Source organism: Diabrotica virgifera, chromosome 1 (assembly GCF_917563875.1).
Source record: "Diabrotica virgifera virgifera chromosome 1, PGI_DIABVI_V3a".
NCBI lineage: Eukaryota > Metazoa > Arthropoda > Insecta > Coleoptera > Chrysomelidae > Diabrotica > Diabrotica virgifera.
Window position 1 is genome coordinate 249,985,618 of NC_065443.1, and position 72,089 is coordinate 250,057,706.

A 72,089-nucleotide genomic window follows, 5' to 3' on the forward strand; every position below is an offset into this window, starting at 1 on the left:
CGGCACTCATCATCCCTTTTACTCCGCCCCGTGTCTCGATCCAGGTCTTTACGATATCACATGCCCGCTCCTTACCTGCTGCTTCTTCTATGGCATTTTGGATTACGTCCTCCGTTGTGTCGGGTGGGATTTCCTGCACCAAGATTCTTCTCTTTACGACGCCCCCTTTTGCCACTGCTCTCGACACACATGTGCTACCAGAGAGGAGTTTCTTCACTTCCTCCGCCACTTCCCTTCCTCCACCCAGCTCCAGTGATATTCCTTGGTTTCTGGTCTGTCTGATCTTTTTTATGTCGATGGTCTTTCTTCCTGTGAGGTTATTTTTAACTTCTGTCATTAGGTCCGCAAATGATTTTTCTTTGTTTTTGCTGATGAGTACTACTCCACTTTGTTCTCTGGGCTTGGTGTTTATGTTTGCCCACCCTCTTCTAGCTTTTTTGCCTAGGAGCGTGATCGTCACACCCCTTTCTCTTGCAGCCCACTCCAGGATTCTCCTCGATGTCTCAACTCCTAGTGATGTTGGCGTGTGGATTCCTACTCTCTTTCTCTTCCTAGCTCCTCCATCTTCTGTACCAGTTTCCTGCATGTCTTGAGGAACTTCACCGACTCGATTTCTTCCTTCTTGTTTGGGAGAAGTTTGAATCCATATTTCTCCTTGTTAATCCACGTTCCATCTACATGAGCAGACATCGTGACTCTCACAGTTCTCAGGCCTCCATCCTCATCCACCTCCGCTGGAACGCCTGGTAGGTCAGAAAACATACCTTGTACCGTTTCCATGGCTTTGTTGTCTTCGTCGTTGTTAGTAACAAATACTGCCACGTCTGCTGCTATTTCAGATATGCCCCCCTCTTTCACTACAGTTCTTTGGAAGACTTCCTCCGGCCAGTCCTCATTTAAGAACTCTGCTATTTCCTCGTACTCGCATATTGCCATTTTTTCCGTGATGGCGTCCACCCTCCTTTCAATGGCTTCTGGGTTCTCTAGATCCACGTGAACACCCATTGTCGCCGTTTTCTTGACTTTCAAGGGCTCCATGTTCGTCACCAAAAGAACACCTGGGGGGAGACGATAAGGCAGGACATGTTGGTAAAGGGGATTAACATCGATATGACCCAAAATAGAATTGTGTGGAGAAATGCAATTAGGGAAGCCGTCCCCGCATATGGATAAGGCAAAGAGAATGATGAAACAATTTAAAACTGAAAAAAAAAATCGAATAATGACGATTTACAAGGTTCAAAAACACAAGTAAAAGATATAATTTTTGAAATTACGAAATACCTAAATTCAAGCTCAACTCTTCTTCTAATATCTTGCCATAAGATTTTTTGGCTTGTTTTATTCTAAAACATTGCTTTTTAATTGCTAATGAAGTACATATGAGAGGACGTGCGATCGGGCTGCATTAACAACTAAAAAACAATGTTTTAAAATGAAACAAACTCAAATCACTTATCGGTAGCTGATAAAATTAAGCTTGAGCTTGAATTTGGGCATTGCGCAGTTTCAAAAATAATATTTTTTATTTGTGTTTTCGAACCTTACCTTGTCGTCATTATTCGATTTTTTCAGTTTTAAATTGTTTAGAACTTGGAAACGATTAATTTTAGAGAAAAATTACAAAAGATCTTTTTGGTTCCCAATGATCCAAACAACCTAAAATAATGTTTACTCGGGCCGAAAAAATAGATTTTTATAATTTGTTAAATTTTTTTTTTTAATAAATGTGGCAATAACTCCGTAATTATGGCATTCAGGTATAGGGAATATAACATGAAAAATAATCAGTATTTCTTAAGGACTTCAAAACGCAAAAATATACAGGATGTTCCATTTGAAATAAGCAAGTTCATTAGATTTCCAGAAAAACGGAAAACCTGACAACAATGTAATTAGCACTATAATATCGGCTGCATTAGAAAACCCGTACCCACCAAAATCTACAAAAATCGTGAAAGCCGTTTCCGAGATAATTGGGGGTTTCCATACATAAAACTCACTCTGTATATCCACAAGCACAAAATTGTAATGTGACATATTGAATCTGATATGTCATGACTGAAAGGGTTAAATAACATACTATAGATCCATTGATCAAATCAATCAATCTATTGCATATAAATAAAAACGAAATTTGTATCTTAGTGAATATAATGTAAATAATAAGTAGGTAATTATTCTAATGAAAGACAGGGAGAAGAGTACTTTTGAAGTGTGTAAAATATATATTCCTAGCTGAGCGCTTTTGGCTTATAAAGCCATCTTCAGAGCCATTACAATAAAAAGGTCTCTAATGAATAATTGATCTTAGTATTCAAAAGGTTTAACTTACGTCAATAATTTCAAAATACCACTATGAAGAGAGAGTGATCCCATGTGAGATTGCCTGATGGGATCCCTCTCTCTTCATAGTGGTATTTTGAAATTATTTACGTAAGTTAAACCTTTTGAATTTTAAGATCAATTAAGGCGTTTAGAAGTCAAGGGAAAAAGTGCATTTTTGGTACGTTTGAGAAAATCAAGTTTGAAGTTTAACATCTTTCCTAAATTCTACCGCTTGTCTTTCAAAATAGTTAGTGATTGGCTGGTCTTTTTTACTTTAAAAACTTTTTTGTAATAGTACAATTATATCAGATTAAAAAAAACTTGGCATTTTACAAGCTATTTTAAAGTAAGAAACAGCACTTATACCCATGATACTATAAATAACAAGATAATAGGCGCGTTCCAAGTGACATGAAAACCGTCCTTCGTACTGCCCTCGTCATGCGCATTATAAAAAATGCGTTCCAAGCGAACATGAACGACGATTGGTATCGTACACCGTGTTGTTCCAAGCGATCCATGTACCGCTTCGAAATCGGTAACTGAACGGCCCTTTTGATACATGCCTTCAAGCAGAAACTATTTGTACTGACTTGCGCAGTTAGGATTGTTTTTATTTTTACTGGTCACTGCTATGAGATCAGCTGATGATTCAATAATAGAATAATCCACAATTTACGCTATTAGTACCTGTGAATCTTGATTTCCGTTTAAATAATTATTAATTCTTTTTTTTTCAAATTAATCTTATAAAAATGGATAATTTATTATTTTCTTTTTTCATAGAAGACAACGATTTAATGTCAGATATCGATTCTGGGGAAGGTTTTGAAGCTGAAGTGATGTTTAATGAACATGTTAAGTCCACTTTACATCAACAATAAATTGAACAAGAAATTGACAAAGTTATTTAAGGTCAAATTTGGCTTATACAAAACACAATTCTACATCCAATTTTGCCGTGAATAAAAAGAAAATTGACAAAATAAAACATATCCAATTGTTCTATTTCATCAAATTATTTCACTTTCTTTTACAAACCATACATTTTGTACTCGTCAAATTTGGTATTGAATAACTTTGTCAATTTCTTATTCAATTTATTGTTGATGTAAAGTGAACATTAGAAATATTAATTTTTAACCATAACCATCTAGCAAACTACTAGTGGTACAGTGGTACTCGCACTGAAAATGGCTCAGGCGCAACTCGAACTTGAAATGGTACACGAATTCGTTCCAAGAGGGTTACGTACCGGTAATCGGATCGAGATCGAAAGAAAACCGTTCAAGGGCGATTCTGCGCATTAAAACAGTCCAATCGATTTCGTGGCGGTTCAAGGGATCGTACAAATGTGTCGTCTTGGAACGAACCTAATATATTACCCATCCGGAAGTCGTGACGTAACTGGAGACCGGCAAGTTCGTAATGGTTCGTAATCATTCGTAATGTCCGATTAGTTTGAATTGTTCGCGGTTGTAAGCTAAGTGTATTTTATATTTTATTTTTGACAGTTACTTTGACAGGAATCTCGACACTAAATTTTTTTCGAATACATTGAAGTTTAATGTTATTTAGCTAATTGAATAATTTCATCACAGAATGCATACAAATCCCATTTAACTTTAACAAGAATTCAAATTCAACTTCCGGTCTCCAGTTACGTAATCATGCGTGAACTCGGACGTATTTTCGCAAACTGGAAGATACTATCTCGTTATTTATAGTATCATGCTTATACCCATTGTCTTCCAATTGTAATACTTGTATCTTTATTATTTTAAATACAATTTAATTAACAAAACACAGAATTTTTGTGAAAAAGTTCTAGTCATCATCTCTTTCAAAGGAGTTATCTGGTTCGTCGGGTTCTTCCTGAATATTATCCCGAGTGGCTTGATCTGGGATTTGTTGTCTTTCCCGTTGTTGATGAGGCAAATTTCTGTAGAAGTTGTGATAGATGGGAGGCTATTAAGGGAGGATTATTAAGGGATCTAGAGCTCTTTAAAGATAACGTCTTGTGATTCGTTTTTTTTAATTACCTCCAGAAAGCTACCATTTAAAAAAACGAAAACTTGTAGGCCTATTTATTCTTTAGAGATAAATCGATTCCATCTATTGCGAATGTATAGTAGTGGTCATGGCGTCCGTTTTGTGTAGGTCAACGGTTATGGTATCGCACAACTTTTTTGTTTTGAATTTTTAAGCAATTTTGACACTAGATTATTAAATTATGAGATATTTTAGTACTAAAAGTTATTCTTGCTTTAAATCGGTAAAATACACCGTTTCATTTTGAAAATATTTTTCAAATTTTTCTCAAATCCAAAAAACGAAAAGTTTTCAAATTGATTTTTCTAGACAACAGTGCATCTTAGCGACTTTCATCAAGAGTACCTTTTAGTACTAGAACACCTCACAATTGCTATTACAGTATCAGAAATACTTGAATGTTAACGACAAAAAAGTTATGCGATAAAATAACCCTTGCCCTACCCAAAACGGACGCCTATGACCGGTACTAGAAATTCGCAACTGATGCAATCGATTTATCTCTGTAAGATAAACAAGTTTACCAGTTTTCGTTTTTCTGAATAGAAGCGTTCTATAGGTATTTAAAAAAAAACTAATTACAAGACTCCATCTTTAAAGAGCTCTAATTCCCTTAGGAAGCATTTTCGGACTAGATGAATTGAGTGCAATTGTCTTAAAATTATCTGAGGAATCTCCGGTCTTCGTTTGTCGGGATATTTTCTGAACGCCCTGTATGACTAACACTTATTTGGAGGCCAAGGGATATAAGCATACTTATATCCAATGGCTGCCAAATGATAAACAAACTATTTTCAGGATATAAGTGAAATATCCATATATGTCACTACTATTTTTAAATTCACTTGTATCCTTAGTCCACAATATTAAAATGGGTATTTGACTATCTATTTCTGTACTTATCTCCAACTTGACCAAAATTGCACTTATACCTCTTGGCTTCTAGACGCCTCAATTATTCATTAGAGAACTTTTTATTGTAGCATAGCTCTGAAGATGGCTTTGTAAGTCAAAAGCGCTCAGCTAGGATTTATATATTTTACACACTTCAAAAGTACGCTTCTCCCTGTCTTTCAGTAGTCATAATTAAGTGTGTACAAAAAGTATTTCAGTCTTTACATTAATTATTCTAATTGCACAGCCATTTTATTATCTTCTAACTCTTTATTAAATTAAAAGGTGGTACACTTCGCGTCCAAAAAACTGGTACAACTCTATAACCGAAAATCGCGTTTTTCAAGTTGTGTAAGTTGATCTTGTCAAATGTTTCATTCTAATTTCTAGGGCAACGTTGCCAGTCATCTCAATTAAGTACCCATACATTGATTCGTGTTTTATTATAATTTATGAAAATATTTCAATTAAAAAATAATGATAGTTAATAAATCTAGACATAACTTTAAATTATTATGTTTAAATTAAAATCGAGAAGCGTGATTGGTTTCTCGTAAATTGTACTGTAAATACAAAACTCCATAGAGTTGTGGGATACTACAATAAACACACGGGAAAAATACAAAAATTGATTTGAAATTAATACAATATGAATAACTTTTACAGTGAACAAGTGTGGAATTTAAATATATGTATTACAATTCGAAACTGCTGAAATATTAATATTTTGTCATAGTTCCATTATTAATAATCACTTATTGTGATCATCTGGGTACTGAGAAATAAATTTAGTTATAAATTTTCATCTTCGTCCAAGCTTTCCCAGGTTTCTTCAATGATGGTCAATTGGTAGTGATAAAAATAACAACTATATAAAACCTTTATACATTTTTAAACGTCATTTTTTTGTATTTAGATTTAGTACAATTCCGTTATCTGTTATGGCAACAACGAAGTGATTCACGAACTATTGTATCCAGTCTGAACACAGATTTACATTGGGAAAAAATGGTACCAGTTTTTTATGACGGGAAGTGTACCAGTTTAAACATTATATTTGGCATCATATTTATTATTCAGTCTCACCTTGAAGCAAATCCACAAATGGTATATTACTGCTAATCAGATTAGGGTTGGCTAAGCACTCCAACACTATAGAATCTTAATACAAAAATATATGGGTAAAGAGACTAACCCAATTAAAAAAGGGACCCCTCAGGAAACAACATTTGGAAATTTAGGTATAATTATTGAAAAAAAATACCTAGACAAAATAATGGTTTTGGCCTGGGTGGTCAGAACCTAGCAGTGCTCTTAACAGCATCTTAAGCTTCCAGCGGGCGCTCTGTCGTAAATTTTACGAAAAAAGCATGTGATCGTACCCCCCACTCATATCATATAGGTTTGAGAGGTTCAATATGTTCCTAAATTAATCAAATATTGATTGTAGGCAAATGTGTTTGATATCTATAAAATATTAAGAGCACATAAAATTAATAATAGTTCAGAGACACCAAAAAAGTGTAAACAGTTTTAAATTAAAAATAAATAAGTACAAATAGTCAATACAAAATGTGCAAAAGAGGATAAATTCCAATGGCTTTTAAATCTAAGTTTCATAAAATTGCTAAAAATTGAATATACAACTATTTTTGTTATTATCTACACTGCGCGCCAGAGAAAACGGGCCACCCACAAAACTTTTGATTTTTTTTTCTGTTTTAAATCAAATTAAATCCATTGCGTATTTAGTCAATTACTTTTGCACATAATCCGACATTATTATCAGCAACAAATGAAAAACATTTGGAGGAGAAATTTGAGAAAATAATAAATGTATTGAAAATTTCGATTTTCCTTACAGTTACAATTCGTTGCATTGGAATAACAAAGTTCTATCTGTCTCAGGTGCCATTTTTAGTTATGACTGTTTAAAGTTTCTATGTTATGTATTTATTTTACTATTATCGCCACCTGTATGTCTTAGCAATGTAAATTTTAAAAAAATTAATATATTTTTATTAACCGTAAAAGGTTACTTCAATAGTTAATACAAAGGAGTTCTGATTTGAGAAATGATTTAAACTTATTTAATAAAGGTTTATCTTTCACATATACACTTGTTTAACAATTATTATACAGGGTGTCCCGAAAAGATTGGTCATAAATTATACCACACATTCTAGGGTCAAAAATAATTCGATTGAACCTAACTTACCTTAGTACAAATGTGTTCATAAAAAAGCTACAGCCCTTTGAAATTACAAAATGAAAATCGATTTTTTTTAATATATCGAAAACTATTAGAGATTTTTTATTGAAAATGGACACGTATCATTTTTATGGCAGGAACATCTTTAAAATTATAGTGAAATTTGTCCACCCCATAAAAATTTTATGAGGGTTTTCCCTTAAACCCCCCCCCCCAAAGTTTTGTGTACGTTCCAAGTAATTCATTATTGTAGTACCGTCAGTTTAACACAACGTTTTTAAAACTTTTTCGCCTCTCAGTATTTTTTCAATAATCCAGTTTTTATCGAGATGCGACTTCTTTTTAATATATTTACATAAAAATTTTTTGTTCCTTTAAACCCCCAAATGTTTGTGTACGTTCCAATTAAACTATTATTGTGGTACCATTAGTTAAACACAGTGTGTTTAAAACTTTTTTGCCTTTTAGTCTTTTTTTGATAAGTCACCTTTTATCGAGATGTGGCTTCTTTTTTAAAATATACATGAAAATGTAAATTACAAATAAATTTTCAGATTATTAGCAGGTCTCTATAATCGTACTTAACCATATACAAAAATGGGGTGGATTCGACAAATATTCAAAATATCTCGATAAACACTGGCTTATCGCAAAAGTACTAAGAGGCAAAAAAGTTTTAAAACCATTGTATTTAACTAAAGGTGCCACAATAACAATTTAATTGGAACGTACACAAAAGTTTGGGGGGGTTTAAGTGAACAAAACCCCCATAAAATTTTTGTGGGGTGCATAAATTTCACTTTAATTTTTTTTAAGATGCTGTTGCCATGAGAATGCCACATGTCCATTTTCAATAAAAAATCTCTAAAAGTTTTCGACATATGAAAAAAAAATAGATTTTCATTTTGTAACTTCAAAGAGGTGTAACTTTTTTTGTGTGCATTATTGTATACCTATAGGTAAGTGAAGTTCAATCAACCTATTTTTGACCACAGAATCTGTGATATGATTTATAACCAATCTTTTCGGGACACCCTGTATAATAAAACAACTTCAAGTTATTTGATAAAGTCGTATTGTTAACTTATAAACACTTTTAGTTGTTGCAGACAGGACTTTGTGTACTTAGCTGACTGTTTTTTAGTTCAGTTAGAACCTTGTTAACTTATCAACATTTAAAATTCTCTCAGATAGAACCTTGTAACTTACGTATTTCAAAAACTTGTTAATAGATGTAGGTGCTAGTATCATCTATGAAGGTGAAGAACATAAAATAGAACCAAGTTACATAAAAATCTCAGTTTAGACAAAAATTACAGATAGAACCTTGTTATTCTGACGCAACGAATTATAGCAATAAGTAAATTATAGAGTCAAGTAAAGATCACTCGTTTCAATAATTTGTGTTCCCACCACGATTCTGGATACTGCTCATCATTCGATTTGGCATACAACCGAACATATTTTCGATGTCCCTTCGTGGAAAAGTGGTCCATTCTTCAATGAGAGTTATTCGAAGTTTTGTACATGTTGTTGAAGCAGGTATATGGCGTCTTATACGCATACTGAGAAGGCTCTATATTTGCTAAATAGGATTAAGGTCCGGACTTTGAGTAGGCCAATCCATTTTTGAAATACCAACATCTTCAAGATAGTGTGTCACAATTCTTGCCGTGTGTGATCTCGCATTATGTTGCATTAGCAGAAAACCATTACCAATAAACCCACCATATGGCATCACATCACAAGAGCAACTTGCCAAATTATTTAAAAAGGAAGACTTTCGACCAATGTGTGCTTCCAGTCATGACTTACGGCGCCGAAACATTATCATTAACCCAGGCCACAGCAACCAAACTTAGAGTGGCCCAAAGAAGAATGGAACGGTCACTACTTGGACTGACTCTCAGAGACAGGGTCAGAAACGAAGAAATCATAAGAGGGACGGGCGTCACAGATGTCATAGAGCGAGTAGCATGACTGAAGTGGAATTGGGCGGGTCATGTAGCCAGAATGAAGGACGGGAGGTGGACCCAAAAAATTACAGTGTGGAGACCAAGAGAAGACAGAAGAAGTAGAAGTGGACCACCTACACGATGGACAATGTCAAAAGGATTGCTGGGAATTGGTTACAGGAAGCCCAAGATCGACAAAACTGGAAGAAATTAGGGGAGGCCTATGTTCAACTTTGGATGCAGAAGGCTGGATGATGATGATGATGGCATCACATGATGTTGTAGGATCTCCCTTTTGTATCGGTGTGCTGTTAATGTGTACCTCTCAATCAAGACGAGATCCGTGTGTGCCTCAAAAATATCCCTGCCCAAAATATTAGCCACAACCAAAAGGAACCCGGTGTGACGGAAGTGCTGACAGAATAACGTTTTTTTCAAGCCATTCTGTGGGCCTTATTTCGATAATATTTATAGTCTAGTAAAATAAGATTACACTACATGTAAATCACAATGTTAATTCGTACAGGTTGGAACAAACTTTATATCAAAGTTTAGGTGAGTACAAAAGATATTTTCAAGAAAGTATCCAAATCATATAACGGGATCATTGTTTAAATAATTAAAAAGGGATCATTTTTGCACAATATTTACTTTTTTAACTGCTGAGGTAATTTACATTTTAACGAAGGTCTTTAGGGTTTTTTCTACAAAGCTGAATTACAAATCTTTCACCTAAGACGTACTAAATTAAATTTGATCCCCTCTTTATTTAAATAATTATATATAAAATTTAAAAATCAAATTTGCAAAAAAGGTTTTTTGCGTTTTAAATAGGCACTATAAATAATTTTGTTTAATAGGAGAAGTTGCGCTATGTTACCAGTATTAAGCAAAAAAAAAATTGGTTAAAAAATATTTAATAATTTATGAGATATTTAATTTGTTTATCAAATGTTTCTATATTTTCAATTGCAAAAACGCGGTTGTTACCAAAAGAATATAAACCTCTTTAAAATCTCATTACTTTTATTTTTATGTATGTTTTCGATAAATGTATCGATAATTTCAAATTTCAATTTAACTCCCCTCTAAAATGACATTTGAAAATTGTTCTAATTTGTTTTTTTAATAACGTCGCGGGGATTAAATATTTTGAAATGCTGTTCCGATAATCGGGTTCCTGGGAATTTTTCACTAATTAATAATTTTTTTGTCGTTTTTTTCTTCTTCTTTTTTTCCTTATACTTAGTAAAAGATATAGTTTTGCTTATATAGATTGTTTCATTAAGAATGTTCAATCTCTGAGTTGTCGATTCTAAACCTCAAAATATTAAGATTTAACCAAAATCACTTGAATAAAATATGGCTCCTTATTGAGTTACAGGGTGTTTTATTTAAAAAATATTTTTGCTCAGTATTTTAAAACTATTCGACGTATCCTTTTCATATTTGGTAGAAAGTGTAGGTACTCTACACCCTATGAAATTATGTTAAATACAGGTTTCCGGCTATTACCAGAGGCGTACGACAGGTTAAAGCAAATGGTTGACCCTTCCCAAATTCTAAGTCACTGGCGAAATTGCCATTTTAGCGCAATTTTTAGATTCTCCAATACTCTATGTAAATAACTTACTCTTCACTCGTAACGATAGTCATTAGTTTTCGAGATATTTGAAGTTAAGCATGTAACGGTACCGTTATTTTGATTAATGTTTTGTGTCGCTTAATTTTTAATTTCAAATATCTCGAAAGCTAATGATTTTATCGTTAAGACTGAAGAGTATATTATTCATTCTTAACGATAAGATCATTAGTTTTCGAGATATTTGAAACTAAAAATTAAGCGGCACAATGTATTATTCAAAATAACTAAATAACTGTGCCGTTACATGTTTAACTTCAAATATCTCGAAAACTAATGACTTTATCGTTACGAGTAGAGAGGATGTTATTTACATAGAGAGTATTGGAGAATCTAAAAATTATAATAAAATGGCAATTACACCAGTGACGTAGAATTTGGGAAAGGTCAACCATTTACTGTCCCCTGTCGTACGCCTCTGGTAATAGCCGGAAACTTACATTTAACATAATTTCATAGGGTGTATAGTACTTACACTTTCTACCAAGTATGAAAAGGATACTCAATTGTAACTCAATTAGGAGCCATATTTTATTTAAGCGATTTTGGTTAAATCTTAATATTTTGAGGTTTAAAATCGACAACTCAGAGATTGGACATTCTTAATGAAACCCCCTCTATAAGCAAAACTATATCTTTTACTATAAGGAAAAAAAAAGAAGAAAAAGCGACAAAAAAACATGTTTAATCCCCGCTACGTTATTAAAAAAAAAACAAATTATAAACAAATTAGAACAATTTTCAAATGTCATTTTAGAGGCGAGTTAAATTGAAATTTGAATTTATCAATACATTTATCAAAAACTAACATAAAAATAAAAGTAATGAGATTTTAAACAGGTGTATATTCTTTTGGTAACAACCGCGTTTTTGCAATTGAAAATATAGTAACATTTAATAAACAAATTAAATATCTTATAAATTATTAAATATTTTTTAACCAATGTTTTTTTGCCTAATACTGGTGACATAGCGCAACTTCTATTAAATAAAATAGTTTATAGTGCTTATTTAAAATGCAAATAATATTTCTTTTTGCAAATTTGATTTTTAAATTTTATATATAATTATTTAAATAAATAGGGGGTCAAATTTAACTTACTAAGTCTTGCGTAAAATAATTATCCTTTAACTTTGCAGAAAAAAAGCCTAAAGACCTTCATTAAAATGTAAATTACCTCAGCATTTAAAAAAATAAATATTTTGCAAAAATGACCCCTTTTTAATTATTTAAACAATGATCCCCTCATAAGATTTAGATACTTTTTTTTAAATATCTTTGGTATTCACCTAAATTTTGATATAAAATTTATTCCAACCTGTACGGAATTACATTTTGATTTTATTTTATTTTATTAGGCTATTACTATAATTAATATTCTACACCCATCTGTAGCCAATACTTTTTCCCAATCGTACGTTGTCTAATTAACGTGTTCACGGACAAATGTAAGTCTGTGTCTTTTGTGAGCAGCAGTACGCAATGACCCCATTGCTGTATTGCAAGTTATCAAAATCAAACCCTGTTGTGTTAACCTTTGTCGAGCATTAGAAACGCTGATTACTGGTCCTTGGACTTGCCGAATGTGGCTTTGGAGCATTTCAGCAGTTTGCACCCGATTTTGCAATGTGGCAATAGTGAGACAGCTATCTTTTATAACTGTTATCTACTTTTTTGCACCCGTGCCAGGTCGCCATTGATGAACTCGGTCTCAAGAGATCGTTGGTAAGTTGTCTGCACAATTGGACGACTAACATTCAATAACTGTCTTGCGACATCGCTTTGGCTTGTTCCATTTTTCAGCAATGTAACAATCTGAACAGACTTTCGATATTTTTCCTTCATTATTAAGCAATAAAATTCACTGTAAGGAGGTCAGTGTAACAGTAAGATACTCAGACACTCTTTAGAACACTACAATAGTTCACACAGTTCTCAAAACAATAAATTTCGCGAAGCTTCGTTGATTCGTAAATAATGAGTTCTGAAAATTTTATGATTTAATAGGTTTCGCAATATTTCATTTAATTTAATTAACATAAAACAAATTAAAAAATGGAGAAATACCTATATAAAAAATAGTTAAAAAATTTCCTAAATTTTGTGGATGGCCAATATGAGAATAAGCAACAATTATTATTTAGTTTCAATGTTTCAACCAGCAGATCTGCAGCTGTCCCCAAAGAAATATAAGATTTACATTTTATAATAATTGTCGATTTGAGAAATTTGTAATTATTTTAATAACAACTGCCGACCTGGTGGTTGAAATGTCAAAAGGAATATGTTGTAGAGAATTTTGGGTAATTACAAATACTATAGACTGTAAGACATACAACTCTTGACATTTCCCATTAATTTTGAGGAAGCAAAAAAATAGCGCCATCTAGCGGTATGAGTAGGATAACCAGAGCAATCTAACCTTACATTTATAAAATTGCTTTATTATTGTTTTTGTAGGTATAAGTGTTTGAAATATTTTTATTTTAATTTAATTTAGCAAAATTAGCTCGTTATTCAAAAATTTATAAAATTAAATTTGAATGTTTACGTCAAATTTTACGTTGTCAAAACGTAATTCAACTCAAGCCGACAGTGGCGCTAGTGGCAACGTGTTTCCAGATTTCTGTGGGAGTTGGATATATTACAGTCAATAGTATTTGGTAATTAATATAAGGGAGATAATAACAAAATAGCATGCACACCGAACATACTTTGAGAGCAAAAGTAATAAGAATAAACTAACTTAGTTAAATGCATAAACTAACCTAAGAAAATAATAAACAAAAGAATACACTAACTTAAGGGCCCCATTCTCATTAAGATCAGTATCGATACATGTATCACAACAAATTGCGATACCTACACATATCTGTATCTGTACTGTCTTTATTTATTTATTTAAGGGATACCACGCAATTATATAAAAGCCTTACAATAATTTACAGGCCTTACCCATTATTACAAAATAATTTAAAAGCTAAAATATACATTATAGCCTCAAAATAACTTATAAAAATATGTAAATACACTTAATTAAATCACAAAATGATAACATATCACAGACAATATTAAACATTGACAATTATTTGGCCACTCAGCACTAAATCACCTAGCTACCTATAAATATACTTACAAATTTATAAAGGACCCCGCAGAAACCTTATGGGAAATGGCTCTCTGTCAAATGATCTGAAACTTTGGGTTCTGGTAGTCCTTGATGTGTAGAATAAAAGACTCAATGGGCGCGTAGCTCCAAAAATTCATGATTTTAAGATATAAGCCTCTGAAGTTCTAGGTACAGTGAGGACGTTCGAGTTGGAATAAATTCATTTCCTCGAGAATGGACGACTCTGGAGATAAATTACAAATCAGGTCGATTTTTATTTTTAAATTATAATTTTTTGGCCTATATATCATACTAGTGACGCCATCCATCTGGACGTGATGACGCAATCGATGATTTTTTTAAATAAGAATAGTGGTCGTGTAATAGCTCATTCGAAAGGTTATTAAATTCTCTATTCAATAATATAAACATTAACAGTATTATTTATACAGGGTGCCCAAAAAATTTTTTTTAATTAAATTAATTGAGACAAAAGAAGAATGTATATCATTTATTTAATTCGAAATACATTTTACTGTTGTCCGAAACCAGAAAAAATGTTTATTTGATAAATAAATATTGTTTTTCGCTTAAATTCAATATTAAAGCTGCCGCCCACTTGCCTCTTAGCAGTTTGAACATTTAATTTAAGCGAAAGGGGTCGTGTGATAGCTCATTTGAAAGGTTATTTAATTCTCTATTCACTAATATAAACATTAACATAATTATTTATACAGGGTGCCCAAATTTTTTTTGAATTAAATTAATTGAGACAAAAAGAAGAATGTATATAATTTATTTAATTCGAAATACATTTTACTGTTGTCAGAAAACAGAAAAAATGTTAATTTGAAAAATAAATATTGCTTTTCGCTTAAATTAAACGTTCAAACTGGTAAGAGGCAGGTGGGTGGCAGATTTAATATTGAATTTAAGCGAAAAACAATATTTATTTATCAAATAAACATTTTTTCCTGTTTTCGGACAACAGTAAAATGTATTTAGAATTAAATAAATTATATACATTCTTCTTTTTGTCTCAATTTAATTCAAAACATTTTTTTGGGCACCCTGTATAAATAATTATATTAATGTTTATATTATTAAATATAGAATTAAATAACCTTTCAAATGAGCTATCACACGACCCCTATTCTTATTTTTTTAAAATCATCGATTGAGCCATCACGCCCAGATGGATGACGTCACTAGTATGATATAAATGCCAAAAAATTATAATTTAAAAATAAAAATCGACCTGATTTGTAATTTATCTCCAGAGTCGCCCATTCTCGAGAAAATGAATTTATTCCAACTCAAACGTCCTCACTCCTCACTGTACCTATAACTTCAGAGGCTTATATCTTAAAACCATGATTTTTTGGAGCCATGCGCCCATCGAGTCTTTTGTTCTACACATCAAGGACTACCAGAATCCAAAGCTTCAGAGCATTTGACAGAGAGCCATTTCCCGTAAGGTTTCTGCGGGGTCCTTAGTGTTGTACCCTAAGCGTTATAATCCTTAATAAAGCACATAAAGCGTCTTTGAGTTACACTGAAATCAATGTTTGGAGATAAGTTATTGCCTGTCCTTACAGACCTTGAACTAAAACTATTATGCTTTACATTAGTTCTACATAAAGATTGATAAAACAGGTGAAATCTAGTATTCCTTGACGGAGCTGCCAAACCAATAGAGAGTACAGTAGATCTGGGCAATCAGCAATACCATTAAAAATTTTGTAAAGATTCTGTAAGTTCCTACATTGGCTACGAATCTGAAGAGGAGAGCGAGAAAATCTCGTATGAAGTGAATCATAGTTGTAATGGTAGTTATCGGGGGGATCCAATCCAGCCTTAAAGGCCAAATACCGCAAAAATCTTCTTTGAACTTGTTTTAATTTGTGTACATACCATGTATAGAGAGGATTTCAAACTGAAGAAGCGTATTCCAAAAGGGGTCTGACCAATAGGGTGGGCCGAAAAAGGGAAGAAAAAATTTTTTTTGGAAAATGAAGTTGGTATAGTAAAAAAAAGTTGCAAAATGGGCAGACAATCAAACAGTTTTTTTTTATTTTAATTAAAAAAAATTTAGCCCCGCCCCAAGGGGTCAAAAAAAATTTTTTTCTGAATTTTTTTTTTTTATTTGGTATAGCATAAAACTAAATATAAGCCCATTTATGATGAGAAAAAAATTTGGTCAAATTATTTTAATATTTAACCGCGCCCCTGGCGTTTTGAAAAATGCACTTGAATAAAAAATTCGAAATATGCAGCTCTTCGCTTGAAAAAAGATGATTTATTTAAATTTTGCAATAACATTCTATTTTTATCATCATTTATTCAACCCACAACTCACCAGGGACGTATTTAGGGGTTGGCGAAAGAGGCCCCCGCCAAGGGCGCAAGAGTGAGGGGGCGCAAAATTAGCGGAAGAAAAACTTTTAGGAAATCCAAGATTTTACTTTTATAAATTAGCCGGAGAATATGGTAAAAAATTAATAAAATACGGTATACTTACAAATAAACTCAGTTATAATTGAAATACGACTGTACTAGTTACACACACAATACGGTCACAATCATAACAGTGGAGACTAAGACCATTGTTTAAAAAATAATTTTTTAAATAGTCTTTTAGTATTTTTTAAACAATGCTAAGACAGTTTGTAATAAATAAAGGAGTAACAGGGGCCTGTTGTTTCCGATAATCCGAAACAATGAACGCCATGTACCATGAGTCATTTTTACTATCGTATAGTTCAAATTACACAAATACCCATTATCTATCAAATATTATATTACATATATTTTTATTGTTGAAATATTTGTCTGATGAAAATCGATCCGGGTTAGCCGGACTTCCGGGTTATCAGGGACCGACTTATCGGGGCTCCACTGTATGTTTTCGCTGAAAGTAATATGAACATAAGTGCATAGTTATGATAGTTTATGTAAGTAAGTACATTTTGTCACGAATGTAACATATTCACAAATTGTGAATCACAATATTACATGTAAAGTAGTAGTGAGTAGAATCATTTTATAAGTAAGTAAAATAAATAATGTTTCAAAAATACCTCCTTTATTAAAATAAGAAAATCTACGGTTTCGTTTCGATTTAAATCTGTCTCCTTCCATCCTCCGATAGCACTATTTCTAGGTCTACCTGTTCTCAAGGAGGCTCTAAGGAAGAAAAATTTACACCAAAACGACCGTAGTTTCTCGATATAAATTAAAACTATTTATATCGCAGTATGGGTAGAACGCCCTCTAACGGGGAATAAGTGAAATGAATTTCAACTCGATTCAAGTTCTCTGTTTAACCTAGGTATGATAATACCAAAAGACAGCGTTAGGAAAATATTCCAATTTACGGTTCAGAGAACCCGTATAAAACGAAGCTGTGTACTCTAATACAGAGTATGGCATTAGTAAAAAAAGAATGGGTGTGTACTTTGTACGCACATAAGAAGTTATACTTCTATTATTAAACTAATTTTAATACTTACTACTTTCCAAAAATTTTTATTAAAACAATACAAAAAATTAAAAATATAAAAGAATAAAACACACGCAAACACATTGAAAAATGAAACCAAAGAAATTATTTCTGAACAATTGTTGAAAAATTTTTAACTAAATACGTATTTTCTGAAAAAAATATAATAAATATACTTATAAAATAAATATAAAAAAAAATAAAAATTTCCATTGGGAATTGAACCTGCGTCTATCACGTTTAGATTATTTTGAACTCACCCCACGCAGAATTTAACTACCGAGACATTGTGAATGACGTGTGAAGATATACCTAGCAACCAGACGTTTTAAAATTTTTTAGACAGTTTGTTGCTTATTCTGTTAGTTTATTCAAATAAGTTTGATTCTTGTGGAATTAAAATACGACAAAATATAGACTAAAAAAGCAATATATTAGATGGAGATTTTTGTTGGTAATCAAATTATGTAAATCAAAGCATTACCTACTAGCTAGGTAGGTACATTTTCCAAATAGGTATTTACCTAATTTGTAATTTTTTATTACAATACTGAAACATTTAAAATAAGGTACGTACCTGTTGCTTTTAAAAACTATTTAAAAAGTCACTACAAAAATTATAAACTTGCTTTTTGTCTCTGTCCTCACAACAATAAAAACTAATATACACAACATTTTGTTTATCCAGAATCTCCATTTGAACAATTATTGACAGATGATTTTAACACCCAATCAGATCCCGTATAAAGTTTCATACCATACTGCCAGTGTGCGCATGCGCCCAGTAAAAATAAAAATTTACCCCCGTGACTAAAGAAGTATAACTTCAATAAAAAAATCTACGGTCTCATTTTGATTTAAATCTGTCTCCCTCCATCCTCCGATAGTACTATTTCTAGGTCTACCTGTTGTCAAGGAGGCTATCGGAGGATGGAGGCAGACAGATTTAAATCAAAACGAAACCGTAGATTTGCTTATTTTACTAATGACATACTCTGTATTAGTTTACAGTATAAGTACACAGGTACGAGTACACAGACTCGTTTCATACGGGTTGTCTGAACCGTAAAATATTTTCCAAATGGTGCCTCTTGGTATTGTCATATCTGGGTTAAACAGAGAACTTGAATCCAGTCGAAATTCATTTCACCTCCTTCATTGTTACTGTTTTTTTAACCCAGGCCTAATACATTTTAAAGTAGTAGTTGTAGTAATTTGCCTACACCTACAACTATTTAAAAATTGTTACATTACAGTCCCTCTGCATAGTGAATGTGAATTGTGGTTGCAATTAATGGGAGCCTCGTTCTTTGTGGAAGGGGGTAAGGGCGGGAGCATTGAATTTCGCCAAGGGCGCAGGAATGGCAAGATACGTCCCTGCAACTCACCACGGGGAGGTGGCTGCATGTCGAGTTGCACCCGCCTCCCTCCCTTAAATGTTATGTTGTAAATCTAAATTTAATAATATGTAGTAAAGTAAAAGTTAATTATTTGATGTTCTTACCTTTTTAGCTGTAACATATTGTGACTTATTCTCGAATGTAGGTAAGTTCTGTCTTGCCTCTAGTCTAACTCTTATAAATCCGTCCCTAGCCGAGTGACCACAAACTTTGCTAGATGCCTCCGTTACAATCTTTATACATCGCTCAACGGCTTGAGTGTGACTTGGTAATTTGCTTATATTTAAAAACGACCTATTTTTAATAGCTGCTAGCAGTTCTTCATTTTTAAAATCCATCGTTAGCGGGGGCTCTGTTAAAAAGCATTCATTCCAATTAATTAGCTCACTATAATTCTCGGCATTCCAATTTATGGCAGGGATTTTAAAAACACGAACTTTTTCTGGTTGATCTCTAGTTCTAGCCTTTAATATGCGTCGAAAACCAAGTTCTCTAATATGACTTCTTTCGTCGGCAATCATAGCTGTCAATATATTCTCCGGATGGGCAAAATAAGCGTTAGTTTGAATCACTTTATCTATAATTATTTTCACTTCTTCAGGAAGGTGTCTTGATTTATTTATGGTTTCCCATAAATGTATGGAGCCATATTCAATTGAAGGACGCGATTTTATGTTAAACCACATAGGTGCGTAAACTTTCGTAATAAACTCAACTAAAGAAGAAAATTCTGGGAAGGATTAGTTGTGGCTACATACAAGCGCAGTAGTCGATTGGCTGTGGTTAACCACCGCGCATGATTGATTTTTCCAGGATCTCTTTTAGATAAAGCTTCAGAACAAAAACCATTTTTAATTGCACAACAAATCTGATATAGATATCTCTGATCTGTGCTTAAACTATTTTTGTCAACTTCAGGTAATACGATATCAATTGACTCAAACTTTTGGATGGGTTTGGTTTCGCATGATGCCAGCAATAAACCAATTGGTCCCGAAAACGAGTTTGGTCCTTTCGTTTGTCCATCAAAGTGTTGGAGCAAGTGACGTAGGGGTAACTCATTTGCATGTAGCAAACAAACAACCCATTGAAGTGGCTTTCCAATTTGAACCTCAATTGTTCTAATTACACCGCCCTTCCAGCCAGTGTTGACGTTCGTGCCATCGCAGCCTATTGCTTTAAGGTTTCTTGGGTTAACGAAATTTTCCTTCATATAAGATAAAATATTTTTCGCTATGTTGGCAGCGTTTGCTGGTGGATTTATTGATAGGTGACCAAAATATTTGCTTCCCGGCTCCTCTAATAAGGCTACATGTTCCTCTTGTTCAATGTTACGGCGGCCTTCAACTAGCTTCATTGTTTGATCTTTTCTACCATCAAAGTAAATAGCTTCAATGTTTTTTCTTTGTTTGGTAGCATTTTCTTGTAAGTGTTTTCTTCTTTTTTGTAATTCTCGACGAACCTTATTTTTATCCACTACATTAATTAGATTATCTGACGTGACAAGTCCAAAATCTTCCAATGTAGCTGTTGCAATTTTGGCTACTGTTCGATTTGATGCACCAGTCATATCGGCAATCTGAGCAACATTTGGTAATGCAACTCTGAGTTGGTTGGATGTTTTCGTTAGTGAATTTTTCTCCTGTGGCTCTTCTAGAGAATAGGACCACTTAAAGTCTTCATCTTTGGTAAAGTCTTCTTCGCTGGAGGAAATTTCACTTTCGGGTTCGCCTCTACATGAGTTGGTATCAATCTTTTGACTACTTGTCGAAGGTATTGAAAGTTTAAGAAGCCTTTCTTCCCTTTTTTTATTTTTTTCAGTATTTAACTTATCTACTCCAGCAATTCGCATCATTCCTCTGATCCTTTAAAAACCCTTGTTCTAACAAAGGCACTTTATAGAGTTTTTCACATTTACAAGATTTAAAATCACTGCATTTACATGAAGAAATGTCAAATAATTTTTTAGAGTCCAGTTTGAAATTTTGCACTTTTTGTAAAAAAGATGGCGATTTTCGTGTTTTTAGGGGTTTTCTTAGGTTGCGATATTTCTTATGATATGCTATTATCATGGCTATGACGCGTTTGGAACCAACTGTTGGAAGTGAAGCAAGTTTCCATATAGCTTCTATTTTATTGGCACCCAGTTTCGCAACTTCCCACTCAGGCGGCTGCTTGCTCGAATTTCCCTTGATCTGTTCCCTTGTAAATAAATAACATCGAAACACATCCTCTTTGGTCGGCAAACAATTTTTACATTCTAAGTCGGAAGAAAAGCCAAATATTGGGCAAATGTCTGTTTTCCTAGTTTTAACTTTATCCATGTTTATGTTATGTGTCCAAATTGCACTATAACACGACCAATGTTTTTTTGCACGGATATTTTATGTAATTTATCACTTATCACTAACTGATTGAATAAACAAAGGCAGTCCTGGATACGATGACACAACACGGCGTAACGTTCTCAGTTCTCGCGGTAAAAAAATGCCTTTAATGAACAATACCATGTTCTAACAACAGTTTAAGACAAACTGATGTCTGTCTCGTATGATATTCCTATTTCCGGTCGCCAACTTAGGCGAATTGCACAGGGGCGGTGCGGCTAAATATTCAAAAGTATTAATCAAATTCTTCAAAGCTCCAGGGGCGCGGCTAAATATTAAAAAAATTTAACTAAATTTTTTCCACATTATAAGTGAATTAATATCTTCTAGTTTTTTGCTATACCAAATTAAAAAAATATTATTAAAAAAAAATTTTTTTTCAGCCCCCTGGGGCGCGGCTCTTTTTTGAAAGAAAAAATTAAAAAAAAATAGGTTTAATTGTCGACCCATTTTGCAACTTTTTTCTACTATGCCAACTAAAATTTCCAAAAAAAATTTTTTCGGCCCACCCTACTGACCAATGAACAATACAATAGGCGGATTGCTGAGAGATTTGTGAAATCTCTTGTACATCTCTTGACAAAGCCAACCATTTTAAGGGCACTAGAAACAGTCTCTGAGATATGAAATTTGAAGGATAGAGCATTGTCAAATAATACTCCAAGATCCTTAGTAGCTGACATATTGATCAAGATGGTGTTAAAAATTGCATAGGAAAAAGCCAAGGCGAAACGCCTCTTATTAGATTTAAATCCATGCAATTTTTTTCACACTAGTCCACAAGTCTGGACAAATCTGACTGCATGTTGATACAATCAGTAGTAGAAGAGACAACGTTGAAGCATTTCAGGTCATCAGCAAAACATAGAAATTCGGAATATTAAAAGCAACTCTATGGATGTCATTTATAAAGATGTTAAATAACAAGGGTCCCCAATGAGACCCCTGGAGGCACACCAGAAGATACTTTTATCTCCTTAGATTTAAAGCCTTTTACCTTTACCATTTGAGATCTATCAGACAAATAGCTGCCGATCCAACTCAACAAACCACCACCCAAACCTGCTATCCTCAGCTTATACAATAAAATTGTATGATTTACCCTGTCAAATGCCTCACAGTATAAATTATACTGTGTACCTCACCACCATCATCCAAGACCTTTGACAGAAACTCACTGTATACCAGTAAATTAAGCTCAGTAGACCTTCCATTTAGAAATCCATACTGCTGGGGTATTATTGTTGATGTTAAGGCCCGGCGCAAATTGAACCTAAGCGAGACACAACCTGCGCCGGAGGGACGGGTGACCCGTGCAGTTATTTTTCTAGCGCACCGCATATTGATCACAACCCAACCCAACCGTTGGCTGTCGCTGTAACGAATAGAGACGGGCAAAATCAGTGCGGACATGTAACGGTTACTTTTGATACCGGTTCTCAGTGGTACTGAGTACAAATACTGATTACAAAATACTGATGTATCTGATCCTTGTACTGAATTGAGTAGGCAATTTAAAATCGGTATTTCCTACTTGTAACTAGTAACATTTTAAACATATCTTACACGTCCCTAGTAGACGTAGCGGTATGACTTTCGAAAACATCGAATATTTGATCATAAGCGGGTGCATAAAAAGATATCTTACACTGAGTATATTATTTTTGCACATAATACCTACATATTTAAAATAATCTCTCCCCTACTGCTCGGTCATAACTCATATTCCTCAATTTACTGCTCGGATCACAATCATTTACAATTACTGCAGGATCGCAATCATTTACAATTACTGCAGGTCAATAACTGGAAAGACAGATGGAAAGTATTGGCGAATACTTCAAATAATCATTATTATAAGATTCATCCTGTGTTACCATCCTTAACAGAATTATCACATATATTTCAATATAACATAACTAAACGATCAGCTGCAACTATCGTTAGACTAAAAACTAGTCACGGTGCTGTTCCAGCTCACCTGGCTAGATTCAACATTATCGAATCAGGAAAGTGCTCATGCGATAATATTTCCCAGTGTGATATTAATCACATCCTCTTTGGATGTTTTAAGAATAAAACGCTTTCAGATATATTTTCTGAAAACCTTGTAAAAAGTAAGGTGCAACTTCCAGCAAACATAACCCATCTGCTGTCACTCAATCAGAAATCAATATTTGAACTCGTATGCAATCATTTATACGCTTCCGGATATATAATTTAGATTTGTAACAGTCAAGTTTCAGTTCGTAATATACCATAATTAATAACGATTATATTAATATGCAAAAATATGTGGCAAATGGACTAGTTTCCATGCCAAACATCACCATCATCATCATACTGCAGGTCATAATTCATAATCCCTCCGCTACTGCGGTCATAAAAAAATAACACTATCTGCAATAAACAAAAATGTAATATGCCGACAAGTTGAATTTGAGGGTAATACGATATTTTTATCGATCACGGTTTTAAGTAACATGAATATTTTCTAATAAGTAATGTGTTTTTGTAAAGGCATAACTTTGATTATTAATTTCGTCTACCAACATTATTTAGTATAAGCTTATTTTTTAGTCTACCAAAAGTTATCAGAATTTAATGATGAAGACAAAGCAGTTTTAACTCGGGGTTTTGACTATGCTAATATTTTTATTTATCACAATAAATTGTACTTATAGGTAATACCATCCGTATTCATTTCAGATATGTCCATCTCGCAAACAAAAACAAATAAAAATAAACAGCTGGCAGTGAGTCACGCGTCCCATGACCCAAGAAAACTGTACGCAGATGACAAACGTTCCCAACTTGGGAATCCCAAGCTTGACCTGCGAACGAATATTAACTGATAGTAGGATGCGCAGAACTGTCTACGCAGTTCGCCGGCGCAGGTTGTGTCTGGCTTAGGTTCAATTTGCGGCGGGCCTAACACTGATGTGAGATATTTTGTTACTATTTTTTAAAATAGTTTTGGAATTGCATGTAAATTGCAAACTGGCCTATAATTGCACACACCAGCTCTATTCCCTGATTTGTATATGGGGCTCGAGAAGCTAGTCTTCCAAAACTCAGGAAAATAACCAGACTTTAAAGAAGAGTTGAATATTATATAGAGAGGATGAGAAAGTATGAAACTACATTCCTTTAGAATAATGGCGGTAGTCAATCTGCTCGGCACTCTTGTTAGTTTTAGATTACAAATCTTTTCATAAATTGTTGATAATATGGTATATTCCACGAATATACGACTGTTTTGGATTATCGCGACAACGAATATTTTAGTGTACAACATAAGAAGTACGAAAGTATTTTGCTATAATAATTACTCCAATAAACAACAATATAATTTGCAATTTACTTTCGTTCTTCATATTTTGCACAATAAAATATTAGAGATCGCGATAATCCAAGAGAGTCGTATATTCGTGGAATGGGATATACACTGATATGAAGATTATTTATACTGATATCATTAAAGGATAAAGATTCAACCACCTGACAATCTTTTGTTGAGTAAACAGTTTTAAAGTAAACTGCAAATAAATTTGGAAGATCAGGCCCCAGTTGGCAACTCACCTCATTGTAAAATATTTCAGATGGTAAATCATTAGATTTTCATTGTGAGTTGACACAGGACCAGAATTTTTTCACATTACTCTCATTGACAATAGCATTTTCCGAGCTGGACAAATTCATTGTAACAAGTTTTAGGTAGGACTTTACATTGTGATCTTAATCTTGAAAAAGTAATATAATCATACTTCATACTTACTCCCAGATTCTTTAAATGTTTTGTGTGCTTGCTTTTTTAAAAACATTTTTTAATTCTTGAGAGAACCATCTTGGAAAATACCCTTGAGACACTTTCTTTTGTGGTACCTACTAAGCTTACAATGTCTGTAACTGAGTAAAGAACATCGTAAAAAATATTAAGCATATCATTGATATAATGTTTTAATAATAGCATGTTCCAATTATCCTCTCCAAAATAGCTATTTAACAAATTAAAGTTTGCTGAATTGAAGTCAAAATAAAATTCATCCTTGGTTGCATTAAGTAGATTAGTGTGACTACCTGATATTCTTAATGTTACATTCAGGGGTGGATGGTAACTATCCTCAGGGACTAGAGCATCATCTGCCAAAGTCACAATTACAGAAAGGGCATTCAAACCACCACCACCACCCGTGCTTATTGCAGTAGCAGTTACATTATTTGAATATTTTTCTTTGCATTTGCTTACCAAAATGGTTATTGCTGACTCCCTAAGTTGTCTATTTAAATATTCTTTGCATTTTGAGTTCCATAAACATGAATACAATTTGTATAAATTGAGAAATTCCTCCCAAAACTCACTATTTGCCATATTAAAAATCAAAATTGTGTATACTGTTAAGTAGCATGATACAAAATAATTAACATACACATTGAGACAAGTCACAGTTGCATTGATGTGAGCGGTATCAAATTTTCACAACAGTGATACAAAGAGTGATACCTTCTAATACTGATGCAGCTATACTGAGACAGCCAAATACACTATGAGATTTGTATCTAGATACCTACTGATACTTGCGACATGTATCAATACCTATCTCAACTTGAATGGGGCCCTTTAAACTAAACTTAAATTTAAGAAACTAAATATTGTTCCGACACACATATTAAAAATTCTACAAATGGGTCTTTATGTTTCACCTGTTCTCTCCACATAAACTCCTGGAGGTATGACGGAAATAAATCTGTGCTATTTAACCACTGCGTACTAAGCCTCTTCTTCGCACGCAACCAAAGTTTCTCCATGTTTTTTGTATGAACAGTATTGTCATCTGAATTTCTGAAGTTATTCTGTTTAAGAATAATTTGGTGCTCATACACTCCTCCACCAAAACGACCGATGTTTCTGTATGCTTCCAATCCATTGGTAACAATTACTGTTCCTGGTAGAATCGTTCTAAAAAGAATATTACTTTATTCCATGACTAAATATTTGTAATTTACTCCAAGGAAATAAGACGAAGATATGTATAAGTACCATGTTCGGGACACTAACCCAGCCAGAGAGCCATTGCTGAATGGTACCCAGCACATGCATACTACAAAATATAAACTATTCACTTATTACTCTAAATGTTAGTGTGGAGTAGATTGTAAATTTGCAATTAAATAAATAAAAAAAAACTTTGGTAAAATTTTTCTGGAATGGAAAAAATGACTTTTTATTGATTTTTAAAATACATTGAAAATATAGGTAAGTCTTCATCTTTCATATGGTTTTTGCAGAATTACTGTATCATTATTATTTTCTGAGCAATAACATTGCAAAAAAGATCTGTGGTATAAACAAATTGAATAAAATTTACACTAGGTAATTAAAGAATCGACATTTTTTTGTGCACTATAAGACTACTTACTCAACTTTTCATGCCATATCAACGTCTTAAGAGTAAACAGTAGCGATCAACAGGTAGCAACAAAATATAACTTCGGGAGATAGTATCATAAACTTTGGCAACAGTGGTAATCTTTGACATTATCTAAAATTAATATTTTGACAATATCATAGTCGCGCTAAATGGAAGTAATAGAAAACGATTTTATTATTAATAAATAGATATTTATTAAAATAAACCAAAATGGGTGAAAATTTTATGTTAAGATAGGTATTTAGAAAGGATTTGCATGAAATATCTAATAATAAAGCATTAATAAATAATAATTTTTTTGTTGTGAAGTGAAACAAATTTCGATTTTCGCATAATTTTGGCACGGTTTTTAATGGTCTTTTTCTTGGAAGATTTCACTATATTTTTTGTTTGATTTACTTTTTCCATTTTGTTAAACTATTGATAATATTTTTAGAATAAAAAATCCTCCTAAAACTTTATATACTCGCATTAGAATTCGAAATATTTTTACGTAAAATATACTTACCTACCTACATATAACTAAAACTCACAATTAACAACAATCTATTCTTTCAAAGAGGCCAACAACTTATACAACAACAACAAATATATAATAAATTAACTATCAATAAACACTTCTTTCCTATGAAACAACAAAAACGAATTCTTAAATTAACACACTACTGCACTGAACAGATATCGATAAAGATGACAGAACAGATTAGAGAAAATCTGAGGCAGGTTTGTCAAAATGACAGTGATAATTTCTCTATCTTGCCTAATTAGTTATTTAGTTATAATATGTTCGATTTCTATTTAGAAATAAAAAAATTTAGTAGTTCCAAGATTACACAAAATCTAGGCATGGGATAAAAAAGTTTATTTGAAGAAAGTTTTTTTTTTCTTCTTAATGGCGGTACAGGCTCCTTTTTTCAATATTTTATTTAGTTATAGAGTAATTTCCACGTACTAGCATATTTCTGAAATTTTGCTCTGTACTGCCATTCTTTATTATATTACGAATATGTGTGTCAAATATCTCGACAAAATATTCAAAATTAGAGCCGCAACTGTAGCCTAAGTTTACTTTTGAAAAAGTTATAGCAAATTTTTGATTTTCAAAATTTTAGTCTTATTTTACAATTAACAAAGCAACAAATGATCTGACCAAAATTTAAAAAACTGTCATTTTAAACTTTTGCCCATCTACTAAAGTATAAATACTCTATAACAGTGTTTTCCAATCTGTGGGTCGCGACCCTTAGGGGGTCGCGAAGCCTTACTCGGGGGGTCGCTGATTAAAAGAAAAAGTTACGGTTCTTACACAAAAAATAAACACAATTTTAGTTGGAAGGTGACTGTTTATTTTTTAAAAGTTTATCAAGTAAGTTTATCAATAATCAAATCATTTTCTAATTGCAGTCTATTTCTCTCTTTAGTTTTAATGTCTATCATTGAAGAAAATGTCAGTTCACACAAGTATGAAGTGGCGAATTGTATTAATAATTTAAGAGCTTCCCTTGTCAGCTCTGGATATTGGTGTTTTCTTTTCATCTAAAATACGTCGAAACTTGCGAATAAAATTTCATTTTAAGCATGCCATCAGCACCGAAATCTAGTGATATTCTTTCATTTTTGTGATGACGTCAGCCAGATCTATTGATTTGTCCAAAAAAGGTTTAAAATCCATCTATGCCCATTGTCAACTTCAGAGTGCAAGTCTGGAAAGTATGTCAAAAGTTGCTCTTATAAATTGTGCAAGCACTGTATCATGCAAGAAATGTGAGCCGATACTGTAAAACAGTGGTCTGTTGGAAAACACATGAAAAAGACTCAAAAATATTTTGTTTTGCAGAGGTTGGCCACATACGAAGTTTTGCGTGAAATGCTTTTACTTTATCTTTAGCTGTTGAAATATTCTCTTCTCTTCCTTAAAGGTTCTTGTTTAAATTGTTAAGGTGACTAAACAGATCTGTCAAAAATTCTAATTTCAAGAGTCAATAGGGTCAGAAAAACGATAACCATATTTAGATCAGGGGTGGCCAAACTGCGGCTCGCGAGCCACATGTGGCTCTTTGAAGGATTATTTGTGGCTCTCAATAAATAATGTCCTGAATTACTTTCAATTTTTGTGTTTCAAAATGTCTTAAATTACTAACAACAAATTTAAATAACTAAGTGTAACATTAGGACTTAGACAAGGAGACCCCTTCACCGTTGCTATTCAATTTGGCCTTAGAATATGTAATGAGTAAAATATCATATTATATCCCGTGGACTTACCGAGTCACAAATGAGGAGATCCTTAGAAAAATGGGGAAGAACCAAGAGCTACTACAAGCCATCCTGCAAGGAAAAATAGTTGGAAAGTGAGGTCCAGGTCTCAGAAACTGGCTCAACACAACATCTGTGCAGCATTTTCGCGTTGCTGCAGATAAAATAAAGATTGCCATGATTATCGCCAACATTCGTCACTGACAGGGGGATTTGCGAATCGAGGATCAAATTGCTGGAATTTGATGATGATCTAGATGCAATCCCCCATTCTACAATAGACATGAGAGAGGTGTTTTGACAACTCAAGGAAGAAACAGGTAGTCTGGGCCTTCGAATAAATGAAGATAAGACGAAATACAACTGTATTGGTGACTCTGTATAGTACTGAAAACATCGTCAGACATATAAAAGCTTAGATAAGATGGACAGGTCATGTAGTAAGATCAGAGGAAGACAGAGTGTTAAATACAGTGTTTTTTGACGATCAGTGTTTTTTGATTTCGGTAGATCAGTAGGCCATCCCAGAAAAAGATGGAAGGATGATGAAGAATCGAAGTACCCTTAATTAGTAAAGGCGGCTTATAGCATTATTTGAAACAACGATGTGAACCATTTTATTTCACTTTAAAATTCATAAAATCCAAACAGTGAGAAAAATTTGATACCTTTTTGCACTTTTTAAATAATTGTTTAGTTGCGGCTCCCGAAAAATTTCAAATTTTGAAAAATGGCTCGGACTATCAAGGTGCTTGGCCACCCCTGATTTAGATTTTGCATCTTGTAAGAACATTAATAATTCAGCTCTCAGTTAATTCATTACCTCCTTAAGCATGTCATTTAACTCAGAAGGTACCACCTTAGCAGCTAGAGCAGGTCGATGAAGGAAACAGTGTGTCCAGGATATATGTTTGTCATTATCGATTTTATTTTGCACTGAGTCCGCTATTTTGCCAGTCATAGCTTTAACGCCATCGCTACATTTAGCGATACATTTTTTCAAATCAATATTGCACTTTATTATTTAAAGTGTTCTAAAAACATATCGTACAAACACTGGTAGTGTCTGCAGGAAGTGCTTTATAAAATAAGATTTCTTCCGTGATACTGTCATCTACTTTAAAGCGCGCAAATACTACAAACTCTGCACAAATGCACAGTAGGAATCATCAGTAGATTTGTCAAGCTGCAAAGCAAAATGTTGGTTGTTCTTTAATTGTTGGCCCGCGTGAATAACAGATAAATGTGCCAAAATAGGAAAAAAGCATTATCTAACGTATATAGTCTTTTAATTAAATTATTTCTTTGGCTTTCTATGACACAAGGGGGTCGCCAGAATATTTCAACCTGTAAAGGGGTCGCGAAATCAAAAAGATTGAAAAACACTGCTCTATAATAATATATGCTATTTTTTCCTGTACAATTTAAAAGAAAAAAACTGCAATTTTTGACCCTTATAATAACTAATATAGTGATGAGTGTGCTAATAACTAGCAGAATAACGCAAAAGTTGGAAAACATTGTGAAGTAAAGAGAGATGAAACTAGCAGAGGTGGAAATTATCAGTATAAATTAACATTATATTACTAGCCTAATAAAATAAAAAAAGTCAAAATGTAAATTCATACAGGTTAAAACAAATTTTATATCAAAGTTTAGGTGGGTACAAAAGATATTTTCAAGAAAGTATCCAAATCATACAAGGGGATCATTGTTTAAATAATTAAAAAGGGGTCATTTTTGCAAAAAAATACTTTTTTAACTGCTGAGGTTATATATGAGGTTATAACTGTATGAGGTTATAATAATAATCTACTTATCGATGAAGATCTATGGGATTTTTTCTGCAAAGTTGAAGAGAAAATCTTTCACATAAGGCTTACTAAATTAAATTTGACCTCCTATTTATTTAAATAATTGTATATAAAACTTAAAAAACAAATTTGCAATAAGCACTATAAAATATCCTTTTTTACAGAATAAGTTGCACTATGTTACCAGTATTAAGCAAAAAAAATTGGTCAAAAAATATTTAATATTTTTTGAGATATTGAATTTGTTTATTAAATGTTACTATATTTTCAATCGCAAAAACGCGATTGTTGCCAAAGAAATATTCACCTGCTTAACATCTCATTATTTTTATTTTTATGTATATTTTCGATAAATGTATTGATAAATTCAAATTTCAATTAAACTCCCCCCGAAAATGGCATTTGAAAATTATTCAAATTTGTTTATAAATTGTTTTTTTAGTAACGTCGTGGGGATTAAGTATTTTGAAATGCCGTTTCGATAATTGGGTTCCTGGGAATTTTTTACTAATTATCAAAATTTTTTTGTCATTTTTTCTTCTTCTTTTTTTTCTTGGAGTTATATTACTACGGGCCCTTTTAGGATTAAATTCTATTAGGAATGTCAAATCTCTGAGTTGTAGATTCTAGACCTAAAAATATTAAGATTTAACTAAAATCTCTTAAATAAAATGTGGCTACTTACTGAGTTACAGGGTGTTTTATTTAAATATTTAAAAATTATTTTTACCAAGTACTTTAAAACTATTTGACGTATCCTTATCATACTTGGCAGAAAGTGTAGCTATTATACACCCTACTAAATTGTGATTAATAAACGTTTCTAGCCAGTGCCAGAGGCGTACGACAGGGGATAGTGAATGATTGACCCTTCCCAAATTCTACGCCACTGAGTGAATTACTATTTTAGCGAAATTTTAGATTCTCCAATACTTTGTATTTAAATAACTTTATTGGTATCGATAAAGTCATCAGTTTGAGAGATATTGGAAGTTTAAAATGAATGAATGAATGAATCAAAATAACTATGCCGTTTCATTTTTAACGTCCAATATCTCGAAAACTAATGACTTAATCGCTACCAGTGAAGAGTATATTATTTACATAGAAAGTATTAGAGAATCGAAAAATTTTAATAAAATAGTAATTCCCTCAGTGGCGTAGAATTTGGGAAGGGTCAACCATTAACTATCCCCTGTCGTATGCCTCTGGTAGTAGCTAGAAACTTTTGTTTATCACAATTTAGTAGACTGTATAGTACCCACACTTTCTGCCAAGTATGATAAGGATACGTCAAATAGTTTGAAAGTACTTGGTAAAAATAATTTTTAAATTTTTAAATAAAACACCCTGTAACTCAGTAAGTAGCCACATTTTATTTAAGTGATTTTAGACCAATCTTAATATTTTTAGGTCTAGAATCTACAACTTAGAGATTCGACATTCTTAATAAAACTTAACCCTAAAAGGGCCCGTTGTAATAGAACTCCAAGAAAAAAAAAGAAGAGGAAAAAAGACAATAAAATTTGTTAATTAGTGAAAAATTCCCAGCAATCCAATTATCGAAACGGTATTTCAACATGTTTAATCCCCGCGACGTTATTAAAAAAACAAATTATAAACAAATTTGAATAATTTTCAAATGCCATTTTAGGGGGAAGTTTAATTGAAATTTGAATTTATCAATACATTTATCGAAAATATACAAAAAAAAATAAAAATAATAAGATTTAATACAGGTGAATACTTCTTTGGCAACAACCGCGTTTTTGCAATTGAAAATAGAGTAACATTTAATAAACAAATTCAATATCTCAAAAAATATTAAATATTTTCGGACCAATTTTTTTTTGTTTAATACTGATAACATAGCACAACTTTTTCTGTAAAATAAGATATTTTATAGTAATTATTTAAAACGCTAAAAATAATTTTTTGCAAATTTGTTTTTAAAGATTTATGTATAATTATTTAAATAAATAGGGGGTCAAATTTAATTTTGTAAGTCTTACGTGAAAAATTTGCCTTTCAACTTTGCAGAAAACAATCCGATACACCTTCATTAGTAATTGAATGACCTCAGCAGTTAAAAAAATTATTTAAACAATGATCCCCTTGTATGATTTGGATACTTTCTTGAAAATATCTTTTGTACCCACCTAAACTTTGATATAAAATTTGTTTCAACCTGTACGAATTTACATTTTGATTTACATGTAGTGTAATTTTATTTTACTAGACTATACACAGTTTCTCACCTTTAGATGTCTGTGACGGGAGTATTTTATAAAATTCTCCTGTCACAGTGACAGTTAGCATATTCCTTCGATACGTCTAAAGGAGGGAAACTATGAATGTAATGTTAATTTATAAGTTTATTTCAATAATTTCCACCTTTACTAGTTTCATCTCTCTTTACTTTGCAATGTATTATGTTTTCCATCTTTTGCATTATTCTGCCGGTTATTACCATGCTCACCACTGTACAGGGTGTCCCAGACTAATTTACCCACGCTATATCTCTTAAACGAATAGAGATTTTCGAATGGGACAAAAGGTGATATATTCTACTTGTAATACACTTTAATATGGCGTACAAAAAAATCATCCTTTAAATAATCATCCCTTAGTTACAACCCCTGACTTTAATTTTTTTAATAGCACCCTATATATTTTTTTATAGTTTTGGATGTGGTCTTCTATCGTCTATTCAACACATTTTTTGAAAATAAAATCGGTTCGTAAATAATCAAGAAAATATCAGTTTAGTTTTGTTAATTATGTGTCCCAGACTAATTTATCAAGGCTATATTTCATGAACGAATAGAGATTTTCGAATGGGACAAAAACTGATCTATTACATTTGTAATACACTTTAATATGGCGTAGAAAAAAAATATCCCCTAAATATTCATCCCTTAGTTACAACCCCTAACCTTATTTTTTTAAATAGCACCCTGTAAGTTAGGGATGAATATTTAGGGGATGAATTTTTTCTACGCCATATGAAAGTGTATTACAAATGGAATAGATCAGTTTTTGTGCCATTCGAAAATCTCTATTCGTTTAAGAAATATAGCCTGGATAAATTAGTCTGGGACACACAATTTAACAAAAATAAACTGATAGTTTCTAGGTTATTTACGAACCGATTGTATTTTCAAAAAATGTGTTGAATAGACGATAAAAGACCACATCCAAAACTATAAAAAATATATACAGGGTGCTATTAAAAATTAAAGTTAGGGGTTGTAACTAAGGGAAGATTATTTAGGGGATGATTTTTTGTACGCCATATTAAAGTGTATTACAAGTAGAATATATCACCTTTTGTCCCATTCGAAAATCTCTATTCGTTTAAGAGATATAGCGTGGGTAAATTAGTCTGGGACACCCTGTATATGTCTCCGAACTGTGACAGGCATTTTTGTATTTGTAATGTACAAAAGACACATTTGCAACCTGGCTGGGTGAGTGTCCCGACAAAAACATTATTTCCCTGGAGTAATATTAACATACCCTGATATTAGGGGTAATAGTGTCTCCTCTTTCCTTTCTTGCACTGGTGTAAGGAACAGTTTGCCAGTTTTCCTTTCTAGTCCCCCAAAAACCCATTCCTCTTTCTTGTCAGCACCTCTAAGGTTCTTCCTGGGCAAGAAGGAGGACTCGTCAAGTTCCACCACGAGTGGTTCTCCCTGCTCATCAAACCCTCCTAGTTCCACAGGATGCTGCTCGAAATATCTGGTGCAAACTTGACGGCAGTTAAGACACCATCTGGTAGCAGTTTTAGTACAGTTACCCAGTGACACTTCCCTGCGGATCAGTTTCTGTGGGAAGTCATTTGCAAATCCATACATCAATATTATGATTTGGTAAATGCTCAGACTGCTTCTCGCAAAGAACGATCCATCACGTACAGATGTGGTTGCCGAGCACTCTTTACATTTCCAACAATATTGGTCTACCACGCCAGTACGTCTGATAAATGTCTTAGCTCTATTGCACATGTCACACAATACACTATTATTAATCAAATTTCTCGATGCGCACCACACTAAACCATCATAGACATTCTTAAACGGAACCGCAAGCATTTGCATGTTCCAAAATTCTTCCCGCATTTGGTCACAACTTAGTTTGCTATCAACAATAAAGGTAGCCATGACAATAATTTTATTATAGCACTACTCTAATACAGTAATAATACGGTAAATGATTAGTTTAGTCACAGTATAATGCTAAATCACTAAAATAGCGCTAAAAATAATTTTGGATATTTAGCATAACATAACATAACCTAACTAACATTATTTATTTTGACTTTTGACATTAGATGTAAGCTTGACATATGACACGATGACACCGTTGCCATGTCCTCAATTTTTTCAGGCTCTCACATTACATTGCATTGAAAAAATTGTTCTGAAAAAAGTAAAGTTTTGAAAAGTAAAATATGTAGTAAAATACCAGTGTAAATAATGGATACAAAAATCTCAAAAGAGGATAAATGGTTTTAAGTCAAAGTTAATTAAAATTGTTATAAAAAAGAAAATCAACTGATAAATAAAAAAGATAAATGAAGATAAACTGTAAATGTTTTTAAATCAAAGATAATGTGACGTCAAAAAGGTTTCCAAACAAAACAAACGTTTGAAGTCTATCAATTGATTATGCACGTGGTTTGTGTAATCATTTTTAATTTTATTTTATTTTAAAAATTATCTGCGCATTTTTTATAAATACACAATCTTTGTTAGTCATATAAATCATATTGCTTTTAATTTTATAAATGTCCCTACACAAAATTAAGGATTTACACACTACATAGTACTTATAGGTCTGGATCCCGCATATAAAAAAAAAAGTTGATTAATAGCAAGCTAAAAATTTGTTAATAGTTTAAGGGTGTGTAGTCGGACAAACTTTGATATATGGGAACACTGGAACAGGGGAAGTTTTAATTGTGGAACAGGTTAAAAATTTGGAACAAAAACGACACATGTATTTTGTCCGACAGAACAGACTTAAACTCTCCGAACTGAGATTAAACTCTCATGCAAAAATCAGACTGCTATTTATCACCAAATGGGCGTTTTAATGAGTGGAACATGTAGAATATGTCAAATGACAGGAATTATGACAGGTGATAAATAGCAGTTTGATTTTTGCATGAGAGTTTAATCTCTGTTCGGAGAGTTTAAGTCTATTCTGTCGGACAAAATAAATATGCCGTTTTCGTGGTCTGACCGTTCCAAATTTTTAACCCGTTCCACAATTAAAACTGCCCCTGTTCCAGTGTTCCCATATATCAACGTTTATCCGACTAGACACCCTTAAGCTATTAACACATTTTCAGCTTGCTATTAATCAACTTTTTTTCATACGCGGGATCCAGACCTATTATATACTACGTAAGAAACTTAAAAACTTGCAAGTTCTCCTCTATGAGCATTGATTACAATCGGGTACCCAACACATTACCATTTTGTAAAAATTAAATAACCTACAAGCAATATATTCCAATTATAAAAACGAAAATAAAAATTGGCAAACACCAAGTGTGAATTTTTGACAGATGTTTGTTGTGTTTGGAAACCTTTCCAGTGTAGCCAACATTGATTTGACGTCACGAATATCACTGTTCATTGAAAAAAAAAACAAGATATTGCCAAAGAATACTCCAGCCAGTTGGATGGAGTATTCTTTGATATTACTAATAATTTTATGAAATTATATTTTTAATATTTCTTTAGGAAGCTACAATTTTTGTATTTATACAAAAAAAGCGCAACAGCATAAATTTTTCCAGTCTTCTTGAGAACACTTCTTATAGCTCGGTATGGTTAAAATTAAAATCCTATTTGTGGATAAAATAAAGTTGCAACACATATTTTTATGGTACTAAATTTATATTCCAAATTTTCTATGATTGACTGACTTCGGGGTGATTTCAATATTATAGGGGTGATTTATTCAATTTTTTTTTCAAAGAATATAGTACGGCACATGTTTTACGGTAAAACTAAGTCGAGATCCGAATTTTATATTATTGGTTGGATTTGGGGTGGTTTCAAAAGTTTGTGATTGATTTGTTCAGTTTTTTAACAAATATAGTGTGACACTTTTTTTATAGTAAAACTAAATATATATAAGTATATATACACCGGTATTTTAGGCGTCAACGAACTTCCGGTAATAATAATAATATCGTATAGCATTTTTGCCGGGGAGATCCTTTCGGATAGTTCCAGCGCCAATTAAATCTTTAACCCTGTTTCAAGTAACTAGTGTCGATGTATACTAGCCCAGGGACACCGACGGTTTAACGTACTCTCCGAGGTACGGTGAGACGGCTCGTGTCATTATTGGAAATGAAAATGGTTTGTCTTTGGCAGGGCTCGAACCCACGTATACTGGCGTATGAGGCCAGCGATTATGCCGTTATTCCACGGCCGCTCACACCCTTCCGGTAGAGATCTATGGGGAGTATCACCGAGCCGCAAGCCCTTATCCCTTGCCGTACTGCTCCCTCATAGGCCGATCAGACGCCCGCATATTCCAGTCTAAGCGCCAGATTCATATTTAGAATTTTATACTGATGTGTTAGCCTTTTTTGGTAAAACTAAATAGATTCCAATTTTTCAATTATTGACGGGCTTGGGTCTGGTTTCAACCCTGTAGGAGTTGAGATTTGTTCAATTTATCCAAAAAATATAGCGCGACACATGTTTTACGGTGAAACTATGTAAGTATGGATCCCGAATTTAATAGTATTGATTGGGTTCAGGATGGTTTTAACCCTATAGGGAACGATTTGTTCAGTGTTTTCAAAGAATGTTGCGCGGCACAAATTTTTTACTAAAACTAAATATAGGTTCCAAATTTGCAATTCTTGACTGGCTTTGGGGTGGTTTAACCCTATAGAGGATGATAAAACTAGATATAAGTACATATATTCAGAATTTTATATTATTGAGTGGGATCGGAATGGTTTCAACCCGTTTGATGTTTATGTTTCAACAAAATATTATTTTATTTTTTTATACCTTTTTTATAACACCTCGAGAATGACTGGATTCATTTGGCTAATTTTGATTTTGAACTATTTGTAGAAGTCTAAAGACGGTTTGAAAGGTGAGAAAATATGTATTAGAAAATTGTAAGGAGAATAGTAAAAACAATTTTATTTTTACATATAGTATTTTTACTACAAAAGCGATATTACGTAGGTCAAATTTTTTGACGTAAGAGAACTGTCAAAACATTAGAATGTGACTTTTCATTATTGCCATGTTTGTTATAAACATGGCAATAATGAAAAGTCACATTCTAATGTTTTGACAGTTCTCCCACGTCAAAAATTTTGACCTACGTAATATCGCTTTTGTAGTAAAAATACTATACAAACAGTTATACAGGGTGTCCCAAAAGTAGCGGAACGGTCGAATATTTCGCGAAATGAACGTCGGATTAAAAAACTGAAGAATACTGAAGTAAATAAACCAATTGATCGCTGAGAACCCATTACTAAGAACTGCTTAGAAGATATAACATACTTAAATATGAATAAACATAAAAATATGACAGATTTACACCAGGTCGAAAGAAGGAAAAACGATGCCGAGGTAGGTATGAACAGAAATATTGGGTAAAGTCTAGAAACCCATATAAAGGAACATAAAGGACTAGTTAGAATCTTCTTCATATTTTTCTATTATTTTATCCATAGTTCAACCAAAAAAATTGCTTTGATTTATTAAACATAACCAAATGTACCTAGCGCCCCCTATTAGAAGCCTATGCCTATTAAAGTAGAGTCTAAACTAGCAACCCTCATGCCAAAAAAAGTAAAATTGATAATTTTTAAATAGAAATTGTGAAAACGTGCAAAAATATTGCGAAAATTAAAATTCACATTTAAACTTCAATCACCCTTTAAGCCGACCACTAATGGTACTGCGGTATCGTTTGACAAAATCGTCAATATCAATTCTGCAGTAGTGATGTTGAAAAAGTATCAATTACTTACGAATACCGAAAGTAACGATTACTATACCGAGAGGCAAATCGTTACTTTGATTACTCTGATAGCTTCGTATCAGAGCAAGTACCTATTGTATCTACAATCGGTTGATATTGGAATCGGACCGGTATTCCATGAGTTTTCGGTATCAGTACAGTTTTACAGTTAACTAAAATTTTATCTATGAAGGGCGAAGGCTATGAAGAGTTTTACAGGATTACAGGGCGCTGAGAGGTAGCTGAAACAGAGGGAGGTATATCATTTAACAAAGCATGCACCCAGAAACAGATGTCTATACGATTTGTCGAGGTAGATAATTCACAGAATTTCACAAATGTTCGTTTCTTTGAAAATAAAAATGCAACACATTATATTTTAATAATAAATACACACTATTCTTATCAGGCCTAGAAAAAAATAGCTTAGATTGACCGGATAAAATGTAGAAATGATAATATTTCTAGACTATGATCATCAACTTTAATTTTACATGTAGGTATGACATTGTTTTTATTAAACTAGGGCATTTACTACTAAAAACACAGGAATAAAAATCTATTTTTAAATATAGCACGTACATAAAGACTTGCAACTTTTTGCATTGTATTTAGGATTAGGATGACGCCCGAAAAAAAGACTATAGAAAAATGGGTGGAAATGCATTATTACATTTTAAAGTGTATAAAACGCATCGAAAAATGCATAAACTTGTTAAAATCAGTATATCAAGGGCCAGATTTTCTTATTTCGGGGTAATTGGGGTCACTGAACACGAATATGCAATCAGAACCGACCTCCGAAGCACTTTGGTGCCCAGGGTTACTGCTAAGTAGGGCTTACAATACCGGGATCCCGAATACCGGAATCCCGGACGATGTTTGTCCGGTATTAAAAACCGGTATTTATCTAAAAATACCGGTATTTTGGTATTACACATTAGTTGATAAAAATTGAATTTATACACAATATAAATCTAATTTAAAATAATATTAATTAATAACAATAATGTTTGTTTGAAGATAAACAAACAATTTCGTTGTATTAAAATCTATATCAGGCATATTTATTATGTGAGCTCCACACTCTCGCCGAAGTCGATCGAGGTTCAACAAGTACGAGACTGTAGACGACCACCTTGTGCAACTTTGCCTTATTTCGTTCTATTTCCATTCTCTGTCGGTCTGGCGCGTCCGAGTCAAAGGGATCTTTGTCGGTATCGCACCGCTCTTTGTCGGTATCGCACTTCCTCGCGAAGTAGAACGAGTGTGTAGAGAGGTACTTCGGACTTCGGTCAACTTTGGCGAAGTAACTTCGCCGAGAATGTGGAGCCCGCTTAACACATACCGAGTCATCGAGAAGTATGGCACCATCGAGAAGCGGCGGTGTCGGCAATATAAAGCGATTGTTTATGTTTTACGTCTACTACCCAATGCCACATTTTCTTTCAAAATTCCAAATTTTGCAACAAAAATTAACCCGATGGAATTTTGAAAAAAATACAAATCCTCTTTCCCTGAGCTTTATTATTTGGCTATAAAATGTTATTTATCAATACCTGCCACATCAGTACCTTCCGAAAGAGTATTTTCAAAGTCTGAGCAGTTAACAAACCTAGAAATTAAACTAGACATTAGAATACCGGTTTTAATACCGGTATCCCGATATTTAAAATTTCAAATATCAAATACCGGTATTCAGATTTTAGTTCGGTATTGTAAGCCCTACTGCTAAGGTACGTCATCTAGAGTTTCGAGGGTTTGTTTTTGGCACTTAATTGATGCAAACGGAACAATTTTTTAATTATTAATTAGCCCGGACAAAATTATGTTGTTTTTAATAATTTTTAACATAATAGATTACATATCATTTAATTTCTATCCATTAAATAGATCGGTGAAGGTGGTTGTTATATCGGATCTTATACTTATACGAAATACTGAGAAATGCGATTCTCGATATGATTACTGGTACTCAAATACAAAAGTAATCATAGTACATAATCAAATTATCCTACTAATACTAATACAAAATATCTACTGACAAATGCGATTCTCGATATGATTACAGGTACTCAAATACAAAAGTAACACAAGTAGTCAAAGTAATCAAAGTAACGAACACTCTAAATGATTACTTTATACAAAAGTAACGATTTGTAACGAATACTCGAAAGTAACTATAATCGACATCACTATTCTGCAGCACTGCAGCAGACAGGCCAGTCTCTCTATGGTCAAATTGTAACGATTTTGTTGGATGCACGGTCCCACCCGATCGAAATTTTTGTCAATTAGTCGGATTCGACAAAATTGAACGACGCCGCAGTATCGTGAGTGGGCGGCTTTAGGTATCTCGGAAACCAGCAATATTTGTGTAAGGCATATTGGGCAGAATCACCATATTTTGAGTCTAGAACAACTCATAGATTGGGCATTCTTAATGAATCATCCTGTACATATAAATACTAGACCTTTATGTTCCTTTGTATGGGTTTCTACATACCCCAATATTTCTGTTAGTAAAACGCTATTTGGTATATTAATATAAATAATTTATTAAAATATATGGAAATTTTCGTCAACGAGTTAAAACATGGTCAATAAGTAACTTACATTTGTAACAAATATGGTTTTAGTAAAAAATTATGTTAAATAAAATATATGATTGCATTGCACACAATTGAGAATTAACAATTATTGTTAAATTTCTTTAATATAGATGATACATTACTGAATGTACCAAAAACTTGTAAAATGTAGAAAAAACTAATTCACACTGTTAAATAGCATCTGGACTTATACACTTGCGAGCAAAAAAATCGGGTCACTCGATGAATTCTACACGTTAGATGTCTCGAATTTCCTAAACCTGTTGTCCGATTTGAGTGATTTTTTTAGTATGTTATAGCCCTGATATTTAAGAAAATCGATGTAATAATTTTGTTGCTAGACAGGTACAGCTGGTTCACTGTCACTGCCAAATCTTAAAATTTGTCAGACAACTTATTTTGTTCAACCTCAAAAAATGGCTCCACATGCTAGCAAAGAACTAAATCAAGAATTGTAACGAAATTAGAAGATGATTGGTCACTATCTGCCGTAATGAACCATTTTAACGTAAGCAGAACAACAATTTTTAATATTAATAAAAGATGGATAAATCAAGAAACTCTCGAAAGAAAGCAAGGTTCTGGAAGATCAAAAATATCTACCGCTCGTGAAGATCGTACGCTTTTATAGAGATTAGAAGAGAATCCTTTTGAAGATGCGAAAACTGCAAGAATTATGTCACAGTTTCCGGGAAGAAAGACGACAACTTGGCGCAGAATTAAAGCATCGCGTCTTAGGTACCGAACTGCAGCAAACAAACAAGATTAATATTTCTATTAATATTATTTCTTAATATTCTATTTAGACCATAATAATTATTACAATTTATGAATTAATTATGTAATCAGTTGTTTGTTGTTTGTTTATTTTATTATTTGTCTGTCATAATCAACTGTCATAATAAATATAATATAATGTCAGACCAATCAAATACACTGCTCAAAATGATCAAATCTTACTAAGAGTCGTATCAGTGTTTTTAGGAACCAGCTGTAAATGTCATTTTATACCGGGTGTAACAATCATACTGTGTTTTTTCCTTAAAGTTCCGAACACTCTATGGAATATTCTAGCATATATAAAATATTGAAATTAAAACTCAATTGTAGCCTTAGGCTTTATTAAACATTTTCTTTTGTGATTCATTTGCTTATGTTGCATAATAAAAAAGTTAGGTACGTTAACAACTAGCCGTGCTTTTCATCAATAAATCCATCAATAAATTAACAATTTAATGAATGTCAAATTGTTAACAGTCAAAAAGTGTCTGGTTTGTTGTGAAAATTAGTAAATTTATTAAAGATATGAAGGGCCAGAGGGAAAAACGATGATTGGCAATTTTTTGTCATTCTGCGATTTTTGTGCAATGTCTTAGTTTAGAAAAAGTACTATCAACCTGTGGATGGCCAAGGGGAAATAAAGATGATCATCGTTTGATCACAAGATTGGACTCAAGGGGGAAAAATAATGAATATGTAACTTTGTTTCTCATTTTACCGAAAATGCTTGCAGATAGACATTCATCGTTCTTCCCCCTGACCCTTCATATTGGGACCGTGCAAGTTCGGAAAAGTGACACCTGGTTTCATAGCTCAGCAACATTTTTCGCACTTTTAATTACATTGACCAATTATATTAGTCCTGGTTGCTGGATACTTGTCAAGACCATAGCCCAAAAAAAAATTATAAGAAGAAAAAGTAATATTCAGGTTATGTTATTAAAAGGTAAACAATTGTATGTAGTAAATAAAATTAATTATTAAAATGCAGTACCGCAAGCAAAATACAACTAATTAAATTTACTTTTATATAATAATTGCATATATCAATATTGTGAGCAACATAATTTTTCTTCTTCAATGATAGTAGGTATGAACGGTTTCTCCGCGACTCGCGCACGATCGTTTCTCGTATCCCTTCCAAGTATGTACTTACACACGGCGAATATTAAAGTTTTCGAGATTTTGAATGATATTGATCAAGACCAAATAGCATACCTCATTTATAGTATAAAAGTACATATCTCTTTTATTATCGAACATAAGCGAATGAATTAAAAAACAAAATGTTAAGAAAGCCTAAGACTATAATTGAGTGTTCCGAACTTTAAGTGAAAAAACACAGTATGATTGTTACACCCGGTATAAAATGACATTTACCTGTCTAGCAACAGTATTATTACATCGATTTTCTTAAATAATAAGGCTATAACATACTAAAAAAATCACTCAAATCAGAGAACAGGTTTAACAAATTCGAGACATCTAACGTGTATAGTGTTACGAGTGTATAGTGTATAGTGCATAGTGTTACGAGTGATCCGATTTTTTCTGCTCGCAAGTGTATTTAATGTTTTTCATAAATAGCTCTAAAATTATTATTCTTAATCCTATTAAGGCAGTATTACAGGCACTTACAATAACTGGGAAGAGTTAAGTACCAAAAATGATGTCCATACAGTAAATACGATACTTCGTGTTTGTTTCATAGTTATGGCACAATTAAAAATAAAAATCTTCATTTTAGGTACCTTTAACGAATTCGAGAAATCTTTTTGGCTTTGTCAACACATGGTGGAGGGGGTGGAGGTTTATTGGTAACCATTCTACTGTACAGCCTAAAAAAAAGAAAAAATAATTAGATCCCATAAAAAGTTTTATGATATTCAATTTGAGCACAATATGGGCTTATCAGTGATTTATCAATCACTTATACGAAGCAGTTCAAGCACTAGCATTATTAAGAGAAGGCCCGAGCCAGAGGGCCGTGCAAATCGATTAAATTTAAGCCAATCAGCTGTATCCTGAGTGTATCGTCGGCACCAAGATAGTAGTGATTATGTCCGCCGACAAGGAAGAGGCCGTGCATAATCGAATAACAAGGGAAAGAAATGATCGATTTCTTATATCGAAATCCCTGAGAAATCGATATTTAATTTGTGCTAATCTCAATGAAGAGCTTTGAGAGATCCGACGGGTGGCTACCAGCATTTGGCCAGTCAGAAGGAGACTGAAGACAGCCAACCTGACACCAAAAAAGGCAGCCACGGGTCTCAGGGAACCTAATGGAATTGAGATCTACGCTTAATGATGAATGGGAACCTATACCTCAAGAATTTATTAGAAAAGTCATCCGAGCTATGCGAAATAGATTGGAAATTGCAATTAGAAGTGGGGAGGTAATATCATCATTCAACCCGAATCTATCCACTGCTGGATATCGATCTCCCTCAGTCTTTTCCATGTATTTCTGTTTTGTGCTGTTTGCATTCAATTTTTGTCGATCTGTTTTATGTCATCAGGCCATCTTGTTGGCGGACGACCTCTACTTCGATATGCTTCTTGTCTTGGTCTCTAGTGTACGAGGTCTGGCTATTAAATAACGAGACTGCTAATGAAAAAAAAATTTTATTTTAAAAATTATTCTACAATCGAATGCTTTCCTTCAATATATTACCCTTCCCTCGCCACACACCGTTCCATTCGTTTTTTCCATTGGTCAAAGCAATGCTGGAAGTCTTCTTTTGTTAGAGCTTTTAGGAGCTCCGCCGTTTTTCGCTTCACCTCTTCCATCGACTCGAACCGGATTCCTTTTAAGGCAGACTTGATCTTCGGAAACAGGCAAAAGTCACAGGGTGCTACATCAGGCGAGTACGGCGGGTGTTCGAGCACTGGAATGCCTCTAGCGGCTAAATAACGCTTCACAGACAGCGATCTGTTGACGGACGAGCTTTTGGTCAGGGGCCAAATTTTTTGGGATTAACTTCGCACAGACTTTCTTCATGTTCAATTCGTCATGTAAAATTTTTCTGACAGTTTCTTTATCAGCGTTTACAGTCTCAGCCATCATCCGAATGCTCACACGACAATCTCCGCGCACAATTTCATTTATTTTGGTCACTGTTTGCGGAGTTGAGACAGAGACAGGTCGACCTGGACGTTGGTCATCTTCGGCGCTCTCTCGGCCTTCAGAAAACCGTTTATACCATTCGAAAATACGCGACCGAGATAGAGAATTCTCACCATAGGCCTCTTTTAACAAATTATAGCACTCAGTCGGAGTTTTTTTTTTTATTTAACGAGAAATTTCACATTAATCCGTTGCTCATGTTTTTCGTCACACATTGTTATCGGCACGAGAAAAAAACACGTTCTTTTCTAACCTCTACAGAAAAAATACTACTAGGGCGACAAAAACGTGTTTTCGTACTGGAAGAGTAGACACTTAGTAGACGTATCCAATGCTGCATTCGTTTCCCACTCTTCCCCTCTAGGACGCCTTCTGCACGCGCAGTCTCGTTATTGAATAGCCAGACCTCGTATTATTCGCTGTGTCCATCTGTTATCCGACATTCTAGCTATGTGTCCAGCCCAGTTCCACTTTAGGGTCATAATTCTCTCTATGGCATCCGTCACTCCTGTTCGTCGTCTTATTTCCTTGTTCGTAATTCGATCCCTACGAGAAATGCCTAACATTGAGCGTTCCATGGCTCTTTAGGTCACACAAATTTTATTTCTTACTTTCTTGGTTATTGAAGTTTCTGCACCATGTGTAAGTACTGGCAACACAACGTGATCAAAGGCTTTTCTTTTGAGACACATAGCGGTAGTATCAAATACTGAAAAATAAAGAAATCCATTATCTAATCGATGATTTTTTTTATCATAACGTCTTTCTTGCGTTCGTTCCAATGATGAATATTTAGGAAACTGTTCGTATTGCATATTGCTTTTATAATACGTCCTCCAAATAATGCAATAGCAGTTTTTGTAAGTTCAACAATAAAGTTATTGTTTGCACATTACATATTTTTATTTCAATACCTCTTACATTCTTGTAAGTGTAATCTCAAATCTCGCTTTTGAGTCAATTGTGCTCATGACTCAAGTGTATTTAAAAAGCGTGAAACGAAGAACTTGTACGCTTCGAGTTAAGAGGCGAGAGACGAAGTTTTTTACTTGCTCCTAGTTGAGGAGCTAGAGAGGAAGTGTTTTAGAATAGGTATTTAATTTAGCTGGATGGAAAAATATTAGTTTATTCATTGTTGATCATTTATTCAACGAACTATTTTAGAAAAGACAAGTTTCTACACATGTATTTTAGAAGTATTTCTTCTTCTAGTTCCATGACCGTTATTGATGTTGGATATCATGTTGGCTACCATATTCGCTATAGTGATTTTTTTGACAGCAGCTCTAAATAATAATGTAGTCGATTTCAGTTTCGTTAAACAAATTCATAGAGAAATAAAGAAGGCCAAAAGTGTCCTAAATAAAAAAAAAACACAAATCGAACTTATTTTTTTAAAACGTATCTGATTTCTTGCCAGTGTGAATAAATCAGTTGATCAGGTGTTAGTAGTGTAATATTTAAGCAAAATATGAGACCCACCGAACTTGCCATTTAAAAGTGATTACAGATAGAAATATCAGATAATATTCCTAACTCACCCTGTATAATAATAAATATTCTTCTCAACCAGGTTGAAAAATATCTTAAAAATATTTTTTTCTGATAAAACACCTATTAGACATTTTTATTAACAGTATTACTTACACTCTATATGTTTCACTTCTCAAATAATCCTGTAGATGGCTAATTCCTAGTTGTAACTGTTCGGCAATAGGTGGTACCCATTCGTTGCCTTCAAATCGAAAAGCAGACTTGTTCGAGGACATATCTAAGTTTCCAATCTCTGGAGGAAGGATAGTCAGACGATTTCCCTGAAGATGAAGTTCCCTCAGACGAATTAATTCCCCTATTTCTTTGGGTAGTTCAATGATGTCATTTTCACGAAGAACAAGCTAAAAACAATAAAAATTTTTACATTCTATCATAGCTAGTAAATTTTTATTTAACTTAAAAATATATTTAAACATTCCTATAAAAAGAAAAGACACAGACCATTTAGTTTTTGATTAGATATATGATAGTGAAGGAAAGCTAAAATCGGCAACATTGGTGTATACTATAATTGTATTTTAATTTGTTAAAGATGTTCAAAATTTATCTAACATATCTAACATAGATAGTAACAGTATGTTATTAAAATCACTTTATCACTTTTCTCGATTATTAGTTACTATTGCATAGTAAATAAATTATTGTAATCACTGAACATAGGTAGAAAAAAATCCTATTAATTAAATTAATAATTTAAGCGATTATGCAAGTATGGATTGTCCAAGAATATTCAAAAACTAAACGAAATAGCCATTTCTATTTTGCTGATGAAATTGATGCTCCGCCGTCGGCAACTAATACAACTACAGGGTGTCCCAGACTAATTTAGCCACGCTATATCTCTTAAACGAATAGAGATTTTCGAATGGGACACAGAGTGATATATTCTACTTGTAATACACTTTAATATGGCGTAGAAAAAAATCATCCCCTAAATATTCATCCCTTAGTTACAACCCCTAACTCTAATTTTTTAATAGCACCCTGTATATTTTTTTATAGTTTTGGATGTGGTCTTTTATCGTCTATTCAACACATTTTTTGAAAATAAAATCGGTTCGTAAATAACCAAGAAACTATCAGTTTATTTTTGTTAATTGTGTGTCCCAGACTAATTTATCCAGGCTATATTTCTTAAACGAATAGAGATTTTCGAATGGGACAAAAACTGATCTATTCCATTTGTAATACACTTTCATATAACGTAGAAAAATTTCATCCCCTAAATATTCAATCCTAACTTACAGGGTGCTTTAAAAAATAAAGTTAGGGGTTGTAATTAAGGGATGAATATTTAGGGGATAATTATGCCATATTAAAGTGTATTACAAATGTAATAGATCAGTTTTCGTCCCATTCGAAAATCTCTATTCGTTTAAGAAATATAGCCTGGATAAATTAGTCTGGGACACATAATTAACAAAACTAAACTGATATTTTCTTGGTTATTTACGAACCGATTTTATTTTCAAAAAATGTGTTGAATAGACGATAGAAAACCACATCCAAAACTATAAAAAAATATACAGGATGCTATTAAAAAAATTAAAGTTAGGGGTTGTAACTAAGGGATGAATATTTAGGGGATGATTTTTTTCTACCCCATATTAAAGTGTATTACAAGTAGAATAGACCACTTTTTGTCCCATTTGAAAATCTCTATTCGTTTAAGAGATATAGCGTGGCTAAATTAGTCTGGGACACCCTGTATAACGAACTTAATGTTTCCGTCTAATCTCTGAAAATTTTTACAAAATGGTGATTTATTGTCACTATTGACAATGAATCACTGTCTTGTAAAAATTGTCAGAGTATTATAGCTTGCAGTGTTGCCATTTAAAGTGGCATATCTAATTTAAATCTATACAGTTTGTATGAACTGAAGTTTTTATTAAAGAAACTACTCACGATTTGTAAATTTTTCAAGTTTTTGATGTCAGAAGGGATATATTCAAAATCATTATCTCCTAAGTATAAGGCACGAAGAGTCTCTAAAATGCAACACATTAAAATTAAGCTTTCTTACACAATGCAGTACACCTACCCATCATAAAGAAGTTTCCCGGCAAAGCATCCTCTTTCAGATTATTATAAGTCAGATCCAACACTTCTAATACAGGAAATGCACCAAAACCTCGAGGCAAGGTATACAAACGATTAATGGAGATATTCAGTATTCTTAATTTTGGCATGGAGGACAAAGACAGAGGTAATTCCTCAATATGGTTGTTGGAGAGATTCAAAATTTCCAAGTTGGTCAAGTTGGCAAGACCAGGAGGTACAGCTAAAATATATAGGAGTTTGAATGTCATGAATTTGTAGTTTATACAGTGTGTCTGCGTAACTTGGAACCATGTGGGAAACTTTTTTAATATCAATTTTACGAAAAAAGGCTTTTCTTCATAAAGTGCTCTGCATAGTCTAAAACCTAAGATGCAATCATCAGATATCAAATTTTATCAATAATATACGAGGTATGTCCAAAAATATGAATTTCGCTCAAGAGTAAAGTGCCTTTATATTTCACAATATCAAAAATTGTTATTAAGAAAAGTTGTTTGTAATTAAAAATTATGTTATAATGTGTATTTACACTCTTCTAATTGAAAAATTTTTTTTTGACAATTTTCTCAAATTACGGATACCTAACATCATTTTTATTTAAGATAACTCCGTTATTATTAATTTTGTGAAAAAAAGTTATTCTTTATAAAAATGTCTGAATAGTCAAAAAACTAAGATGCAATCATAAGATATCAATTTTTTTCAATTTTATACGAGGTATGTAAAAAATATGAATTTCGTTCAAGAGTAAAATACCTTTATAGTTCACAATATTTCAACTAGAAAGATGAAATTGCATATTGAAACACAGTTTTTAATTCTGAACAACTTTTTATAATAACAAATTTCAATATTGTGAAAAATAAAGGTACTTTACTCTTCAGCGAAATTCATATTTTTTGACATACCTCGTATAAAATTGACAGAATTTAATATCTTATAATTTTATCTTAGTTGTTAGACTATGCAGAACGTTTTATAAAGAATAACTTTTTTTCGTAAAATTAATAATAACGGAGCTATCATAAATAAAAATGATGTTGGGTGTCCTTGTTTGAGGAAAATTATAAAAAAAAAATTCAATTAGAAGAGTGTAAATGCAGATTATAACATAATTTTTAATTACAAACAACTTTTCTCAATGACAATTTTCGATACTTTGAAATATAAAGGCACTTTACTCTTGAGCGAAATTCATATTTTTTGACATACCTCGTATACTGTTGATAAATTTTGATATCTGATGATTGCGTCTTAGGTTTTAGACTATGCAGAGCACTTTATAAAGAATAACTTTTTTCCGTAAAATTTATATTATCCTGAATTTTAATTTCTTTGCAACTTTTGCAATTTCTTTGAGTAGGTTTTAAAAGAAAATACATACACTTTTTTCTTAATTATTTTGGATTTCCTAGAAAATTGCCGTGACATATATGTAACGCTAGGAAGATATAGGAGCAAAAATATTTAAAATATTCCCTGTTATAAATATAAAAATAACAAGCAAATACAAAACTAGATAAATGAAAAAATATAATCAAATTATTGTAGATGAAAATCTATGTTGCACTCGATGCATACTCCCACATTGCACTTGCAACACATGGTATGCACATGCCAACTGCAGCCCTCACGTGCACAACGTCTCCTTTTTATCAGGAGTATTGGTCAGAAGCTGGTTAATCTTATCATGTCTTATATCTCTGACTACTTTGGATGAATGGCCTGTCTGCACCATTTTGAATAGTTATGCCCAGCATCCATGTAAATAGATACCACCACCATTTTTAGAGCGAATTCCTACTCGGTAGAAATTCCAACTGTTCTTTCACTTGCTTATCAGCCTTTGCTGATGATCTGGAAGGCAGCCTCGTCAATATCATTACATATTTCGGAATCTTTTTCACTATTTCGTAAAGCAAGTTCAACAGGTGCCGTAAGAATTCTCCCGGACAACCTGTTCAAATCATTATCTTCCTCATCACCAGACTCCTCGTCTGAACGCCCATTAAATTCTGGGGTCAATATATATATATATATATATATATATATATATATATATATATATATATATATATAAGATGTAGATCTTTGAAACACTTTGAAATTATATATTATATATATATATATATATATATATAGCTCTCCTTGTTTATATATATATATATATATATATATATATATATATATATATATATATATATATATATATATATATATATATATATATATAGCATCAACGTCTAAAGTTTCAGCGGCATGAATCATCTCCAGCGCTTCTTGAAGAGAAAACCCTTTTCTGGAACAAAAAATATATTACAATTCTAAAAGTTCCGATTTTTGCTTCCATATGTTCGTAGCGTTACATATATCTAACACCAAAAATACAGTTGAGTCTGTGAGTCTTTACCCGTGCGTCATTAATACCTGGCGAGATAAAACACATACTTTTTATCTAGCATCATTCTCTTCCACGCATGAAACTCATGACAAACCAGCTGCCGTTTGTTATTAAGTTAAAACACATGTTATTTTTGTGAACCATCTAGACTCAGTGCATTGAAAAGAGATAGGTACAAAAAAAGACAATTCGGTATGTTTTCATATTTTAAGCACAATTTGTTTGACGTTTCTGCTTTGTTTACTTTTTAGGGCTGTCAGTCAGTTGAATTTTTTGCGGTTTTTGTCGAATTTTTGCGTTTTGAAGTTTCTTTATTATACACAAACAGTTGTTTTCACAACTAATTTTATATTGGACTTTCAAATTTTAAGGTAAATAATTATATTTTGGCAATTAATATTTAAAACATACAAAGCTAACGTCATTCACACAGTAAAGAAGTGATTGTGTTTAGGTTTCCGTCAAAGTGAATAAAATGACAATTAATTAGTTAGTAGTTATAAAATATAATATTATTTGCTTTAAAACTCTTAAAAATTGTACTTTGATTTTATCAGTGGGTAAAATCCTTACTTTTGTTTATTTTTGACACTCAACATATTGCAAAATACTTTTAAATAAATAATAAAAAAAACCTATTACATCAACACACTGTAAACATTGTATATAGTATTTTTACTACAAAAGCGATATTACGTAGGTCAAAATTTTTGACGTAAGAGAACTGTCAAAACATTAGAATGTGACGTGAAAAGTCACATTCTAATGTTTTGACAGTTCTCTTACGTCAAAAATGTTGACCTACGTAATATCGCTTTTGTAGTAAAAATACTATATTTAATTTTAGTTTTTATAAATTGTTTATTTAATAATCACTAATGATATTAAAAGGATTTATTAATGTAATTCAAATGTAGCTGCAATTCTGCCAAAAATTTTGAAGCAAAACTTACATTTGACATTCTATTTATTTGATAACGTCAAATTTTATAGTAAAACCCGTAATCGGAACAGTAGCCACTTTCTGTCACTTGTTGTTGCGTGAAATAGATTTCCGACTTATTTCGTATGCTTTAAATGATGAAGCACGGGTAAAGACTCGCGGACTCAACTGTAAAAGGCATAATTTACAAAATCATGATAAAATCTTGAAAAATTTATAATATCAATAAGAAATACATTAATTTAGGCTCAATTGAAAATACTTTAAATAAAATATAATAACAAAAGAATAGTAAAAATATACTTACTCAAACTCGAGATTCATTTTTACCATAAATAAGAAACACCGTCACATCAAACACTCAACTAAATAAACAGGTTAGATCAAATCCTTGAACCAAACGCAAAAAAATAGTAAACAAGTGTCCCTCGAAAGTGTTGCATCGTCATCTAGTTAAAATTAAAATCACTTCCCGAATTTCAGGCTTAAGATTTTAGCGGTTTTTGCGTTACATATATGTAACGCTAGGAGCTTAAGGTTTAAAAAAATTTCCCATATGGTCCCAAGTTACGCAGACACACTATATTATTTTTAAATTTGTTATTTATGTAAAAATAAAGAAAAATTAATTCACTTACACTTAATTTTGTTGTGGCTCAAAGTTAACCTTGTAATATTTGTCATATTCACTAAAACAAAAAAAAAGCATTAGAACTGATATGAGTTAAGCTCTGCGCCCTTTAGATCAAATCGGTCGGAACGGACCGCTACAGCCCAGAATTAAATGGCTAAGCGCACATTTATCGGCAAAATCCCGCCAGCTCAGTCAATGTATTTACATATTTCAGAGAAGATGGATCCAAAAATTATATTGTTAATTTGTTGTGCGTGGAAGAGGAACGACAAAACAAACTTTCAAAAAGGAAGCGTAATGAATGGGTGTGTAAAATTTGTAAAGAACAAGGAAAGTAAACTTGCTACTTTATTTCCTGATTTAACTGATCATCAAGACAAATTTTATCAATACTTCAGAATGAGTTACGAAAAATATCAAGAACTCTTATCTACTATTAAAACTGATCTCACAAAACAAAATACATTTTAATTCTTTCACTTTAAAAATCAGCTAATTTATAGTTTTCAAAGAATGTATATAATGGTCTCTGACAGCAACATATTGAATTCAGCATCTATTGTATTAGCATCTGGTTACATTAAAATATATACAACTCTTGGACCACTCTCGTCCATATTTTCTGGTTCGTTTCATTGTCGTAGCGCTAACTATTCAGTCCTTATCGAACCACTACGCTAGACTACACTCTAACAGCGAAAATATTCTCTTCAGAGATTTTGGCGCGTTTCAGAATTCGGAGATGTTGTGCGTTTCGGTCCGTTTCTGTAAAGTGAGCACAGAGTCATTTGAATACACTGAGTCATTTGAATACACGAATATATTAAATTGCTGAATGTCATGGTACGTTCAGTTGAGTACTGATCCGGATGGGTGCGCAGACTTTTAATAGGCTCTACTATTATAGGCGAGCGGCACATCTCCAAAAAGATACATAAAAATACCAAATAACCCCCCAATAAAAGACTACTGATCTAAACCAAGTGTTAGCGATTCTTTATAACATTTGAAACAAATGGCATTTTTGTATGAATGGCAGATAATTTGTTACTAACAATTTATTTCAAAATAAAAAAGGTAAAAAAAGTATCGCAAACAGTTTTTATGGGTAAATTTGGCAAGAGTAAACACTTTTAACCTCTTGGCATTTTTTTAACAAAGTACCCCCTTTGTGTTATGAGCAATTTAACAGCGAAATCAGGCCAAAAGTTCATAATTTCAAAAATCCTGTCTTAGCTTCTACTAAAGCAATCATAACGTACAGCTTTGCAACTGTTATTTTGAGCTTAACCCCGTAGAAATACATATTTAAATAATACATTGTTGCAAAGACCATTAGAAGAACTTTCAAATGAGCTGTCCAGTGAACTTGGTTTGTATTAAAAAAAATTGTCAATTATGTCATTATGTCAACACTGATGAAAGAATGCAAAATACGAAAAAATCCAACACATAGCAAAAAATTAAAATTTGTGTTCTAAGTTTTTCTAAGTTGTCCGTTTCTGAAATAATGAATTTATACAATACTTAATTTTGCAATTAATTATTTATATGGGAAATAAGCCACAATTAAAATGAAAAAAATAATTTTATTAACGTTTCGACGCCCAAATCGGGTGCCGTTGTCAAAATACAAAATATTACTAAAATAAACTAAAGTGTTGTTGCTAAGCAAAAAAAATTCTTCTAATAATTTATTTAATCTCACTCATTTATATTGGCAATTCAGACATATATTATACATTTTAAAGTAGAAGACTTTAAAATGATATTGCCAATATTTTATGAGTTGCGTTCCTGGGACGACTTACTGAAAGATAGTTCATTCGATTACATGAAATTAACCCCAACTCAAGAATATCCGTCATAAAAAATTATAGCATGTGATATGTCTTTAAAAAGACAACCAAATGCAACGACAGTAAAATTCTCGCGTTAGAGACTTCATAGTAAATCACAAGGGAAAACCAGGAAAAACCCTGTGATACTATCCCGACATCGTAAGTATTTGGTCTTACATTAATTTACTCTCAAAAAATAATACCAAATTCTGACTTGTAACATGTTTAAATTATAAATATTATTAATAATACTAGATATATAAGTAATACTAAAATATAAAATATGTACTAGCTCGATATTATTGACTTACTAATCTTGGTATTTTCTTTCTATTGACTTCCTCTTTCAGTATGGGTAACCACATCCTACTGCATTCTACCGAGGAATTTGCGACACAATTGGTTTCATTTAGCATAATTAGAGCCGCTTCTTTGGTCGTCCCAGGAACGCAACTCATAAAATATTGGCAATATCATTTTAAAGTCTTCTACTTTAAAATGTATAATATATGTCTGAATTGCCAATATAAATGAGTGAGATTAAATAAATTATTAGAAGAATTTTTTTTGCTTAGCAACAACACTTTAGTTTATTTTAGTAATATTTTGTATTTTGACAACGGCACCCGATTTGGGCGTCGAAACGTTAATAAAATTATTTTTTTCATTTTAATTGTGGCTTATTTCCCATATAAATAATTAATCATAAAAATGCCACAAGGAAATAGCTTCAGAACAACATTAATTTTGCAACATACTGACCATACACTATATGAAGAGTTATTACCAAAAGCTGTACAACATAATAACAACGCAAATAAAAGAATGTTTATACCTTCCAGGTCATTCATGGATGGCAGAACTGTTTAATAAAGAGGGTTAAAGAGATGATAACCAAGGGACTGGAATACCCACTGGTTCCCCAACAAATTGGTTGGGGTTCTAAAAATAAAGTACAGGTCCACCAACAACTCCTGCAGACAGATATAAAGCCAAAACCTAACAAAAACCAAAACCTTGTCTCAAAAATGTAGATAGGAAACTATGAAGATGAAAAAGGTTATGGAAAAAAACATATAGGAATATAAGAATAGGTATAAATCTGCTACCAGGAAAACTTAATACAATAATTAAGAAAATTATGATAGATCGCTAATGCCCGGTTGCACCAACAGATCTTAAGCTTAAGTCGAGAATATCATAAGAATTAATATAATATAATTATAATATATTACAATAAGAAAACCATAATATAATAATAGATATAATTGATAATAAGGTAAGAATCTAAAATTATGGTGCAACGTAAGTGATACTCAAGAAGGCCCTATCTATAAGTAGAGCTTAGCTAAGCTGGAGCTTAAGATCTGTTGGTGCAACCAGGCATTAGAGATCTTTGTTTAGGTGGAATTTATGGAAATTTGGTGAAAATTTCCACCATTGTTATATTAGAAATTAAACTTACAGACTGATCAAAAACAAGGAGATGCTCATAAGAGCAGGAATAGAAGACATCATAAAGGTTAAAATGGAGATTTGCCAGTCATGTAGAATGGCTCAGCAATGTTAGACGGACTATGAGATTATTAAAATAGAGACCCTGCGAAGATAAGATGAATTGAGGAAGACCACTGCCATGATGGACAGACGGCCTGGATGCAACTTTGCAAAATATAATTTCCTTGGGACGCATATCCAGAAATGCACATGAGAAGCTAGATGAGGATATCTCTTCATACTGTATGATTTGGGAGATTTGAAAAGAAATGAAGTACTTATTAGGACAGAAAACTATTAGTGTGTATAAGATTTAAAAACTCCAAGGTTGGTATCAAATTCAATCATTGTTTTTGTGTGATTTAGACTTTATGAAAATATGTGGCATTATGTGGCAACAATGGAACTAATTTAAAGACATGAAATTATAAAAGTTTGATGTGGTTGGATTGAAAGACACATAAATGCACATTAACTGTATTGCTTTGAATATAACGATCAGTTAAGAAAGCTGTAAGACTCATTTTTCGTCTATCACTTAAATCCTTAGGAGCTACAAAAACAAGTAACTAGGTACTTATTAGGTCCTATTTTCGAATGACGTTTAGGACTTTTGTGCTATAAAACATACACGTTCTTATATTTTCCAGATTCTATAAGGGTTGTTAGAAATTCACATTTGTGCTATATGTGTATATCCAAACAAATCTGAACACCTTTACGAATTACGAAAACCCCACCCAAAGGTTGTGGTTACAACAATCCTTATTAGGAAATACAAATGTACTTACATAATCCAGGTAATTCTTCAAATGAAGATATTCCTCTATCAAACAAATCGAGCTCTGGATTCTGAAATTCTCGCGCTTCTTCCAAAACCTTCTTTGGTTTAGCCATTCTGTTTAATTTTTGTTTTTGTTACAAAAATAATCTAAACAAAATCTTTCAGATTTTTGACAACTACGAATTTGAAGGTTAACAATCGTACCAGTGTTGCCAGTTTCTATTTCCGCAATACCTTTAATTAGCCAATTAAAAAAATAGTGGAGTGGAAATGCTCATTTTATAATTAATTATGATAGAAATTATAAGAAAAAAATATAAATAGATAAATCAGTATTATTACAACAATAAAAGTAGATTCTACAAACACACATTTTATTTTTAACAAAGTTTTAAAATATTTTAATTGCTATCAAATTATTTGTGATATCATTTCCTTGAAAATTTGAAAGTATGGTTTGTTACTGATTCAATACGGTTCCAGTTCCACTTCAGTGGTATTGGACATACACCTACTGAGAGGTGAAATGGAGCAAGCTGTCGTTAAAATTGCTGAGGGTAAATTAAGAGGTTTAATCCAAAAGAATTTGGACGGTGAAGCATTCTATTCGTTTCTAGGAGTGCCTGAAGGCGCGTCCAAACCAAATTTGCGGTTCGCGAACAGCTCGCGAGCTGTTTGCGAACTATTGCGAGCTGCTCGCTAACTGTAACCGAACAAGACGTCTACACCAAAAATTAGAGTGGTTCGCGAACAGTTCTATAGAACAGTACGCTGCGGTTCGCATTGGTTGCATTGCTTTGCTGTCCTCACCCATTTTAAAGCAAGGCCACCCTTTGCTGTCCTCACCCATTTTAAACAAACTATGGATACTATAATTATTTTCTTTTTGTATTTTGCATTTCTGGGGTCCCATAAATTGGAATGTTTACGGTATTGCTCTATTAATGTAATAATTTCGTCTTCGGACCATTCCATTTTCAATAAACAGTCATTAACTATGACTTATTTAACTATATTATTTATTATACTACTTACTATTAATTAATTATTTACTATTAATTAACTATTTACTATTAATTAACTGTATTAATTATTAAACTTAACTATATTAACTTATTAATTAACTATAGTAGTAAACAACTAGCAAGCCACGTTGAAATATTTTAACATCAAACTAAAGTAAATACGAACATAACCCCTTTTTCGTTTAAGCGAACTTCAATACGTCCAGACCGTTTTGTTTACTAACTGGTTGTTCGCGAACAAACCCTTTGATGTTACCGCTATCCAAGCGAACTTTGAGCGAACAGCGAACTGTTCGTGAACCCATTACGAGCTGTCGTCCACACAGCTGTTCGCGAACAGCTCGCTAACAGTTCTCGAACAGCTCGCGAACTTGGTTTGTACGCGGCTTTACGCAGAACCACCAATTGGAGAATTACGATTCAAGGTAAGTCAACAAGTTTCAAAGAAGAACTATTTATTCTACGAAATTTGTACGCAACGCCGCATGAAGAGATTGTTTATGAAACCACATATACGGGCGGCATTAGTGCGCGGAAGTCCCATAGGGCTTTTCCACGCTTCTCATTTGTTTCGAGCTTCTGTCATATGTTGGATAATCTGTGTATATAATATTTAATATACGACATATGACAGAAGCTCGAAACAAATGAGAATCGCTGAAAAGCCCTATTGCTCGTTTGTCATAAGAGATATTGTCCTTTTCATGAGCATTTTTCAGTGCGTAACAAATGATAGGAAAAAGGGTAAGTCCGTGATAATACACATTTATGACATTTATTCTAACATGACATTTTAGTTAAATCTTACAGTTGTCACATTTTATTTTCAATTTGGAATAAAAACAAATCAAATGTGTTTCTTGCATTTATAAAATGGTATTTTCTTTGATTTCTATAGTCTTATAAATTATACAGATTATATTTGTAATATTATTATCTAATAAAAAAAATATTTTTTATTATGGCGCCATCTATCGACAACTAGAATAAATGTTGTAAATGTCTGTAATCACGGACGTGCCTTTTTTTCTGTCACATACAATTTAATGCGTTAGAAAGAAATCGAAAAACTGTGACGCACTAAAAAATTATTTATAAAGGGTGATTAATTTAGAGGTACTTTTTTAAAAAAGAAAAAACAATGGAAAAAATGAATTTTATTTGAAAATCTTTTTTGCCATACAAAAGAATCATTCTTTACAATATTACTTCTTAAAGATAATTTCTTTCAAATGTTGATCGTGGCTGCGGTTAAGATGGTCCATTCTGAAGTTCCAATTTTCGATGAGGCGTTCGAGCATTCTGATTTCTCCACGTAGACTTTATTTTAGGGAGTCCCAAAAGAAAACGTCTAGCGGTGTGATATCATAGGATATATATATATATATATTTATATATATATATATATATATATATATATATATATATATATATATATATATATATATATATATAAACAAATGAAATAGAGAATGCGGAAAAATCCCCTTACGAACAATTCACACATCCACTACTTCGGGCTGGGAAAAATTTTTTGAATAGAATCGAAGATCCAAATACCAGCTCTTAGAAATGTGTTTCGCCCTCTTCAACCTCTATGGGCTCATCGGTGAAGATGAGAGGTTGAATATCTTCAGACACATTCCGAAATTTCTAAAATCCAGGCGAAACACATTTCTAAGAGCTGGTGTTTGGATCTTCGATTCTATTAAAAAAAATTTTTCCCAGCCCGAAGTAGTGGATGTGTGAATTGTTCGTAAGGGGATTTTTCCGCATTCTCTATTTCATTTGTTTGTTTTCGTACGAGTGGTCGTCCAAACCAGTACCTGTGGATCTTTTGATCACTGAGTGTGTTTCAAAGATCTACATCTTTTGTTTATATATATATATATATATATATATATATATATATATATATATATATATATATATATATATATATATATATATATATATATATATATATATATATATATATATGATATATGCGGCCAATTCACTGGTCTAAAGCGTGAAATAAATTGCTCACCGAATCGTTTTCGCAGTAAAGCCATACTTTCACGGGCTGTATGGCAATTGGCGCCATATTTTTGGAGCCAAATTTCATCGAAACTACGAGCATCAATTTCTGGCACTAAATATTCCGTTATCATGGTGCGATAACGGCTTCCATTCAACAGAGGTGTAACCAGAGCCGGCCCGTGGGTAATATTTCACCCGTGCGAATTACTATTGTGGCGCCCCCCCCCCGAGGGGGCAACTGGTTTTTCAAAAGTTCAACTTTATAGGAAAATCATGGTTGTAAAAGTAAAGTAGTATACAACATGTTTTATTGGAACTTAAGTTGACAAGTTATACATTTAGATTTTATTTAAAAGTCCTGAATACGAATACAGTTCGGAAAATGGTTATACAAATTTAATGACTATGGTTATTTATCAAACGTAATAATGATAGTTTTAAATTAATAAGAATTGAACTTGAAAATGGCAATGTTAAGCTTTGGACATAAAGTGGTAGGCCTTGTAAGGCAATAAGACATGACATTGTGTTTTTATGGTTTAAGTTTAACAAAGTTAACTTTCCTAGATTTTCTCTGGGCAAACTCATTTACAATTGCATTAACATCAATATTCTCGAGCACTGCAAACGCAATTGACATCAAAGCTAGTCACACCAATCTGTCTAGCGACATGGAAGACCTCAGAAAATTTTTACTATTTTCAACTTGGAGAAACTCCTTTCTTCACTCGCGACAGACACGGAGAGTAAGAAGGATTCGTAGTGCTACACACAGTTTAGGAAAGTTCTCCACAAATCCGTTGTTTGCTAAGTAGCGCAACATGTCAACTGGGCCTTTGATTTTGCCTTTGTCTTCTTTAGACATTCTGAATCATGCTGTTGACAAGTTTCAATTCAGAATATAGTTGAAGACCATCAATATCACTGTACTGGCCATAAGTGAGGTGAGAGCAATGTGAAGGTCCTTGCAGAATTTTAATAAGGTTTTGTCATTACTTGTGGTCTTTGAATGTAGAAACCCAAACAGTTGGTGATAGTTTTGAAGCTGCTCAAATTTTTCTCCTATAGAAGAGATACACTGATCCAAGACCGCGTAGAAGAATTTAGTTTTGAACACGATCTCATTATGATCAAGAACTGTTTCATCACTTGATTCATAAGAAATCATTTTCTTCTTTTTTCTCGGCCGTAGTTCACTTTCTTTAGGGAATGCTGGGTCAACTTCAATCATTTCGGCCACTTCCCTGCAATCGATTAATATTCTGTTGAATCCTGCATAACTCCTTGTTTCTTTGAAGCAATTTCTTCGTTTAAGAAATCAAAGCAAGAGAGTTTGCTATGTCCATGTCAACTTCTTGAAGTTTCTTGCTTATGAGGTTTATCTTAAACAAAATCATATGCCACGTTACTAAGCATCAGATGAATCGGAAATCTTTCAACTTTTTGGCCAAACTTGTAGCTGTATTTCTTGCATATGCGTCTAGCCTTTTTTGGTCTTGACTACATTCAAAAAGCGCTTCATAGACTTCCCCAAGCTGATATCTCAGTGGCACAACCGCATTAATTCGAGTCTCCCACCTAGTCTCACTCAAAGGTTTCAGGGTCAAGTTTATTACGTGTTGTTTCAGAACATCCCAACGATGTTGTGATCCTGCGAAGAAATTGTAGACCTCCTGGATGATTCTGAAGATGGAAATTATTTGTCTATAATAAAATTAAAACTTACTAAAGCTTTCTGAAATATTACTAATTCATCATAAATGAATGAATAATTGGCTTAAAAAATTGACATAATTTAAATAATTTATCGCATTTTAATTTTTTTTTTTTTGAGGGGTAAATTCGCCCCAAACCCTTGGCGCCCTGTGCTGGCGCACGGCTCGCACGGCCCTCGGGCCGGCTCTGGGTGTAACCAGGATGATCCTAAGGGGGGGGGGTTACAATAACTACTTGATGGTCTCTGGGGGGTATGGAGTAGTAAAGGTGTTAAGCATATATAGAGCTCAAAGTACATCCAAATGGGGGGGGGGGTTACAACCCCCAAAACCGCCCCCTGGTTACGCCTATGCCATTCACAGTAACATTCTGGCCGGCCTATGTTTTAAAGACATATGGACCGATGATTCCACCGGCCCATAAACCACACCACACAGTTGTTTTTTCTGAATATAATGGCAACTATTGAACCTCTTTGGGTTGTACATCAACCCAAATTTGGACATTTTGTTTATTCACATCCCCATTAAGCCAAACATGGGCCTCATTGGCAAACAATTATGTGGACCATAAGCGCACGAAACACATTCCTCATTGAACGCCTATTTTCGTAATAGAGGTGAATAATTTCTAGACGTCGTGGCAAGCTAAGTCTTTCCAGGATGAAATGTCAAACAATAATGAATAAAAACACAACTAGTCCATGTGGTGAGACCGCTCCCGTCTGGAAAAATTTCTGATTCGGTTTCTTTGTGGATTCCTATTAAAAAATATCCCCTTAAAACAAATCTGAAGGGTGCCGGCCGGAATTTTTGGGCAGAAATTGTTTAAACAATTTTATTAAACAAATACAAAAGATCACGTTTTTTTACTCCGCAACATATATTTTCAAATTTTGTGGGTCATTCTAAACAAGAAAGGTATCTTGTAAATTTTCTTAAAAATTGATAGTATTCGAGTTATAGGCGATTTAAAATCTGAAAAATGCGAAAATACGCATTTTCGAGGCTTAAAAACTCATATTTAAATTAGTATTTTTGAGGGTGCCAGATAGTTAAATTGAAGACTAAACATTCAGCTTCAAGATTCTCAAGAGTGATCGCGTCTAACTTTAATTTAAACCGTTGTTTTTAATTGTTAAATATGCATGTCCATCCGATTTTTTTGCCGGTGCGCGTGCGGCGCGCTCTATTTCAAAAATCTCCTATTTTCTTTCGAAAAATATTTTTTCTAGATTTTAGGGACATTCTAAATAAAATAAGTTTCTTGACATTTTTCTCAACAAAAGTTGATAGTTTTAAAGTTATAAGCGATTAAAATGCGTTTTTTTTGTCATTTTTCGGATTTTCAATCGCTTATAACTTTAAAACTATTAACTTTTGAGAAAATTTTTAAGAAACTGATTTTATTTAGAATATCCCAAAGAATCTAGAAAAAATATTTTGCGGAGGAAAATATGAGATTTTTGAAATGGAGCGCGCCGCAACCGCAAAAAATCGTATAAGCACGCATATTTAACAACTAAAAAACAACGGCATACATTAAGGTTAGACGCAATCGCTCTTCAGTATCTTGAAGTTGAATATTTAGTCTTTAATTTAACTATCTGGCACCCTCAAAAATACTAATTTAAATATGAGTTTTTAAGTCTCGAAAATGCGTATTTTCGCATTTTCAGATTTTAAATCGCCTATAACTTGAAAACTATCAATTTTTGAGAAAAATTACAAGATACCTTTTTTGTTAAGAATGACCCAAAAACCCTAAAAATATATGATCCAGATAAAAAACGTGATCTTTTGTATTTGTTTAAACAATTTCTGCCCAACAATTCCGCCCGGCACCCTTCAGATTTGTTTAAAGGGGACATTTTTGAATAGGAATCCACAAAGAAACCGAATCAGAAATTTTTTCAGACGGGAGCGGTCTCACCACATGGACTAAACGTCAGGTGATCCGATTCATTCACGATCTCCCATTAAATCACCACCAAAAAAAGTACCTCTAAATGAATCACCCTTTATGTATAGGTAAAAGTTGGAGCATACATAGGGCCATAATTTAAAAATATTTTTAAATATATAAGGCCATCCATATTAACAGTGTGAAACAAACTTATCTTTTATTTAATGAAACACCCTGTATATATTTTCACATTTTTGAATACTTATATGCATGGAAGGAGCATTACGCAAGGGAACTAAATGAAGACAGAGATATCTATAACACTGATTCACCCCAACGTATACGAGTACACGGCAATATGTAAACGTGGAAGAAGAACAAAAAATACAACAATGGTACTTAAATCCATGAAGAACAACAAAGCATCCGGGCCGGAGAACATACCAGCAGAACTTCTAAAACACGGAACACCAAAACTAATAAGGTATCTTAAAGTGCTATTCACAAGCTACTTAAATGGGGAAGAAATCCCGAATAGTTGGAAAGAAGCATGGATTACTCCAATTCACAAAAAAGGTCCAAAAGATATCTGCGGAAACTACAGGTGTATCTCGGTCACTAGTACCTTAAGCAGGCTGTTTGGTAAAATCTTAGAGAACATGATTGAGCAAGAGTACGAACCTCATGAAATTGAACAGCAAGCAGGTTTTAGAGCTGGAAGATCTTGCGTAGACCACATATTTACCCTAACACAACTTAATGAAAGGAAAGTTGCAAGAAGCCAGGAAATACATCTTTTATTTGTGGATCTCACAAAAGCATATGACACGATTCCTGTGAGAAAGCTGTGGCAGTCTCTTGAACGATCTTCCTTAAATAGCACGATAATCGCCGCGGTCAAACAACTATACAATAAAGCCACATCAAAAATCAAACTAAACAACACATTATCAGAAGAATTTCCAGTAACAAAAGGATTACGACAAGGATGCTGCCTCTCCCCAGTACTATTTAAGATCTATTTAAATGAAGCACTAAAACACTGGAGAAGATTTTGTTCGGGGATGGGAATTCAACTTGACGATGATACAACATTGTATACTCTATATTTCGCGGACGACCAAGTCGTAGTAGCAGCGGATAAGGAAGATCTAGAATTCATGACAAGACGGTTATTTCAAACATATCAAGAGTGGGGTCTTTCTGTAAATAGAAACAAAACGCAATACTTATGCATTGGGACTGAAGTAGAAGATCTAATAGTTAACGAACAAGAAACAATCAAGAACTGTGAGGAATATGTATATTTGGGAACAACAATCAACAAGAGTGGGCGCACCGAAAAAGAGATAGAGCAAAGGATCGTGAAAGGAAAAAGGGTGATTGGATGCCTAAACCCGATGCTATGGTCAAAAGAACTATCTAATCAAAGAAAACATCTTATCTTACCACAATTTTATGGCAAAACAAGGACTCTAAGGTACTGAACAAGATTATTAGTAGTGATATGCTAAAAATCTTAGAGTGGTGCAAAGCTAATCATTTGACATTTAATTTTTCAAAAACCAAATTAATTTCTTTTAAGAATGATCTAAACAATATTACTCTGGGTAATGAAGGCATTTGTTCTGATACTGTTAACAAATTTTTAGGTCTCTATATTGACAATAAACTTAAGTTTGAGCAACACACTGTATATTTAAGCAAAAAGATATCATCGGGTTGCTTTGCTGTCAAATCAGTTGCACACCATTTGGATTTCAAGATTGCAAAAAGTGTTTATGTGGCCCTGATTGAATCTAATTTGAGATACGGTATTGCCTTTTGGGGTAGCTGTTCTCTTCATCATTTCAGTAGAATCTTTATGCTACAAAAGAGAGCACTTAGATATTTATGCAGGGTCAAGTTTGGTACATCATGCAGGCCTCTGTTCCGGAAACATGGTATCTTGACACTTCCCTGCATATATATCGTTGAATTAGCATGCTTAATTTTTAAGAAACATAAAGAGGATATTCGGACAGATTCCCTTTATAACACTCGTCTAACTTACGTTATTCCACTTCCAATTCCCTCTTCTACACTAATTAAAAAATCATTTATTTACACTGGAAAGAAAGTGTTTAATCACCTACCACTCAACATAAGATCCTCAAGCAATATTTTTGTATTCCGAAGAGCAATCAAGAAGTTTTTATTATCTAAGTGTTACTATAGTATCGAGGAATTTTTTGAGGACAGTTGCGCTAATTGATGGCTTTTTTTATTTTTTTTTATTATGGAAGTTTTATAGTTAGTATTTAATGTATCTTGTACTGTGTTTGTACTATACCACGTGTTTTATAAATGTTAACTCATTTTTAGAAACAATAAATTTTCTCTCTCTCTCTCTCTCTCTCTCTCTCTCTTTAACTCCAGCTTTTAAAGTATAGTGCTCTATGGATGCGAAACATGGCAATTTACTAAATCCCTGGAACGACGCCTACTTGCATTGAAAATGGACTTCTGGAGAAGATCATCTAGAAAATCAAGACTTGAAAAATACAAAATGACCAAATCAGAAATATAAAGGGAGTCACGTCAACCATCATAGACGAAATTCAAAGGAGACAACTGATCTGGTAGCGCCATGTAGAAAGAATGGACGACGACAGACTGCCAAAACAAATTCTAAAATGGATGCCAAGGGAAAGAAGGAAGAGAGGAAGACCGAAACAATCCTGGCTAGGCGGCATTAAGAAGGCAATGTCGGAAAGGAATCTTCACCCTGGCGAATGGAACGACCGACGAAGCTGGAAACTGGGAACTGGAAGGCGAAGAACGCTATAAATAACCGGGATAATAATAATAATTAAAAATGAAATTAAATGTTCGAGCTCTTAATTTTTCGAGTACCTATTATAGTAAGTATCTTGGGAAATTAATTCGTTCTCTTCTTGTTACAATCTTTACGCAGCAGCCACAATAATTGGTTTAATGAGTAGAACAATATTTTCAGCTATATTCCGCCTAGATAATAAGCACATCTGAAAGAAAATTTGAACACATGAACAGAAGAGAGACTTAGGTGCAACAAGTAATGATGAACTTCGTAAATCCTAGGTTTTCACCCGAAGTGGCCGAAAGTAGAACCGTAAGTCGACATTTGAACTCTTCGTGTGACTTTGCGTCGATTGATACATACGATTTCACTAATTTTGAGTCATTTTTACTTAACTTTAGGTCATAACTTTTTAAACGGAAATTGCTTCAAAACCGGAACTAAAGATTCAAGCTCGACTTTTCAATACGCTTCGATTGCTATAGCACATCTACCATTTCTGCGACTAAATTATAGCACTTCCAGTTAGAACTTTTTAACCGGAAATTATATAAAAATTAAAAGTACATATACCTACATTTGTTCTCATCTTGCTAAGACACGTCGAATAATATATCGCTTATAATACTTTGGTGACTTTAAAACGGTACTTCCGGTTGCAACTCAAAACCGGAAGTCCAAGGTCAAATTTCTGATCTTTAATACCATCCTGGGGTTATAAGTTTTCATTCGACACCTCATTTTTCATTCTATCTGTATTAATAACGGAAGAGTTATATTCGACAGACAGTCATGAAACCGGAAGTATACATTGGTTCTCGTCTTGCTAAGGCGCGTTGAATAATATATCGCTTGTGCTATTCCAGCGACATTAAAACAGTTCTTCCGGCTGCATTTCTAAAACTGGAAGTCCTAGTTCAAAATTCTCACCTTTATATTAGTGCCATCTTTGAGTTATAAACTTTCATTCGACACGTCACTTGTTATTCTACCTGGTATAATGATAGAGGAGTTGTGTTTACGGACGGACGTGGATAATTCAACGTTTTCACATTTTTTCAAAATTTTATGAAAACAATATATTTTATCTCTTATTTTTAGAATGCTTTACCTATTAAACCTTGGAAAGAAATAAAAGATGCTACTGAAGAAGGTCCTGTTTCGTTGCAAGCCGGTTGCCTTCCTGATGAAATCCAAGGGTCAGAGGACTGTTTAACTCTCAATGTATTCACAAGGAAGGTAAATAAGCGAATGGTATCTACTTAAAAAAAGTACATTTTCAAATTTTTGTAGCTATCTGAGGACGGGTCTCATTTACCAGTTATGGTATGGATCCATTCGGGAGGCTTTAAAGTGGGTTCTAAAAATACAGTTGAACATGGACCAGAACATTTAATGCTTGAAGATGTAGTATTAGTCTGTATAAATTATCGTTTAGGAATATTGGGTGAGATTGGCGTCTTGAAAAATATATAGGTACAGGGTGTTTCATTGGGAAACGGAAATACTTAAATAAATAGAGGCCACTGAGGCGGTTCTAGATATACCTACTACATTGATTGCCCCATCGATTTTTATAACCGAGTTACAGGGTGTTTTACGCTTATCGGTGTTATCCATTTCCTTCTCGATCCGCAACTTTAGAACTAGGGGAGAGTTGGACAAAACCTGGTACCACTCCAAAAACCGTCTGTATCTTTTGCTATGTGAGAGTAGCCAATGTTTGCTGCAGATTGAAATATTCTCAAATGACTTAAGTTTGATATGCCAATGCCAATTTTTAAGAATATTCTTAGATTTTAAATTTTTTTTATTTTTATGAAAATATTGCAAAATACCCGGTTTTGTCCAACCCGTATGATAAAACCGGGTAGTAACTTACTTACCATGTAAAAATACTAATGGGCAGAAAATAAAATATTTATTAAAAGTATGTGAACAAAAATCGAAAATATATGAACATAAGTCACAAATAAAAACTTCATTTACATCATCATAGGCACTACAGGCGTCAAAGCCCATTTGGTACAAGACACACATTTTATCCAGCCTTGCTTCGCATTATAATTTGAAAATAGTTAATTGTAATATAGACACGCATCGTCATTATTATCTTCTTCCTCCAAACTCTCCAAAATTTTGTTTTTGGTGCAGCCCTTTTACCACGTTTTTTTTTGTCCAGTTCATTTAGTTTTAATTTTTTTACGACTAGAGATTTTTTTAAATTTTTCCTACTAGCTTCATCAACAGAAAAAGCCACACGTTGTAGTTAACTAAAAGCAAAAAACCACTGCAGAAACTGGAAGTAACAAGAGGTCTGATAAAATCGGGTACCCGGTTTTGTCGATTTTCGGACTACCCGGTTTTGTCAAACTCGTAAACAAGACATTAAATGTTATTTAAATTTTTAAATTATGATATAATATTCAAAATTTTTGGCCAAATTAAAGGTAATATACTAGGTTACGGGCCGGTTGTTCGAAAGCTAATCAACAATGATCATTATCAAATATTTAATTACTGTCACCAACTGTCAATGTCAACTTTGTTTGGGTTCCTGAAAACATAATATGAAATTACTTAATCAATTATGTTAATAATTGTTATGTTAATTGATTAACCAATCTCATAATTTTAATCAATTATGTTGTCAGCAACCCAATAAAAGTTGACATTGACAGTTTTGGTGACAGTAATTAAATATTTGATAGTGATCATTGTTGATTAGCGTTCGAACAACCGGCCCTTATATGTATTAAATTTTGAAATAGTCATTAGTTATTCATTAGAGGAGAAAACAGCTATCAACTTACCTTAAAAATCGAGTTCCCTTAATCAAAAACAGGTGAGGTCTTACTGATCCGGCACAGATTACTCAAATGAGGTAGAAATGAATACACACGACTGTTGGTGGTAAAGGGACACTCATTTTAACATTGTCTAATAGATAGCAGCAGAAAGTTATAAGAATTAAGGGGTACCCGGTTTTATCAACATACCCGGTTTTGTCCAACTCTCCCCTACTTTGTATATTTTTTTTGACAGTAAACATATGTCTCATTTATAACCCAAACCACCCAACTACTAATCACAAGATAAATCCAGGTCCGGATTAACAGGATTTTTCTTGTGATTAGTAATTGAGTGGTTTGAGTTCTAAATTACTGTAACTCAGTTATAAAAATCGGTGGTGCAATAAATGTAGCATATCTAGAATCGCCTCGGTGACCTTTATTCACCATTCAAGTATTTCCGTTTCCCAATGAAACCTATATAATAATACAAAATTAACAAATGCCTAGATTAGAGAAACGAACTGTTACGTTTTCAGGATTCCTAAACATTGTCGATACTTCTTTGGGAATACCAGGTAACGTTGGCGTGAAAGACCAAATTGAAGCTTTACGATGGGTTCAGAGAAATATAAAATATTTCGGAGGAAATTCCAAGAACGTAACTATATTTGGAAACAGTGCTGGAGGCAGCTCAGTGGAAATACTACTGCACTCCTCTTTGGCCGATGAGTTGTTTCACAAATCTATAATGCAAAGCGGATCCATGCTGAATCCTTGGGTCTTTGGTAATTTTCGTGTTTTAGATTTTATGAAGTTTATAGGAAAGAGCTGCAGTACAGAAAAAGAGGCTGTGGACATTTTGATGACGTTGCCAGGTCAAGAATTGTGTAAGCATCAAATTAACTTTTGCAAGGTAATTTTTTAATATTACTCCCTAACAATAATTTCCACATCACTTGCGTCTGTCTCTAAGACAAACTCTCCTGGCAGTGGATACCCTAGTATTGGCGCTGTGATTAAATGCCTCTTATTCAAGGTTTCAAAGGCAGTTTGGCAGTCTCCATTCCAGCAATAATACCTTGCTTCCTATGTAAGTTGCATTAATGACTTAGCAATATCTGCAAACGTCTTAATGAACCTCCGATAATAAGTTTAGCCCCAGAAAAAACTTCTCACTTGATGTTTGTCGGTCGGTTCAGGCCATTCCTTAATGGAATCGATTGTTCTTTTATCCACGGCCACTCCTTCTTTGCTGACTATATGACCTAGATAATTGACTTTACTTTGAAATAGCTGGCACTTCTTGGGGTCTAACATCAACTGGGCAGCTTTAAGTATATTAAAACGTCTTCTAAATTGTTCCGATAGTCTTCAAAAGTCTCCCCCAAAACGATTATGTCGTCTAAATACACCAGGCACTTTTTCAAGTCGAACCTCTTAACACATTTTTCATAAGCCTCTCAAATGTCGCAGGAGAATTACAGAGTCCAAATGGCATAACGCTGAATTGCCACAATCCAGATTGTTTGGGAAAGTATGCAACGTATTTTAGTATTTTAGTTTATTAGTTTTTTATAGTTAGGCATATGACTACTTAATTATGTAATAGCAAATACCCTCTTAGTTTTCTTATAATAAATATATACATAGCTTAACTCCATTTTATATAATAGATTTCATAGTTAAATCCTTCTTTGTTACACCACTGGCTGTTCATAAATATTTTCTTGTTGAAAGAGAGAACGCACTCACTTTGACAAAAGGGGATCAAAGTTTGCTTGGCACATGTATCAGGCTAGAAAGTGTTTCAAGGAACCACATGTGTTTTCTTTACCCCGAAAGGGCGGTACCTGAACCTTGCCAATGAACAAGGACGACAAAACTCAAGTCAGTACGAATTTACCAGTTGAACGAACTACCTCGCTTTAGCTTATAAAAGGGCGGCCGTCCACCACGCGGAGATGGGGTCCACTAATGAAGACGCGATCCAACTACATTCATTTTAAAGGTAGGTGCGATATTTTCTCTAACATTGATACAATTTATGAACATATAGCAAGGTCAACTTTTTCACATTTGCGTACAAACACACACATTTATTCATTTTTGCTATACTAAATGCACCTATATATCTTATCTCTACAAATCTAAACAGTCCATTGTCTCTACTACCTAACTAATTAAACCCAGCGACCATTACTCATCAATCAGAAGACATTAGACGCTTCACAGATCCTGTGCTGAAGGCTGTCTTCTACTTATCCACTGGGTCTATTTCTACCTGCCAATATCTAGACTTCCAAGTCCAACGTAGAAAACAATTTACTTCCAGCCAAGGTATCCAACGTGTCGTCGAACTGAGGCAGAGGATAACTATCTTTCTTGGTAACATTGTTCAACAAACGGTAGTCCACACAGAACCTCGTAGTTCCATCTTTCTTCTTGACAAGGATACCACCGGAGAGACCCATGGGCTCGTAGAAGGTTCTATCACCCCGTCTTTTTTCTTTTCCTGAACAATCCTCCGCCTGTGGTCTTCTTATAGCTTAATTGTCTCATGGA

At 33.2% G+C, this 72,089-nt stretch overlaps 3 protein-coding genes across 3 annotated transcripts in view; 1 reads left to right on the forward strand and 2 right to left on the reverse strand.

The window, feature by feature from the left end:
* Positions 1–22,001: 22,001 nt before the first annotated feature.
* LOC114329089 (uncharacterized) lies at positions 22,002–38,103 on the reverse strand. The gene is made up of 2 exons (XM_028278101.2): positions 34,504–38,103; positions 22,002–26,442 (listed from the first exon to the last, which is right to left on the reverse strand). Exons 1-2 carry the CDS (start codon positions 35,145–35,147, stop codon positions 26,121–26,123), a joined length of 966 nt encoding a protein of 321 aa, XP_028133902.1. The 5' UTR covers positions 35,148–38,103; the 3' UTR covers positions 22,002–26,120.
* A 3,433-nt stretch (positions 38,104–41,536) lies between these two features.
* On the reverse strand, positions 41,537–57,513 carry LOC114329091 (ras suppressor protein 1). Its single transcript, XM_028278103.2, has 6 exons — positions 57,251–57,513; positions 53,126–53,176; positions 49,124–49,363; positions 48,988–49,070; positions 47,173–47,420; positions 41,537–44,233 (listed from the first exon to the last, which is right to left on the reverse strand). Exons 1-6 carry the CDS (start codon positions 57,354–57,356, stop codon positions 44,149–44,151), a joined length of 813 nt encoding a protein of 270 aa, XP_028133904.1. The 5' UTR covers positions 57,357–57,513; the 3' UTR covers positions 41,537–44,148.
* Positions 57,514–57,769: 256 nt separating this feature from the next.
* The window catches only part of LOC114329104 (juvenile hormone esterase-like), a 17,297-nt gene continuing 2,977 nt past the window's right edge, over positions 57,770–72,089 (forward strand). Inside the window, exons 1-5 of the mRNA XM_050663317.1 lie at positions 57,770–57,916; positions 58,580–58,693; positions 67,834–67,971; positions 68,026–68,179; positions 70,064–70,440. Of these exons, the coding sequence (XP_050519274.1) occupies positions 57,770–57,916; positions 58,580–58,693; positions 67,834–67,971; positions 68,026–68,179; positions 70,064–70,440 (930 nt within the window). The remainder of the gene's footprint in view (positions 57,917–58,579; positions 58,694–67,833; positions 67,972–68,025; positions 68,180–70,063; positions 70,441–72,089) is intronic.

Coding starts and splice junctions, on each gene's coding strand:
- LOC114329091 (XM_028278103.2), bottom strand. CDS start 57,356: ATGGCTAAACCAAAGAAGGTTTTGGAAGAAGCGCGAGAATTTCAGAAT. Junction 49,364..53,125: donor GAGCCACAACAAAATTAAGT/GTAAGTGAATTA, acceptor TATATATTTTAG/CTGTACCTCCTGGTCTTGCC. Junction 49,071..49,123: donor GGGAAACTTCTTTATGATGG/GTAGGTGTACTG, acceptor GTTGCATTTTAG/AGACTCTTCGTGCCTTATAC.
- LOC114329089 (XM_028278101.2), bottom strand. CDS start 35,147: ATGGCTACCTTTATTGTTGATAGCAAACTAAGTTGTGACCAAATGCGG. Junction 26,443..34,503: donor CTATTACCCCTAATATCAGG/GTATGTTAATAT, acceptor TATTCTTTTTAG/AACGATTCTACCAGGAACAG.